This window comes from Cricetulus griseus, chromosome 2 (genome assembly GCF_003668045.3).
Source record: "Cricetulus griseus strain 17A/GY chromosome 2, alternate assembly CriGri-PICRH-1.0, whole genome shotgun sequence".
In the NCBI taxonomy this organism is placed as follows: Eukaryota; Metazoa; Chordata; class Mammalia; order Rodentia; family Cricetidae; genus Cricetulus; species Cricetulus griseus.
In genome coordinates, this window is record NC_048595.1 from 368,267,277 (window position 1) to 368,328,224 (window position 60,948).

The following is a 60,948-nucleotide window of genomic DNA, read 5'->3' on the forward strand; positions in this document are numbered from 1 at the left end:
CCTCCCTTCACTCCTCCCAGGTCCCACACACACAGTTTCCCTCTCCCCCAAATCCACTCCTCCTGTTTCCCTTCAGAAAATAGCAGGCCTCCTGAGGATATCAACCGAGTACTGCTACAATAAGACTAAACATAAACCCTCGTATTGGGACTGGGGAAGGCAACCCAGTAGGAAGAAAAGGGTCCCAAGGGCAGGCATAAAAGTCAGAGACACCCACACTCTCACTGTTAGGAGTTCCAAAAATACCAATCTAGCAACCATAACATATACGCAGAGGACTTAGTGCAGACCCATGATGCCAGTCTCTGTGAGCCCCTATGAGCCTGCTTAGTTGATTCTGTGGTCTGTGTTCTTCTGGTGTCCTGAAGAATCCAAATAGAATGCAAAAAAAAAAAATACTTATCACCCTGCACAAAACTTGAGTACCAATGGATCAAAGGACCTCAACATAAAACCAGATACACTGAACCTGGTAGAGGAGAAAGTGAAGAATTCATGCACATTTTAACACTACTTTTCTTAAAATAAACATGTTTCAGGACAAGTTTGTGTTCGCAGAAAAACCTAACAGAAGGCAAAGGCTTCCCACACTCCCCTCTCCCCCTACAGCCCTAACGTTTTCCATTACTACCCCCACACAGCAGCACATTTGTCGTGCTTATTCTTGTCTGGATTGTTGTGCCTTTGATGCGGTTTCCTACAAAAATGCACCTGCGAAGCCCAGGGGCTTTTTGCTTTCCCTTCATATTACATTCCAGCAATTTTGTCATTCTTCATTTTAGCTTTAGGTTTCATGCACTTGAAGTTAATTTGTGTTTTTACATGGATCTGTCACTCCCTGCCCTTTATGGAGAGGCCCATTTTCCTTTCAGTGGCCTGCCTTTCTCCTAAGTGAAAGGCAAGTTGACTACACCCACATGGGTCAAGTTTTGAATTCCCTTTCTGCTCTACTGCCCCATTTGCCCGCTCCACCAGTGATGCCAAAGCTTCTTGCCTACTGCTGCTGCACCACAGATCACTGTGATAGTTCACCCTGTCAACTTCATGGACAAGGGCCTAGGGCATTGGTAACACACAGCTGGGTGTGTATGGTGGGGAAGAGGCACGTTTCCAGACACGATTAGACCAGGATGGATCTGACCAGCAGACTAACCCTTCGATGGATCGATGATATGATGGCACCATTGGGTGGAAGTGATAGGTAAGTAGGCCTACATGGAGGTAGTAGGTCACTGAGAGTGTGTCCTCAGACCTGCATTTTACTACAGCTCCTTCTGTTTCCTTTCCCTGCTTCCTAACTATCGGGATGCAAACTTCTCCCCCACCACCATGACTGATTGAAACTGTGCACAAAACAAAAAATTCCTCATTTTAAAGAAATTCTCAGGTGCTTTGGCAAAGTAATGAGTGCAGTATCAAAGTCAGTCCTATCAGCCCTCCTTTCTTGTTCTACTCTACCTTTGCACAGGCTGTTCTAGGTCTTTTTCACATACAGTTTTAGAGCCAGTCTATGGATAGCTTTGTGGTACCTTGCTGAGATTTGTTTGTGTGTACTTATTTTAAATTGTGGAATGCCTCTCAGTGTTTTATTATTCTTATAGGGTGCCCTCCCCACAAGGCAGTCCTGTATCTCAATCCATGGGTTTTTTTTTTTTCACATTTAGACCTTTGTCCCTTTGGAGTCTTTCTGGGATTGTGAAGGAACATTGAGCAGAACGTGCTGACTCAGTTTATCTTTTCCTAAGTCCCTACAGAATTGTCCCAAGGAAACTACTATTCCAAAATTATTTTTCCTCATCTTCATATTTCAAATCATTGCACACTACCAGGGTAATCTGGACATGGGTAACACTGTGGGGGGCACTGGCATGATGGGAGATGTCCTTCTATATATGTTTCTCATACTGGTTGATGAATAAAACATGTTTGGCCAATAGCCAGGCAGGAAGGATAGGCGGGGCTATGAGAGGAAGGAAGTGAGAGAGAGGCGGAGAAAGACACCATGCTGTCGATGGAGTAACATGTGGGGTTACAGGTAAGCCACAGCAGAGGAAGATGAATATCTATGCTCAGCTTACTCTTTTCTTTTTATACAGTCGAGACCCCAGGACCAAGGAATGTGCCATCCTTGTTTAGGGTAGATTTTTTTTCTGGCTCAACCAACCCTTAAAGGCATGCTCCAAATATCTAAAGAAAAAAAAAAAAAAACCTCCTTTCTTACTCAGTTCCCTCATCTGTACAGTTTGACTTGATCCTAACTTGGGGTCACTGCATGAACTGACTGAATCACTATAGGACGGGTTTCAGCAGGAGGCTATCACATGTGGTTGTCTTTCCTCACCCACTTGACATTGATTCTTGATGGGTTCCACCGGTGTACCTTGTAATAAGCTGTTCTCTCTAATACGCCTGAGCAGTTAGGTGCCTGTATCTACACCTATGTCTGAGGAACCCATAATCTTCTCTGTTTGTGGTAAGTTTTCCTGGCTCAGGAAGGGCTCTGTTCCCTAGCACTAGGTCTTGAGGTAGAAGATCCAAAGCTGTCATTATGGCACTTTGTCAAGGGGGCAATTACAGAGACAGCCAGGGGTAATCTGGTACTTAGGGAAGGCGTCGGCTTGGAGCATGAAGGTCTGATGAGGCAACAGATGCAGCCTCATGTCTGCCACAAAGAAGCCATTTCCATGAGTTTGTTGGCTGTCAAAAGCTGTTTAGCTCCCCATGAGCTCCAGAGAATATAATCTATTATTTGCTCAAAACCAGATTTCTTGAGGTAACTATAAACCCCAGCCTTGAATCACACTGACAGCTCTGTGGGAGCCTGGCCTGGCTATGTGTTCGATAATGACAGGGCTGTGTTTTACAGCTGACACTAGCAACCCCATTGATTTTCCTTCAGTAGAATTGGACCATCAATGAGGGTAATGACCCTCATGGACCAGCAATGTCCGCACCACATTCAGTTTGCATCAGTGGAATCAAGAAGTCCAAATGTGCATGTTTAGAAGCCCGCCTCTGCTGCTCATCACCTTCACCCTCCCTCTCTGATTCTAGCGCCCCTGATAAAGAAGAGAGAGACTTCTGCCCTACAGCACTGGCCCTGAATAGAAGACTGTAGTTAAACATGACCAAATGCACCTGCCAGCCTGAGCCTGAAATGCAAGCCCTGGGTGAACAAGAAGCAGGGGATTCATGCCTTCCTCACCCAAATAGCTGGCATTTAGTCCTAGTCCTGAGTCAGGGGAGCTAAGTCAGGCTGTGTGCAGCGTGAAGAGGCCTGAGCCTGCCCTGTCACCTTTTCTCTTGTGTCTTTCCTCCCCTTCCCAAGACTGCAGAGACACTCATTGTGGGAAGTCCATTCCTATTCCCTTTGTATTCTGATCCTATCCCAGGATTTTATAAAGGAACAAAGTGTCTTGTATTTGAATTTCCCAATCATCCTGCATTATTACATGTGTCATTGTCAGAGTTCACACTGAACACAAGCAGAAAGGTTTAAAAAATTTTTTTTTCTGAACCTGTTTTCTGGAATGTTCTAAGGAGCCTCAAATAATGGTATTGATAAGACATGTAAAAGTTAATATGTCATCTGCTAATATGAATATAGCGCACACTCACGTGTGTGTGTGTGTGTGTGTGTGTGTGTGAGAGAGAGAGAGAGAGAGAGAGAGAGAGAGAGAGAGAGAGAGAGAGACTCAATTATGATTGCTGAGAACTTACCTCAGATCCTCTGCAAGAGCAGCAATGCTCTTATATAACCATAATATGTGATATCTTCTCTTATCTGGGAGAATGTAGTAAACAAACCATGTGATTAATTTTCAGCATGAGGTACACTTAGAGATCATCAGAGAACCACAAATACGCCAGCGGTCTTAGCTGCCTTCTGTAGCTAGCAGTTGATATCTGCTTGTCTGGATATTCTCAGCTCATCTTAGGGTTGGAACGTCAGGCATTGGATCGAATGACTGAGACCACATATCAGAAAAGGAGGAAATCTTGAGGCATGGGAAATACATTAGATAATGCTTTGTGTTCTGAACCAAGAGAATGAGGAACTTGGGGAGAGGGCTAGACACCAGATTATTGTACCTTCATGAAGAATTCAGACAATGAGGAATTCTGGGGAAGTAGAAATGTGATTAGGAATAAATAAAAAACACTGTTTTACACCAAATCAGTATGCCAACCATTTTGGCCTTTGTCTGGGCTGAACTCTGGCTTCCGCAGAATTGATAATAAATGTCTCAGTTTCACTATTTTGATTCTCCAGTGCTCTTTTTAAAAATATCTGTTTTTTAAGTGTGTGTGTGTGTGTGTGTGTGTGTGTGTGTGTGTGTGTGTGTGTGTGTGTGTGTGTGTGTGTGTGTGTGTGTTCAGGTTTCCACAGATCCAGAGGCATCAGATCTCTCAGGAACTGGACTTAGGCGCTGGAAACCTATGCAAGAACAGCACATGCTCTTATCTGTTGAACCATCTGTGTTTTCTCCAGTATTCTTATCATGAAGTTATAGTCGTTATTTCTCACAAGAACAAATACAGGGATCTCCCAGGCCTAGAGAAATGCTTTACAACTGTGACAAATGCTTGGCCATTCTTGCTCTCTGTTGGCTGGAGTGTGGCCAGTATTCATGAGGCTGAAGTCAGTACTGGAAATGTAGATTACCTCTAATGGCTGAGCTGTCACAGCTACCCAGCCTTCAGTTATACCCAGCTGTCCAGGGTACCAGAGCCTGGATGGGCTATGAGGGCAGGAGACCAGCAAAGATTAGACATCGGTTTCTGGGGTTTGAGCAGTAAGTTTCTACCCTGTGAAGAATGTTGAGGAACAAATGATAAATTCCATGGGCTCTGCTGGAACTGGTGCTTGCCAAAGGATGCCAATGTGGAATGCTGTCATACATGTGACCTAGCTCAGGAGCCAGGCTTCAGTGGTCAGCATTACAAAGGGATTGATGCTATAGTCACCTCTTTATGCAGGATCAAAACAGGTTATGGGATTGTGAAGGCATCAGTCCAGACCCCAAATGCATACAGCAGGATCCACCATAGCAAATCTCTCAGGACATCTGTGCAGCTGTACAGACTCTTTCTTGGTAAGACCCACAAATGACAGCAGACATGGACAATGACCAAGGTGCCAGTAAGCCCATTTCATCTATAAAAGTGCCCTGTAAACTAACCAAAAAATTAGTCATTCGGGGAGTGGTGGTAGCATCTTAACTATGGGCTAGAAAAGCCATTGAATGCTCAACATTCAATGGGCAGTTCTGTGTGAATTTGGACAATAAGTGTAGCTGGAATTTTCTTTGGGCCACCAACCAGCTCCCACATAAAGACATTGAGACTTACTCTTAATTATGAATGCTTGGCCTTAGCTTAGGCTTGTCCCACTAGCTCTTTTAACTTAATGTAAGCTGTCTCTATTCATCTACATTTTGCCTCAGGGCTTTTTACCTTTCTTTCATTGTGTTACCTACTTTCCTGCTTCCATATCTGGCTGGATGGCCCCTGGTGTCTCTTTTCCTTTCTTCTTCTTGAACCTAAATTCCTCCTCCTGCTTACTCTCCCTGCCCAGAAGTCCTGCCTATATCTTCTCCCTTGCTATTGGCCATTCAGCATTTTATTATAACAATCAGGTGCTTTAGGCAGGCAAGGTAAAACAGCAACACGTCTTTGCAGTTAAACAAATATTCCAAAACAGATAAGAATGGAGAAAATGGTAGTCCGACTTGCAAAGTTCTAGATCAAAGCCAAAACTCTTTCAGGGCTATTTATGTGATACTTTGAATTAAGAATCACTCAAAATAAAAACCTTGCTCTGGCTGCATAATCCATTCTGGTCATCTGGGACTGAGAATCGGCTGTGATTAAGAGACCAGCATATCAAGTTGAGGTAAAACTAAGCTACTCCCCTCACATTAAGGCTAGGTAAGGCAACCTAGTATGAGGCGTAGGTCCCAAAAGCCAGCCAAAGTGTCAGGTCCATTCCCACTCCCACTGCATAGGAGCCCAACAAGTAGGCCAAGCTACACAACTGTCACACATATGTAGAGGGCCTAGCCATGCAGGATCCCTAGTCCTACCTGAACTTGATATGCCATGCTTTGTTGACAGTCATGGAAAGCCTGTCCCTTTCTGAACAGAAACAGGGGTGGATAGAAGGGGGAGAGGGGAGGTGGGAGAGGGAGTGGGAGGAGAGAGGGGAAACTGTAGTCAGGATTAAAATAAATGAATAAATTTAATTCAAAAGAAGAAACCAGCATCACTAAGGCAAAATCTTCCTCAGAGTCATCACACAGAAAGCATTTCAGAGGTGGCCAAGGTTGTGCCAAACTTGATAGTATCTAATGCTTTTGAAGGTGGTACTGGTTTTGAAGGCATGAAGGGATCATGGAGAGTAGCTGAGTCTTGGCACTATGTGTCAGGCTGGCATCCCTGAAGACATCCCAGGAGAGGTTACCAGTGAAAGTACAGCCCAGTTGCAGTGCAGACCCAGAATTTTGGTGATGCTAATAACATGCAACAAACACCAAGGACAGCAGCACCCGTGGAGTAGAGCTGACCCGAGCCTTGGAGACACTTTGCAGGCTGTGGCAAACTCTTTGGCGTCTAAAACATGAGTCCCAGATGTCAAGCACTGAACTTTTTATATCATTGAATTTTGGGGTTGTTTTGATCCAATTGTGATTGTGCCTGGTTCTTCCTTTGTAGAGTTAAGACCATACATAACTTGTTTTTATTTTACAGGATCCCACAGTTAAGAAATTTGGGGCTTTCACAGAGATTTTTGGAGAGACCTTGGAATTTTAGAGAGACTTTGGGTATTTTAAAGACATTGAAATTTCAAAGCCAGGAAATTTTGAAAGTGGAATACTGTGATATTATGTGAGATCTTGGGGATGAGGAAGAAAGGCTATGGTTGAACAGTGATGTGCTTGTCTGACTAGTTGTGTAGGGATCGATTGTGCTAGCTAGTTTTATGAAAACTTGACACAATTGAGAAAAATGCCTCCACCAGATTGGCTTGTGGTGCATTTTCTTGATTGATGATTTATGTGGAATGATCCAATTCGCTGTGAACAGTGTACCACCCGTTAGGATGAAACAGGTGCTCCATCTCTCAAACCTTCATTTTTAATAGCACCATTTTTTACGAAATGTCTAACAATGCTTCTAATAGTATGTGTGAGAAACATGAGAATGCTGCGTCAGAGAAATGAGCTCCAAAAACTTCAAGGGACCTGCCTCCAGAACCTTTTCCTACAGGAATGAGTTTGTGGGGCCCACCACGGAGTACGGAAAACACCAACTGCCAACAAAGCTTCCCAAACAGTTTTGCTTCCTCCTTTTCTTTATTGGCCACTGCTCTAGGATATCATAGCACTGGCCTCTTCCTTCTAGAAACTGTGTCTACTGTAAACCAAGAAAACTGAAGAAGATTTAAAATGACGACCAGACGCTTCTATCTGGATGTTTCATAGATGTGCAAGTCGGGGAAACATAGGTCTGCTCGAGACAGAACCTACCTCTGCAGAGGTTAGGCGGGACCCACGTTTATATTACCCAAAGGACTCATCCTTCTTCTGATAAAAGGAGCAAGTGACCTGTAAAAGTCTTTATGGCCTGTTCTGGCCATCTTGAATGAATTGCATGTTATCAACATGGTAACTCCACACCCGAGAATTAGGAATGTCCTGGGTGTCCTCTCTCTCTCTCTCTTTTTTCCTAACTTTTGGACGCTACCCTAGACTCAGACGAGCTGGAAGGCCCGCCATCATCCTGGAACCTCGCCATCAACCTTCAATCCGGGCTGCACAGCGCCGAGAAGGTGGAAAGCAAGGCACAAAACGAGCAGGTAGCCTAGGGAGCCCTCAGTCTCACCGAGCCCCGCGGGGCACGCCGGGAGGACGAGGACCGCACCAGGAGGCTGACGTCACGGACGCGCGCGCTTGCGCGGGCGTGCCTGAGAGCCCGGTTCCCAGAAGTCCGCGCGCTTCCACTTCCGCCGGCGGCTCGGGTCCCGGAAGCGGCGAATCCGGCGGATCCGGCGGATCCCGCGGCTCCAGGTGTGGGCGGCCGGAGTATGCGGGGCGGCCGGCGGCTCGCGCGAGGCGCGTTGGTTTCCCCGGCGGCGGCGGCGGCGGCGCGGCGGCTCTTCCGTGAGCGGCGGCCGGCTGCTGGGCGCGAGCGGCGGCGCCCGCAGGCGGCGGCGCGGCGCGGCGGCGCCATGTGGAGTGGCCGCAGCTCCTTCACCAGCTTGGTGGTGGGCGTGTTTGTGGTGTATGTGGTGCACACCTGCTGGGTCATGTACGGTATCGTCTACACCCGTCCGTGCTCTGGCGACGCCAACTGCATCCAGCCCTATCTGGCCCGGCGGCCCAAGCTGCAGGTGAGGGTCGGGGGAAGGTCCCTAAGAGGGCGCCTCCCGGCCGGGTGCTACCCCATACTGCAGTGACACTGGTCAGAGACGGGATGCGAGTCCCAAGTGTCGCCCCTACCACTGATGTCACTGTCCAGTGTTGTGATGAGGTGGCAATTGGTCACACTGAGAGTCCAGTGTTGTGATGAGGTGGCAGTGAGAGCTGCAGTTGGCGCTTCTCTGCCGCCCTCTGGGTTACCCCTTGGTTCCCTGTTGTGCCCTGGCTATAACTGAGGTCCAGTTGCCACACACATGTTTCCTAATGGGATCCCAGTGGAAGTAACCGGGAGTACTCCAGCCATATGCTTCAGGCTGCTAAGCCCTGACCCTTCATTACGTGAGTCACTTCCTGGTTCTAGTGGGGGATTCACAGCAGGTCAGCTGCACACTTAGGTTCTTTCTTAACAACAGTGTCACACAAGGCCGCTTTGACCAAGCCCAAGCTCTCCCCTTGGAAGGTAGACCTCAGATTGCCTCCCCTCCCCCAACAGTGATGTTTTGTGTCCCGACCTTTGGCCTTAAGCTCTTGTTCACTCTTCTCCAGCTAAGTGTTTACACCACCACACGGTCCAGCCTTGGTGCAGAGAACAATGTGGACCTGGTCTTGAACGTGGAAGACTTCGATGTGGAGTCCAAATTTGAAAGGTGTGAATGTGGGACGGATTGCCAGAGACTTGGGTTCCACCATGTCATTGATAGTGTTGTGTGCAGAGTGAGGAAGTCCTAGAGAAGCACTGGAGCTGAAAGTCACACGTGATGTGTTTGTCACTTAGAAAGTAGCTTTTACTGATGTCTGGTGGCACTGTGTTTGCTGTAGCCCCTGTAGTCTCCCAAGGAGTAGTGCATTGACTGACCTAGTAGAAGTAATTCACCTGTTACACATAAGAGGGGCAAGTGGGATGGTGGAAATAATTGTGCAGAAGGTCATAATTAATTGACCTTTGACATTAGAATAGAACATCTGTGCTCAACAATGTACAATAACTTTTGAGAATTAACATGCTTTAGCATCCGACGTGTGATTCTAACTCGTAAAAGTTGAGATAAAAATTTTTAAATGACTTGCTCATCAAATCAGGGTTCTGTATTGCCCAACAGGCATTGGACTCACTAGTCACCCAGTCTTTCGGATCCCACCAGTGCATCATTGTCCAGGCCTGTTAGCCTGGGATCTTAGGGCAGTTACTACCAACTCCTGTCCTTGAAATTCGGGTGGGAAGTGCTGGTACCATTGACTTTTCAGTTAGTTCTAGTTCTATACAGGTAAATACTGCCTCCCGTTCATCACACCCATGTCAGTTGTTTCATTTTGGACCCTGGAGGAAGTTGTAGAAACATGATTACCCCTGGAAATAGCCGTTCTTGTGCTCCACCTCAGTGCGCATCCACCAGGAACACTACCACAGAGCATTGTGGCGTTAGCACCTGTTTATTTCGAGTTCCTATCAGTTCCCTGGTGCACCTCTGCTTAGGAGCATTGGAGGAGTCCATGCCCTGTGTGCTTCTGCTTGTAGCTGTTCCCACCGTGGCTTTTAAAGCAAGTCCCTCTGAGTCGCTTGAAATGGAGACAGGAGTGCTATACTTGTCATAGTGCTTGGGACACAGTTGTGTTCTGAAAAGTCATAGGCAGGTGGGTTTCACTTTTAGTATTTCTGAGCTAAAATTAGATTGTGTAGATCTAAAGAGATGACTAACTGCCATGTGTATATAAGCACTGTCATGGTGGTGCACACCTTTAATCCCTGCTACTTGGAAAGCTGTAGCAGGAAGAACCTGAGTTTGAGGACTGTCTGAGCTACATGATAAACATGGAACTTAACATGTACGTGTTTAAAATGACTGTTCTGTTTTAGGACAGTTAATGTTTCTGTACCAAAGAAAACAAGAAACAATGGGACGCTGTACGCATATATTTTCCTACATCATGCTGGGATTCTGCCCTGGCACGATGGGAAACAGGTACACCTGATCAGTCCTCTGACTACCTACATGATCCCCAAACCAGAAGAAATTAACCTGCTCACTGGGGAATCTGCTGCACAGGTAGGGGTCGTAACAGATCACGGTAGCAAGGTGTTGTTTTTTGTTCAGAGTTTGTGTGTATGTCTTATAATGGCACCTTAAAGGAATTTGAATACTACCGTCATACTTATTATCTTTGCTTCAAATAATAGCCCATGGATTTACAGATAAACTATAACAGGTTAGTGTTGGACAGTGATTCATGGCACTCTAGCAGACAGACTCCCTCTCTGGCTCTACGCCTGGTTCATCTTTGGGCAAGTGTGTATGCCTTCCTGGTAGGACAGTTAGCTTCAGAGCTCATCTGTACTTTCTGGTGAGAGACATCATGCATGTGAGTGTGAAAGTGTGTGCATATACACACAGAACACACGCACTGTGAGGACTGCATTATTAGGCATTTCTTTTTATCCTCATAATTCAAAATTATAAGAACAGTATGGGTACTGTTTATATCTTATTCACCTGTAGAACACTGTGTGTAAAAAAAAAAAGTTACTCACAAAAGTGGTTAATCAACCAAGTATAATGGCTCATTCAGGATATTCTAGTACTTGAGGCTGAGGTAGGAGGGTTGCCATGAGAATCATTCATGGGGCTATGGCATAAAATAAGAAATATTCAATGTCTGTGTCGGTATTGAGTAGAAGGTAAGACAAATTACCAAACAAGAATTATGACAACTTTGCAAGAAGCAGCCATAGTCTACAGGTTAGGAGCAGAATTTAAAATATTCTTCCTAGCCAGGTGGTAGTGGCACACACCTTTAATCCCAGCACTCAGGAGGCAGAGGCAGATAGGTCTCTTGAGTTTGAGGCCAGCCTGGTCCTCAGAGTGAGTTCCAGAGCTGCACTGGGAAACCTTGTCTCAAAAAAAAAAACAACAACAACAAAAGAACCCTCTTCCTGTTTGTTGTCCCCTGCAGTGACTCTTTGTGGGGGAGGGGTGATGAGGGAAGGCTTATTATAATATATAATAGTATAGGGAGCAGGCTGGTGTCTTGTATGGAGTGTCTGAAACCATTAAATTCAAGCTGTTGTTGCCTGGGACATGAAACGCTGTGTAACAGCTATTTGGAAAGAAATAGGGTGGAGCTGCTTCCTGAGAGTCAGCTGGGTTTTGTTTTATTGAGAATCAATACCTGATCCTGTGTATCTCCTTCCAGACCATTCTCTGTTCACTTATGTCTGGTTTAGTGTTGTCTCTTCGTAGTCTTTCCCCAGCTCACAGGGATGCAGGCCTGCTGCGTTAGTTCCCCAATCCCTGATCCCTCAGCTCTGCCTCCTCAAGATCTCATAGAACTAGTTGGGAGGAAGGAGGATGTTGTCTGGGACTGACAGCGCTCAACTAGACCTCCTTTCCCACAGTTTTTGCCAGTCTAGGGAGCCAGTGGGCTCTCAGGTGGAGGTCCTGACCTCCAGGCTGGTCCCAGGTAGCGTAGCTTCCATTTCTGTTCTTTATAGCAGCAGATAGAAGCAGAGAAGAAGCCATCTAATGCCCTGGACGAACCCGTCTCTCACTGGCGACCCAGGCTGACCCTGAATGTGATGGTGGACGACTTTGTCTTTGATGGGTCCTCCCTGCCTGCAGATGTGCATCGGTACATGAAGATGTAAGTCTCAACTGGGACCCTGGGAGGGAAGCAACTACAACTGATGGCAGAGCAGGCAGTGGTAGTGAGGGAGCCCAAACAGAGCGTACCACACCTGTATTCTGGACCCTGTCTGTGTTGTGAGCTGCTGCAGACTCCATCCAGCTCCTTGCTTACCACCTGGAGGTTGTGGTGATCAAGGTGACTGACAAGATTGAGAGAAAGAATGAATTTCCAATTGGTGCATCTTGCTCTTTAGTCCAGGAAGAGTATCCCCTGAGCTGAAACAAAAAGCATAGGTTAACTGACTGCTAGGTACTCTATTGCTTTGCAATCTTCTCATGCTACCTGGGCAGTGAAACATTGGTTTTGTAGCTGGATTCACTTAAGTTTAAGATTTAATGTCTAGATTGTGACCCAAATACTGCTTGCCATTCTTAGTTAGGTGTGACTGTGATCATGTTCAGGGGTTGAGATCCATCAGTGCCGTCATGGTGGTGTGTGGCTTCTGAAAGTGGTTGCAAATCACTTCTATTCACAACAGATAGTTTCTCTGATATTGTCTAAGGTTTCATATTTTCTTTTGTAAGGTTTGAATCAAGACATTGTACATGTTAAGCAAGAACTCTTAACACTGAGCTAAATCTCCATCCCTAAAGCTTTATGAAATCTGATTTGTGTGTGTGCTCCAGATTGTAGATGTTTGGTGCAGAAAGGGCCAGCTCTGACCCCATCTCTAGCCTTCCAGAAGTTGTGTCCCAGCTAGCGTACCCACCACCCACTTAGAGGGCAGGTGTCTGGTCTCCCTCCTGGTGGCTATAACTGTTGTCATTTTGCGTTACCCTCTCCTGCTTCTGTTTGTAAAGGCCATCTCGTGAGATCCAGTGGCCAAGATGCAACCAACAGTGATTCTGGGTGGGATGCTCCCAGGGTGACCTAGTTTCTCCAAGTATTTAGTTCCCCTCTGGGATAAATCTGACACTGACTTTAGGCTTTGGTGCTTCACACCCCCAGGATTCAGCTTGGGAAGACAGTGCATTACCTCCCCATCCTGTTCATCGACCAGCTGAGCAACCGGGTGAAAGACCTGATGGTGAGCCACACTCTCCTGGGCACAGCACAGAGCTTTCCCTCATACTGGGGTGTTTGGGCCACATGGAGGTCTTGGTACCTGGCTGGGCTCTGGCTTTTGTGGTGGCTGCCTGTGGAACCCTCTTCTGATGATAGACTCTCGGGTTATTCATCAGGATCTTAGGTAGTAGTCCCACAGAGCACCACCAGGAAGGCCTGCATGCCTGCTCCTGGAATTTGAGACTTGTGATGCTTCATAGTTTCTTGCATAGCTTCTTGTCCTCAGGGCTAGTCCTGCTCTGAAACTAGAGATTCATATCTGAACCCAGCCTTGGAGGGAGCATAACTCTTAGGATAGCTGTGGGCAATGCCAAGGTCCTGTGGAGATGAAGTGGCCACTCTGGTGCCCTTGTTAAAGCAATAAAGGTACTATTTTTCTGGAGAGAACAAGAGTATTTTGAGAGAAGAAACGTGGCTGAACTTTGACTTTGACTTTGCATTATAAGGCGAATAACAGTGGTTAATATTTAATGTCACTGCATCAAGTACCATGCTAAATATTTCCTATTGCAATAGTTGCTGCCATTGTCAGTGTTCTTTCACAGTGGAAGTAGTTTGGGGTAGGAAAGGGGAGCTTTGACTAGGGTCACAGGTAAGCAAAGATTGTAGGTGAGCACCTGTGTGCCTCTCCCACTGTCATTCCCATGAGTGCTCCCTAACAACCAGCCTGGGTCTCTTGAGCAGAAGCCAAGGCATAGAGAACAGGGAGCTTGCCACGGGACCTCCTCAGACCCCTGCCTGGGCTTTGAAGCTGGCTGTGGCTCAGAATGACAGGCTCACACTGTCCTGCACTTTTCCTCGGGTATCATCTGCACCTAGATGACCTGTGGGTTAGGGGCAGAGCAGTCTCTAGTGAGGAAGTCTAACTGACTTCTGACCTCCTTCTCTGACTTGGTTTTCCCTTGTTTGAAGCTCAGGATACTGGGTTCTGTGAAATGTACAGGCTGTACTTTGTAAGCCCGGAGCTGTCTGTAAACATACTGAAGACTTAATAGTGCTGATTTCTTGTAGGCGATTGGGAAGTTGTGTTCAGGGACTGTATTTTTGTAGCTAGGTATCCAGTGTTTGTCTATAAGCTAGTGTAGATAGATGCTATAGGCCAGCACCTGCGGGTTGTGTATTTTTCTGGTGGTCCTACTTGTTGGAGCCCTTACAAGCCACAGTACCTATGGGCTTGCCGTGAGGTGCTGTAGGTTGTTCTAAACATGTAGGCAACTAGCTTCACTGTGATACCGATTTGTGTATCTTTTGCTTTATCTCATGTGAGCCATTTCTCAGAGGAACATCATCGTTAGGGGGGCAGCTGGGATAGTCCAGCAAGGAAGCTGTCTGATGGAACCTTACAGTGGCATCCCTGGAACAAGTCTGGCCGTTTAAGGGGTGTTCAGAGGCTCATCCATGCTGTGAAGAGCCCCAGCACTTAGCTGCTAAGTCCTAAGCCTAGTGACTACTTAAGCCTGACACATGTCAGATTGCTTGCTTCATTGTGTGTGACCATCATGCCTTTGACGCCAGCAGTGTCCACGGCAGGAGATTGGGCAGAAGGCTAGGTGATGTGTTCCAACTCATGAAATGTGACACTAGTATATATGTCCTGCACCATCATCATGGCTACCCTTCACCTGCTATAGGGTTTAGGTTCAAGTGTTGTTTCTTCACAGTTCACCAGAGAGCATTTAGGCCTGCATGCTCTTCTTGTGTGCAGTCTCTCACTCTTCTCAAATAGGTCCATGACACCTCAGCCAGGCACCAGAACCAGGTGTTTCTTGTTTCAGCTAGTGAAGTGACCAGTTTCTAGCCACAATGCTAGTCGTGAGCCTATCTCCCAATTGTCAGAACTTGTGCAGCTTGGAAAAATGCTGGACACACATGGAACAGGGCACAGCTTAAAATGATGAGCTCATAGCAAGTATGTTTAGAAGTAATACATGGAATCGAGCTGGTGAAAAGGAAGATAGGTGCTCAGAGCTGTCAGAGTGAGTCAAATAGAATACCTGACTGCTCTTATCTGAGACAGTATCTGGCAAAGCTCCGTCCTGTGGGAAAAGTTTGGTCTGAAAGGGCCTAGGATGAGAAATGAGCCTTGCATCAGACCCTGACCACTACAGGGCCCACTGAGGCTGGCATGGAGTTGCAGAAAGTTGTGCAGGGATCTGCTAAGGTATCTAGGTCTGTTGGGATATGGTGCATGGCTGCAGGCTGTTTTCTAAAGTCATGCTGAATCCTGGCATGTTTGATGGCCCTCCATCACCTATGAATCTCTCGGTGGCAGGTGATAAACCGCTCCACCACTGAGCTGCCACTCACTGTGTCCTATGACAAGATCTCACTGGGGCGGCTGCGCTTCTGGATCCACATGCAGGACGCCGTGTACTCCCTGCAGCAGTTCGGTGAGTAGCCCTGGGCCAAGGCGGGATGGGGTGTTTATTGAATCCAAGCCATGCTGTGGCTGTTTGCCCAACAGCTGACATAGACCCACACTGCCATACTTCCTGCTAGGGTTCATTTATGGGGTCATTTGACTTTTGCTCAGAAGAATATTTGTGACGTTGGGTAAGACTGAAATGGCTCTTCATGAATTATAATGTGTTTTCCTTGCAGGGTTTTCAGAAAAAGATGCAGATGAAGTGAAGGGAATTTTTGTAGACACCAACTTATATCTCTTAGCATTGACCTTCTTTGTTGCAGCATTTCACGTGAGCTATTCCCTGGGTTCTTGTACACATTGGGGTGGCTTGGTGGGCATTGTTGTGTGCAGTTGGAGTCAGTTGACCTAGTTCATGGGTTCTGCACAGCCTCCAGCTCCTATGTGTTGTCTTTAGCTAGAAAAGTGAGCAGTCCTGTCTGTGTGTATCATGTGTCATCTGCAGAGCACAAGGTGTCCCAGGTGCAGTCGGGGTGCAAGCAAGGTAGTGAAACATAGGATAGAGTGGAGCTTCTGGGTTCCCAGTCACCCCAATGCAAATGTAACTTTATAAGAATGACTGTAGGAGGTCATACAGTGAGAGATTGGACTGTCCTAAATAATGTGCTGAGACCTAGGTTGGCTTACCTGGTTGGCCACACACTAAGGTACTCTCCCTGGGATTTGAGTCAAAGGTGTATGCTTGAGAAATGCCCCATTAATGTCTCTCTCCAAGCTCCACAATTCTGGCCTGTAGAACATGTATAGGGGTAGGTTTGCTAGATAGTGAGCATGTCTTGCTGAACCTGAGATTTGTGTCTAGTGTACTTGTAGATTACATGGTCTGTGAAAGTGGTGAGAGTGGCCAGAGTGTAAGCTGTTGTACTATCTGTTCTTTACAGCTCCTTTTTGATTTCCTGGCATTTAAAAATGACATCAGTTTCTGGAAGAAAAAGAAGAGCATGATTGGAATGTCTACCAAAGCAGGTAGGGCCCAGGAATAGTCTTACCTGCCCAAGGGCTCCTTGTGAGACCTGGAACTCCTGCTTGCGCCTCATCAACAGTCCTGGATCTGTGCTTGGCTATAGAGACGCCTCTTAAGTCAAGCAGCATAACCCCAGGCCCTGTCTCAGCAATCTCAGCAGAGCACAGGGCACAGGCCTTCTGGGTCGGGTGTGGAGTTGGCCTACCAATGGAGACACAAGGTGCATAGTCCTGTTAGGCAACTCGGTTACTCATAGATTCCAATATAGCACCAGACCTTCTGTCTATCACCTCCCTCCTAGCTCCAAAAAGAATGCCCTCAGGGGCTCTGGCTGCTAGCTTTTAGAGACAGATTTTGTAATAAATTCCCCAGAACTTGGAGCAGTGTCCTCATCAGTGAGACCTGACTTTGTAGAATAGTTGTTTCACTGTACAAAATCCAGTGTGGTGGTTTTGCTGTGTAACAAAAGGTGTAGTGGCTGGTGTGGTAGAGTTTATTGTGATAACAACAGGCCTTTGGGCTAAGTGTAGATGCAGGTATAAGGGATGGAACAGGGAGGCTGCTCCAGGAAGCTAGATTTGACTGCCAGATCAGCCCCAGTGAATGTAAAACACAAGGCTGCTAGGACAGCCCTCAGTGTCTGTCACCAGGCACCTGTGGAGAAAGAAACATCTTGCTGACTCTGGTAACTGTGGCCCCAACTAGACCATGTCTTCAAAGTCCAGCTTATGAACAAAAGCATAGCTTTGTAAAAGAACAAACCATAGAGTGGTACAAAACAGGAGAGGGTAGAGTAAGGGCAGCCCAGCCAGTGTCTGTTTTTCTCTTTGTTTGTGACCATCACCCAGATATGGCACCTGCTTAGACCATGCCCTCTGCCTTCTGCTTCATTCTATAACCTCTAGTGATTTATTTAAAATGCTTTTACCAGTTGCATCATAGGCTGGGTGGTGGTGTGCACACCTTTAATCCCACTCGGAAGGCAGAGGCAGATGGATCTCTGAGTTCAAGACCAGCCTAGTCTACAGAGAGTTCCAGGACAGCCAGGGCTACACAGAGAAACCCTGTCTCGGGGGAGGGAAGGGGCAGTTGCATCATTATCTGCTGTCTCCCTTGATATGGGGGGTGAAACCCAGGGTCTTGTGCACTCTGAAGTAGAGGCACTACTGCTAAGCTCCATCTAGCTGCTTTTCTTTAATTGGAATGGCAAACTAGGAGAGCTGGAGGGGAGGAGGTGATGGGTTCAAAGGTGATGGGTGGAGTCAGTAAGATCTCACCACCTTGTGTGCTCATGTCCCCAGTGCTCTGGCGTTGCTTCAGCACCGTAGTCATCTTTCTCTTCCTGCTGGATGAACAGACAAGCCTGCTGGTGCTGATCCCTGCTGGTATTGGGGCTGCCATTGAGGTGAGCCCTGGGCACCATGCAGGGTCAGGATGGGGTTTCTTCAGCACTTGCTCAGCTGTTGTGAGTGCTGAAGTGGGAGGCCCTCTGAGGACCTGCACATCTCTGGAAGCAGGTTGAGGGAGGCAGCTGCTGGGCAAGGAGGTCTCTGAGGGTACGTCTTGGGACAGTAGATCCTGTGGGGTAGATTCTGTGTTAACAAGTTTAGTAAGCTGCTGTGAGTGAAACAGACAGATGATGACGTGGCTTTGGAAAAGCTTCTGGGTTTGACTGGAATTTGGGATGGGACAACCATGTGAACAGTAGGTAATGGCACGTGACACCTTGAGACCCAGTGTTGCTGCTAGGTACTTGTGGAAAAGAGCCGTAGGAGCCCAGTCTGGAAGGAATGCACCAAGAAGGGGGCAGACCTTGGGGTCTAGTTCTCAGAGTTGGTTCTGTTGAGTAGTGGCTGTGGGTGCTAGTTGAGAGATGGACTTCATTGACACTGGAACACCATGACTGTCTGAGTGACAGCATGAAAATCCAACTCAGAGGCAATGTGCTAGACCTTACCTTAGTAAATACTACTGGACAAGGTTCCAGTAAGGATGTTGAGGAAGGCATGGATCCCTAGTGAGTCTAGGAAGAAGATCTTGGGATCCAGGAGGAAGACTGACTTGGTTTGGAGTAGGTATGAGTACTGGTTTCCTTGTGTTTTACCAGTGACTGCACAGTCCACCTAGTGGGACAGCCAAAAGTGTGGGGCAGAGCCTTCCCAGTCCACAAATGACCATGAGAGGTAGAGGGAACAGAAACAGTGACTGGTGGGGCCAGGGGTGATGGGTGCCAGGTCTTGTCTTTCACAGTTTAGCTCTTATCCAGCATCTCAGAATTAAATGTATATTTCCTTTTCTCCCTTCAGCTTTGGAAAGTGAAGAAGGCATTGAAAATGACAGTCACCTGGAGAGGCCTGAGGCCTGTGTTTCAGGTGAGACCTTGATGATTGCTCCAGACATAGCTTTTCTGGAGCAGACTCCCATTTATTTCTTAGTTGTCTCCAAGTTAGAGCTGAACCTTCTGGAGGCACTTTGTCCTATCTTTGCTGCCTAGTACAGAGCTTCCTAGCACACAGGCATATGCATGCAAAAGTACCCCCACAGGATGGGGAGGCTCCTCCCACAGGCTGGCTTTGCAGTTCTTGGCTGTAGGACCTCACTGATAGAGCTCCTGCCAGCTTTCCAATCAGTTGCTAATTCTTTCTTCACCTGATTAATCAGGAGATTGGGCTGACTCAGTGGAAGCAAAGTGTCTGGACCTTTATGATGGTGAAATGGGCAGGGGTAGCCAGTGCCTAAACCCCAGGCTGGGTGCAGCCAGTGTTAGCACTGAGGGCAGTACAATGGGCTCTACACTGTTCATTGCTACAGTCCTGGCTTTGCTGTGCTGACAGTCAGAGTCAGCTGACATTATATTAATCTTACAACAGTTTGGCACCCACAGTGAATCTGAGAGGAAGACTGAGAAGTACGATGCCCAGGTAAGCAGTTGGGAGCCTCTGATACATAGAGGATGGGGCTCTTGCTATAATTTGGAGGGCGGGGTACCTGTCCTGAGAATGTGATGGAACTAGCCTGAATAGGGGTCCCCAGGGTAAACATGCGGATGTACCCTCTTCCCAGGTAAGGAACAAGCTCTCAGGCCACTGATCCCCAGTCTGTCACCTGGACAGCCCCTGCTGTTTAGAAAATCGTTTCTTCCAGACAGCTGGCTTCTCTGTTCACTCATACAGCGGCCACATGAAGCCCTCTGGCATCCAGGACCTCACTTCCCCATTGCTGCTTAGGAATGGGACATGTTGGATTTAACAGGACGTCTCTGTACAGGATGGTTGTGCTGTTTTAGTTCAAAGCTCAGCTATTTGCATTTCAGATTTTAGTGAGTTGATTGATAACAAAGAACAAACCAGAGTAAATACAGAGCCTGTGGTGCAGTTGCAGCCTGGGTCCGTGACCTGGGCGCTTCCTTGGTTTCTCCTGGCTGAATTTGCCACTCTGATGCAGGCAGCACATCTGATGCATCAGGGGTAATGCATCACAGTCATTGGTGCCCACATGCAGGTTCTTGCTTTGGAGTCTTGGCAGAATTGCCATGGCCATTACACACAGTTGTGCTATTACCTGAAATGTTTCTGCCTGTTTTGCTTGTTCTTGTCATAAGTTAGATGATGCAGCTGCTGAGGTGTTTGGCAGTTGGGTTATTTAACTAGAAGCTACCTCTGTCCCTCGCAGGCCATGAAGTACTTGTCTTACCTGCTCTACCCTCTCTGTGTTGGGGGCGCTGTCTACTCACTCCTGAATATCAAGTATAAGAGGTGGGTGCTGCAGAGTTCACACCCTCATCTTCCCAGCTGAAAACTTAGCTTGATTTCTGAGCACAGAGCACATGCAGCTTTAGACCGGCTCCCATTTGGGCTGCCAGGAACTAGGGACCCTTCTCAGATACAGCCCAGGATCTGCTGCTATTCTGAAAGTCAGTCATAGGTCTTCATCTCCTCTGAGTTGTGAAGAGGACAGGAACCGCTGACATGCCCTTGTGCATCTCAGGTATGCATGAAGGCCCTAAGGACTACACAGTAGACATAGGCATGCATGCCTTCAACCTGGGAAGTGCAGGCTTTCCCCTCCGCTGTCACTGACTTTGAATACAGAGGTTGAACAGAGTTTGAAAGAGAAAAAAACTAACACCATGATGCTGCTTTGGTCATTGGTTTCAGCTGGACAAGAAGAGTCAGAAGTACTAGAAGACGACTCAGGATGCTGTGTCTGGTGGAAAGATGTGGGCAGTGTGTTTCTGGGGTCAGGCTGATATTAGGATGGGTGGGCAGCATGGCCCTAGCTAGATAGGATTTCAGGGTTGATTGATGTACATGGATTTGTATCTCCCTGGAAGTCCTGGGGATGAAATTTGTCCATTCAGAGTGTTGTCTCCCCATATGAGCTTACTTCCATTGAGAACTGTCCTAGCTACCCTGAGTGCCTGTGTGTCAAAATGATTTTTCAGGAGGGTGCTTTTTCTCATTTTAACATTCAGCAACATGCCCCTGGCCTCAGGTCACAACTTATTTACTTCTGTTTCAGTTGGTACTCCTGGCTCATCAACAGCTTTGTGAATGGTGAGTCCGTGTGTCTCCTCCTTGGTAATGGTGTTTATAGTACTACCTTGCCTGTTCCTCTCCATCACGTGGTGGTACAGGTTTCTAGGATGAAAAGCTAGTTAATCCCTTACCTTTATCACTCAATACAGTGCTCAGCATTGTGGTGCCTAAGCATTGAACAAATCTGTTCCTGAGCTTGGATCCTCCCGTGGCTAGTCTGTTTCCTTCCCTAAAAATAGGCAACACTGGCATTCAGATCCCATCTGACATCTCACTCCATAGAATTTCCCAGAACACCAGACCCTGGCTAAGGCAAGCTGCCTTTTGTGAACACACTGGGAGGCTGGTCGATGCCTTGCTGTCCTGTGTGTGGTGCAGAGCACATGGCCTCAGTATACTGTGTGTCCTCTGGCTAAGTATCAAAGCATTGGATTGTCATGCTTTGAGGTGTACCAGTAAGCAGAAGCCAGGTCAGGCAGCCTCTCAATAATGTGGTAGCTCTGGATGGCTATGCTTCCAGCTATTAGTCCCAGGCTTAATCCCCTCTGTGATCACCCTGGTGTCCAGCGATAACTTAATCCTTGCAAACAAAAGTTAAGAGCAATCAGTAAAGAGTGTGCTGCTTTTCTGATTTGTCCTTGACTCTTGGTGAGTTTATTAGCCAAGAAGCTGCACTGTGACAAGGCCAGCTGAGGTCTTTTGGAAGCTGGGTGTCTCTGAATATAGTGCCAGCAGAATGGATGTTTTCTGTTTCCACAGGTGTCTATGCATTTGGCTTTCTCTTCATGTTGCCCCAGCTCTTTGTCAATTACAAGGTAAGGCCAAGGTGTCTTTGCTAAAGCAATACCCGTATGTTCTCTATGTTGCCTGTAGCTGACCTGTGGTATCTTCTGTGTTTCAGATGAAGTCAGTGGCGCACCTGCCCTGGAAGGCCTTTACCTACAAGGTAAGCACCAGGTCCATGCCAAGAACCCTTTGTGGGGCCCATGAGCTCACACATACAGACACACAGTACTTTTGGCCTTGTCCATTTTGTTGCAAAAACTAAGACATCTTTTCAAACTCTGAAAAGCCACCAACTGTAGAATGAAGGTTCTCTTAGTCACAGTATGGGAGAGTTTTGAGTGAAAGGTCACTTTCCTTTTGGGCAACATTGTCAAAACACAAACATAATTTGACTCGGTAATTCAGTGTTTGAGACCAGAGCCCTGTGTCTTCACAACAAAGCCTGGAACCCTTCTTACAGGGTTGATTGTACAGGTGAGTTGAGCTTAAAGGAAGCAGTTCCGGTTCTCTAAGGAGCCAGTCCCAGTGCTGCTCTGCTCATGTTTCCCAGCTGGCTTCCTTGTTCCCAGCACAGAAAGCTGCAAATCCTTACAGTGGGGCTGATAGGTGTGAGCCTGGGAACCTGCTGTCCTGCTGGGGCTGCTCTGGTGCTGCACTAGGTCTTCACTCACTGTCGCAGTTACAGGGTCCTGCCGTCTGCTGAGGAGCAGCTCTCTGACTTGGGTTACAAAACGTAGACTCCCACTTTGTATTGGTTTCACTGTTCATCTGGCTTTGCAGGCTTTTAACACCTTCATTGATGATGTCTTTGCCTTCATCATCACCATGCCCACGTCCCACCGGCTGGCCTGTTTCAGAGATGACGTGGTGTTCCTGGTCTACCTTTACCAGAGGTGGTGAGTGTATACATGCAGCAAGCACCTCCTTGGTGGATAGATAGCCTTGCACCTGTCTGTTGTTTCAGGCAGACTTAGCAGGTGGTGGCTTTTCTCTGTTGCCCAAAATAGGTTCTAGCTGTGTCTTGTAAGTGTCTAGCAAACAGTCCTCAAGCACAGGTCTCCAGCATGGAACAGGGGTAGGGGTGCTTGTCTTTTCTCAGGCTACATGCCCTGTAGATGGAGGTCAGTGATTCTCTCACCTGGCCCTGGACTATACCCAGCAGGGGCAGCTAGTAGCCACCAGGGCCTCAAACCAAAACGGCATATCCAAGCTACCAGCCCAGCCAAGGGAAAGCCTCTAGGAGATATATTAAAACACAAATGCTTGCCTAACTTCCCTTGCCCACTCTGGGCTGGCATCTGGCCTTTCCGTTGCACATATGCAACCACTGCCTGTGGACTGTGCATGTGATAGGGCCAATTTGGGGGATTTCCTGGAATAAGCCTTAAAACCAACAGAGGCTAAGGCTACCCATCTCTGCTCCCAGAGCCTGAGTCCTTGTTCAGGAAAGGACTTCTTTATAGAGTGTTGCCACCTCACCTCCCATCCCCTATGATGACAGTGCTTCCTCGAGCTTCGCAAGCTGTGGCCATCCAAGATAGGGTGAGCCTATCTTCCCAAAGCTACTTCAGCTACCAGAGGCTACTGCTGGACTAGGATTGTCAATGCACTTTTGTGTCTGGGAAGGACGTTTGTCATAGTAACACAGGACCACACCCACATGCTGAATAAGGTCTGGTTCTTAGGTTTTCACATCCATAATTGGCTCCCTGACACATCTGAAGATGGAAGTGAGCTTGTGGGAAACTTAGCTACTGACACACCTGGTGCAGGGGTGTTTCATCAGAGTTTCATCTCAAGCTATCAGGGCTCCCTTGAAGTGGTTCCTAGTCTTTATGCAGAGACCCAGCCCCAGGGCTTTTGGTGGGAGGTGGGTTTATTTCAAGCTAAGGTCTGGTTGTCTTATTGTTTGTGGGGCACCAAGAAGAAATTCAAACAGTGGACACTGCATCCCTCCCTATCTCGGTTTCTTCAAAAAAGCAGGGCTGTGTTGCTAGAGTGGGAGGTTGCAGAACTGAAGAGCATAACCACTACGGACAGAGTGCTCAGAGCCAGGAATCGTCTGGAACTAGTTTGTGTAACTGTGCCTGGGTAACTTTTCATAGTTCCCCACATCGAGGCCCCTCCAGGTCTCACCCAACTGCAGGGCTTCTGTTTTCCTTCTCTAATTACCCAAGCTCTCATTTCCCAACTTTGCAGAGTGCAGCACATGAGAGATAGGAAGCAGCCCCCAAACCTAGGAAGGTCCCTAACATGGAGGTGGCTCAGATTACTACAGGATGTTTGCAGAGGAGCCATGTCCTCCTCTCAAGGGCAGTAAGGGCTTGCCTTGCTAATAGTCATCCATCCCTACCATTGCAGGCTTTACCCTGTGGATAAGAGCAGGGTCAATGAATTTGGGGAGTCTTATGAGGAGCAGCCCAAGCGGAAGCCCCACCCAGACTGAGCGTCTCGGCCCAGGCCCCCCGGGCGGCACTGCACAGCACAGTTGGGCCATGAGTATTCCTGGGGGCTTTAGGGGAATTCCTAGACACCATGTCTTCTGTGTTGCCAAATCCCTCTGAGCATTTCTCAGTATCCCTGAGCACCCTCTCTTCTCGTGTCTGGAAGGAACCGTAGCACTTAACCACACACCCCACATGAACTTGGGTCTTGGTGAGGTGCCAACGGGCAGTCACCCAAGGGTAGCTCTAGTGCATGAGTGTCCCGTGGCAGCCAGTGGACACTGAGCATGCACGGGTAGGGAGAGTGATGGATTTCCACGTCAACTTGTCCAAGTGCTCCTTATGTGGATTTCACACACGTGCATAGTTGTTCTGTACAGACTCTGGGATCAAATGGCTCTTTTCCCCCTTTTGTTTAAAATTTGATTGTTTAAAGCTTAATGTATGTATGTTTCTATTTTAAAATAAATTTCTTTGGCTGTGACATTTTTCTTAAACTATAACAACATAGAAAGTACTGCTGATGTTATAAGTTAAAAACCTCTCTCAGAGGTCAATACAAAAGATAGATTTGTTTCTGCATTGAAAGGAACAGGGTGTTTACCAGCTATGGAGCCACAGATGTCCTAGGAGCTCATGTTGTCATCTACTGGCCAGTCACAGTTGCCAGTGTTCAGGTAGGTCATATCTTCAGTAGAAATGCCATGGGAACGAGTAAGCTGCAAAGAAGTATTTCCAAAAGCAAGTGGAATTGGCAGAGGTTGAAGTGTGCTCTGGTGACATGAGGCTTGGCTGTCTGCAGGTTTGTGGGTAACTGGAAAAAAAAAAAGTTTCTTTTGCTCCTCTGTAGTATTATTCTTCCTCTTGGGGTGTCGGGCTCTTGTCTAAGAATTGGTCACATGGAAGGCAACTCTAAGTGGGTTACATTCATCTTTATCTGTGCCTTCCTGGATGATATGATTCTAGGAAAGTAAACGAAAATCCAAGTCTCAATATCAACCTGACTACGTGATTCAAAAGAAAATATCACCTTTAGTATTAGCAAGTGAAATGTTAATGCAGATATGCAGTCTCGGGTGTGTAGTGGGTGACAGACCCTTTAAAGATACTCCCAGCACAGCTGTGCAGGTACATGGCATTCAGAGGTTCGTTATACCTGGGTCCTAGGGCAGGAGGTAGTCTTGAAAATGGTTTGGAAAGCCCCACCAGGCAGAGCACAAGTCAGAAGCAGGGGGTTTTGCCTGGGGCATATGAGGATGGGTAGCCCAGGCATGGAGGGTTGCAACTGCTGGCACCTGTAGCTGTAATAGCATTTCCAGTGAGTGAGCACTGAGGAAATGGAGGTCTCCACACACCAGTATTAGTGCTTTCTCCTTCCCTGAGGAACATGGGAGGCAGCCCTGGCTCCAGCAGCTGCTTCAGCAATGGCACCTCCTGGGAAAGAAAATCATGGGAGGGCCCTGGGCTGCTACATAAAGTAGGATACACTCCATGACTCAAGTGTAAGGTGATCTCCATTCAGGGCAGGGGGTCTCTAGGGAACTGTTCCTTACCCATCTTAAGGTTTCTATTGCTGTGAAGAGACACCATGACCATGCAATTTATAAAGGAACACATTTAGAGATTTAGTCCATTGTCATCATGGTGGTGTGCAGGCAGACATGCTGCTGGAGCTGAGAGTCCAACATCTTGATCGGCAGGCAACAGGATGTAAACTGAGATTCTGTGCATGGCTTGAGCATATATGAGACCTCAAAGTCTCCACAGTGACACATTTCCTCCAATGCCACACCTCCCTATGAGCTTATGGGAACCAGTTACATTCAAACATACTACCTTTTTAATTTCTCAAGCTGTAACTGTTTCATGGCACATGGCCCCTTTGGCCTTCCTTCATTTTCTTCTTTTGCCCTTCCATTCCCCTTGATAAAAATCTTGTGATATATCTCTGTCTACCACATAGGCCTGGGTAAGCCAAATAAGCTGAACTAACCCTTTAAGACAGACTTTTAAGTTTCCCGCTTGGACTGTGGTAAGATAAGGATTGTGTCCACTTATCTCATTCATGGACTGAAGAACAACAGACTGTTAGATGAATGCTCAGCTCATTATTGCAAATTTTCTAAAAGGATTAAGTGTTCACATTTGCCTAGAATGGGGGCTACAGTGAAGTAAGATCTAGTTTGAATTTCCTGTGACTGCCAGTGTGGGTTCCTTTTTGTGCCCTCAGTAATTTAGATGGCCTCTGAGGTGCATGCTTGTTTTCCACATAAGGGTACATTTATAGTGCTATTATTGTTGGGCATGGCACACACCTGTAGTCACAGCACACAGGAGTTTGAGGCAGGAAGATTGCTTAAGCCCAACCTATGAAACAGACCCTCATCTGAAAACAAACGGAGCACCAGTCACTGGGACAGAACTTCCAGCAAACCTGTTAGAGGTCAGTGGAAGCTTTGAAGAAAAGATAGAGGGAGTATTGAATAAATGATGTTTAGAGAAACCTCAAACATGATGAAAACTAAAACAACATTTTGAGAACTCTGGGGAAAAAGAAAACTAATACACATCATCACAGTACCCATCAAGCTGCTGAGATTTGGCCACAGAAGAAAAAGTCTAACAAGTAGCCCTAAAGTAGTCTAAAACAAGATGTGTGACATAAAGCACAAAGAAAACAAATCTGAGAGATGGAGAGATCACTCTTGAGATTAAGAGCACTCACTAGCTGCTCCTCCAGAGGTCCTGAGTTCATTCCCAGCAACCACATGGTGGCTTACAACCATCCATATGAGATCTGGTGCCCTCTTTTGGCCTGTGGGATACATGCAGACAGAACACTGTATACATAAATAATTTTTTTAAAAAAAGAAAACAATGCTGAAATGGTCTTAGGAACAATTTGAGAAGACCTAAGCCGCTGAAATAAGTAAGTTCTGCTAACTTAGAATTTGCTGCCCACTGCAAATACAGTTCAAATTCTAAAGGTGTTTCACAAAGTTCATTAATGCAGAACAGGAGAGGCTAAGGGAGACAGACACTGATGGGAATCCAGATCTGCCTGGAGTAATCACATGGGACCATTCAAAAAAAATGTACTTTCATGTTTCTTAAATCATTTTAATTGGTAGCCACATCAAGCTCTATAACAATGTGTTTTGGGTTTTGTAACAATATCTACAATTACCTGTCTACACTAGCAGGGAGGGCAGCAATGGCATCCCAGTTGCTGGATTCTCATGGAGTCACAAATCAGTGGCAGACAGGTTCTGAGGAATGTGTCTTTGTGTAAACACGGTGTGCTATACAAACTGAGGTATCACTAGGCAGCGTCATCCCATATGACTACTGTCACGTAAGCGGTCCAGTGATGATCAAAGCATCTTTACATTTTGCAAATGAAATTGTCTTAGAGTTTCTATTGCCATGAAGAAACACCATGACCACAGCAGCTCTTATAAAGGAAAGCATTTAATTGAGGTGGCTGTTAATAACTTCAGAGGCTCAGCTATATGGTACTGAAAGAGTAGCTGAGAGTCCCACATCTTACAGGCAACAGGAAATTGGCTGAGACACTAGGAGTATCCTGAGCATAGGAAACCTCAAAGCCCACCCCTACAGTGACACACTTCCTCCAACAAAGCAATACATAATAGTGCTACTCCCTATAAGATTATGGGAGCCAATTACATTCAAACTACTACAGACACACAGGTCCCAATGACTAAACTGGTACAGTATAAGTCAAAGGCACACTGGGATGGTTTAAAGATGCATGCAATAAACCCTAAAACTTCTAAACCAAACAAGTGTTTCCAATAAGCCATTATTGAGATAAAATAAATCATCTAAGTACTCAACCTAAGGCATGCATACCTATAATCTTAGCCTTAGAAAACAGGAGGATCAGGAGTTCAAGAGTAACCTCATCTACATGTGAGTTCAAGGCCTGTTTGAGCTACATGAGACTTTGTCTCAAAAAAAGGGGGAGGAGCAAAAACAAGAGAAGGCAAATTGTAGAATGAAGAAGTAGCAGGATATGGGTCAAGTAGAAAATAATAATAAACTTAATCCAAGACATCCTAATAATTATGTTAAATATAAATGACTTGCACATCTCCAAATAAAAGGCAAGGATTGCCAGATTGAATAAAAAGACACAATTGTGTGCTGCTTTTAAGAAACCTTTAAAGCCTGGTGGTGGTTCACACCTTTAATCCCAGAATTCTGGGGTCAGAGGCAGGTGGATTGTGAGTTCAAGGCTAGCCTAGTCAACAAAGCAAGTTCCAGCATAGGCTCCAAAGCTACTCAGAATATATATCACACCAACAGTCTGCAAAACAAAACTAGACTGGCCCCATTAGTGTCAAGGAAAATAGGTTTTAAGAGAAAATATGACCAGAGAGTATGTCTCTCATAGATAAGAGTTTGTCATAGGGACACGGTAGTCATGTGTATATGGCTAGCCTCAGAGCTTCAAACTAATAAGCAGAGATTGACCTACAGAGAGAAAGTAAAATTTATGCCCCTCAAATGACAAAATTTCACAGCAATGACAGGGCGAGCATGAATGTCTGTAAGGATATAGGAGGCATGCAGAACACACTTCTCATACCCATCTAGTTAACATGCACAGACTATACTCCAACATTAGCAAAATACATTTTGAAGAACATATGGAATGTTTACCAAGAAAGACCATATTCCTGGCAGTAAGGTGATTTAAATATCACACTTTGAAATAACCCATGGATCAAAAGAAGAAAGCACATTAACACATTCCTGTTATCCCACCACTTGAGAGGCTAAGACAGGAGGATCACCATGAATTTGAAGCCATCTTGGGCTACATAGAAAGAGCCTGTCTTTTAAAGGGGGGGACTTAGAAAATATTTTCACCTGAGTTGAAAACAAAATACCAAAATTTATAACATGTGTGTGTTAAGCAGTCTGGTAATAGGAAAATTTGCTCTGCCTATACACTTCTGGCAAAAACTGAAAATGATTAAACGTCCAAGGCATCTCTCTTGAACTAAAAAAGGACAGGGAAGTGAACCCTGAGATAAGTAGGATATAATAAAATCGGGATAGAATTCAAAGAAACAACAGAAAACCTACATAAAATTCTAGGACTCCCACAGCTGGTTCTTAAAGAAGACCAAAGAAACCATGGCCATCCCAGCTCAGGTGGGTGAAGCAAAGCTGGGTCACCAGGTTCTGCACAGTAGGAAGTAACAGTAGTGGATTGTGGGTAGCCTTGTGTCTGGATGACAGATCAGGCAAAACAGACAAATCCTTTACCACAGACTCCATCGGGTAACTTTGACCATCTTTCCCTTTGAAACATTAGATCTACCATGAAAACCTCACAAGGAATAAAAGCTCAGGGACTCTCACTTCAGAAGTGCACCAATGTCAAAATCTAGCACAGCTTAACTCTCAGACCTGTCTCCAGTAGACAGTGACTTCCCTCACTCCACTCTTGAAAGCCTGGCTTTCCTGGGTACAAGGTTAAGAGGGTGGCTGGCTGGCCATAGCTTTCCTCTGGGTGTGTCTTCCTTTAGTGATCATCAAGAGTTCCTCAAGACTGGGGGATTTCCTTGGTGAGAAGTCTTTCTTCTTGTCTGAGGTCAGGATTTCCCTTTTTCACTGTGTAGTTCTTTTTGCTTCTTCTGGTTAGTAATATGTTAATAATGCATACATACATGCCTTTCTTCAATAATGAGAAAAAATTGTAGCCTGTTTTCCACATCAGTGCTTTCCTGAATGACCTTACCTTTTCATTTACTTCCATTTTACCTGTTTTTTTTTTGTTTGTTTGTTTTGTTTTGTTTTGTTTTTGTTTTCGAGACAGGGTTTCTCTGTGTAGCTTTGGAGCCTATCCTGGCCCTCGCTCTGGAGACCAGGCGGGCCTCAAACTCACAAAGATCCGCCCAGCTGTGCTTCCTGAGTGCTGGGATTAAAGGCATGTGCCACCAACGCCCAGCATATTACCTGTTTTCTTTTAAGATTACTTGGCCGAGCATGATGGTGGCACACATCTTTAATCCCAGCACTCAGAAGGCAGAGTCAGGCCTATCTCAGTGAGTTTGAGGCCAGCCTGGTCTACAAAGCAAGTTCCAAGACAGCCAGAGCTGCTACACAGAGAAACTGTGTCTTGAAAAACAAAAACAAAAAGATAACTTTACTTGATACCTGGTTCATTTATTTAAATTTTTGTTCGTTTGACTTACATGTTCATTTTATCTCTAGAAGCTCTATTTGCTTCTCTTCTGACCTGCTCTTAAGTTGTATCCCACCTTCCTGATTTTGTATTCTAAATATAAACTTATGTCATATTATGAATCAATTTCAGTAAATGGGATTTTTACATCTAACAATACCGTGGGGGTTGTTGCGGGTGCATTGCTTGTTTGTTTGTTTGTTTGTTCTTACCCTCATTCTTGTGCTTTCTGTGCTTGGACTTTAAAATTTTTTTTTTGTTTTTTTAACTGAGTTCTACTTGGTAGCTCAGGATCACTTTGAACTCATGTCAATCCTGTTTGAGCCTCCTGAGTGCTGTGTGTTTGAAGGAGGCTTTGTTTGTTTGTTTGTTGCTTCTATGTTTGTATTTTGTTGAATTGTATGAATCCTAAGACCTAAAATGTGAAATGTTTGTTGTTATATTTCAGGAAGGACTTGAGGACTTGGCAGGGACCAGCATTGTTTTCAGAATCATGTACACACACACACACACACACACACACACACACACACACACACACACACACACACACACACACACACACACACACACACTGTGGTGAGGCAGAAGCCATAGTGTGAGGATCAGAAACCCAGAGTAAAAGACTGGGAGGTGATGAGAAGCCTGTGATGGGTGTATTGAGCAGGATGGTAAGTACTCCCGAGTATCTTTCAAAGATCTTTCCAGCTGTTCTTAAAGTGGCATTAAGAACCTATTGCAGTAACGGAAGACGCGGTGGCAGTGGCTAGATGCAGCATGCAGAAGGACTCAAGTCATCTCATGGTGGCTTAGGCTTTCCTCAGCTCTTGAGCAGTGGCAGGGTTGCCTCTTTAAAGAAGGGGTTAAGCACCTTCTTTAAATCCTCAACACCTGAACACTTGTTTTCTCAAGTCAGAAGTCAGTGGCTTAATCATTCACCTCTCTCTTCCTCTCCCTTGCCATTCATGATTGCAAACAGCTCCCATTGGATCTGATGATTTGCCCAGCCTGGAAGAAACCTCTCTTCTGAAGGGCTTCACAGACACCCCATTCTCTGAGAAAGGACCACATAGGCTAGCCAGCCATGTGCTTCCAAGGGGCGAAATTAAACTTAATTCTATAAGCAAATACAACCTTTTCCAAGTCCAAGTGGATGAGTTTATCTTACTGTTTTCTTAAATTTCATCAAATAACCTCCAAGGTCTCGAAAATCCAAAGATGTAAAAAAGGAATTGAGCTCTGTTTGCCAAGCCATGAGGATTAAATAACGACATTCAAAGAGATTTTTGTGCCCTAAGCACTTTTTATTGGTTTTCATAGGCAATTTGATGTGCAAGACGAAGCAAACAGAAAAGAGGTGGTGTCAGCATGGCTTAAGGTGGCAGTAGTGAGGGAGTGGCTCTCAGAAAACAGCACAAGGTGACCTATCCCAAGAAGAGGCCAAGTTGGTCAGTGCCCGTACTTTCAAGCCCAGAACCAGGACATACTCTCTTGAGGTGCCATCTGTGAAGTCAGGGAGTCACCAGCCTCTGGTGGCATTCATTCTCATACTTCCTGAGCTGTTTGACGTTGATAAAATAAATGATGGGTATGAAATTGACGGGTCTATGACTAGCTATGTAAATGAAATATTCTGTTCTGATATCCCCATCTTGACCACTAAGAAGTAAATCGGTGTTCCAGTGATCTCTGCACATGACAAGCTACACCGGAACAGTATCACATCCAGTGCTTTGCCCAGATTCTGGGTGGGGAGAATCCAGTTGGAGTCACTTGCTGCCAGAGCATTACAGGTCCCCAGGGATTTCCTACAGACATGTCTCCCTGTATGGGTAGGGACACTAGGAGTCCTCTACCCCCTTTCCTCGGAGTTTCTAAGCTACCACCTGCTGTCTCTGGCATAGCTCCTGGTGGGCAGCCTCTGCCTGGTCTAGTGTCTGTAAGAACAGCTTTCTAAGCCACACTGTTACTAGCCAGCACACACATCCCTCCCCTGTGTGTGTGTGTGTGTGTGTGTGTGTGTGTGTGTGTGTGTGTGTGTTCACTGGTTCCATCATAGCTCATGGACAGCTTCTACACATGTTTTCTGCTTTGGTTTCTTCTAGTCTTTTTTATTTATTGACTCTGGCCTTGAACCCAGGGTCTCATGTATAGTCAGCACATGCCACCCACTCCCTTTCTCCTCTTTGTCTTTTGAGGCAGAGTCTTAACTTGGCACAAGCTGACCTTAAACTCACTGCGTAGCTGGCCTGGTTTTGAATGGCCCCTCATCATCCTGCCTCCATCTCCCAAGAGCTAGGATTACAATGATGCACCACCATGCCCAGCTATATTCTAATTTTTAAAACTGTTTTTTCAATGCTGGTTTCTTTGGGAAACCACACTAAGGACACTTGGTTGTTGGCACAAATTCCTCAGTTCAGTCCCAAATCTCCAAAGTAGCAGTACTCAGCAAACCTCAAAAACACCCCTAAAAGAGGCTGACACCCACTAAATGGACTTCTAAAATAGCAACTGTAATCCCAAGCATTTAGAAGGCGGCTGACCTCCTACAAGGGAGTAAACATGAAAAAGCGCCTGTCGGGAGGGCTCCAGGTCTGTTCAAATGCTAGGTCGGTGGATAGAAGCAATTTCCTCAGAAAGCTGAAGGCACCAAAGGTTACATTTGTTAGCATTTCAGTGTTTGCCAAATTCAGCACAGATTCTGTATTTCCCAGCGCTTCAAACTTCACAAGGCCCTAGCTGTGGCTCTAGGTAGTGTCACTATTGATGTCCCCGACCCCTAGCGCCAGTGCCCTGTGCCCCCCCCCCCACCCCACACTGTCCCACTCTCAAGTACTGTTAAAGCTACCAGCCTCGAGTTAGAGGGGCTGCTATCCTGAGGTCGAGGTCTCTGCTTTGGCTGTGTGCACACTCAGTGCCCTTGGTCAGTGACTCTGGTCTAGCCACCGTGCCTGAGTGGGAGATGACCAATAGCTCTGGACCCTGGGGTGAAGGCTGCTGTGACAGTAAGAAAAGCGGACGCACAGCTTCACCTGGTCCCCGTCCTTTGGTGGCAGATGTTAAGGAAACCTTTTGGGGAGCTGAGCTTATGGTGGGGCCACAATAAAGCTTTAAGAACCTGTACAGTAGAGTTCCAGCCCTAATTATGAAGCCTTACTGGAAAGAACTGGGACTGCCACCACCCACTGTCTGCACCGAACTCACAGGAGGCAGCAGCCGGCTCTGGAGCAGGATGGACCTTAGATCCCTCTGCCTACAGAACCTTCAATAAATCAATAACAGGTGTCTTTGCTTGCGACCCTGCCCCAGTCTACACCACCTGGGGTCCCCAGCTCCGAGCGCAAGGGAGCCAACAAACTCTCTGTGGAGGGAAACCCTTTGTGACCACACCTCCCTCTGTTATTTTTACATTTCCCGCAACCACTGAACCTTGGGACCACCGACAGAAAGGCGCCATTGGTGCAACCCCGCCTCTTCCGCTACAACGCTTGGTCCGCTTCGATCCCGCCCCTTCCTCCGTCCCGACCCCGCCTTTTCCCGCCGCCGGCTCGCAATGTCCGGGGTCTTGATGCTTTTCTAACCCCAGCCCTACATCGAAGTTCCCGCACGTGGGAGGCCCGGCCGGACCTTGAGCGCGATGCCTCGCTCGCCCCGTTGCCGGGCCGTGCGCGCTCTGCTGCGCAGTCGATACCGCGAGGTGTGGCCGCTGGCAACCTTGGTGCGGCGCCTGGGACCTGAGGGCAGGCGACTTGTACAACCCGGAGACCCAAAAGTCTTCCGCACGTTGGTGGCCCAGTGCCTAGTGTGTGTGCCCTGGGGCTCGCAACCTCCACCTGCTGACCTTTCGTTCCACCAGGTGGGCCTCCGGGTTGGATCCCTGTGGGTCGGGGGCGGAGAGCCGGGAGGACGCGGGACAGCGCGTCTAGCTCAAAACCCTCTTCTCCTTACCAGGTGTCATCACTGAAGGAGCTGGTGGCCAGGGTCGTGCAGAGACTCTGCGAGCGCGGAGAGAGGAACGTGCTGGCTTTTGGCTTTGCGCTTCTTAACGGAGCCCAAGGCGGGCCACCCATGACCTTCACAACCAACGTGCGCAGCTATTTGCCCAACTCGGTGACTGAGTCTCTGCGCGTCAGTGGTGCATGGATGCTTCTGCTGAACCGAGTGGGCGACGACTTGCTGGTCTACCTGCTGGCCCGCTGCGCGCTTTACCTGCTAGTGCCCCCGAGCTGTGCCTACCAGGTGTGCGGCCCACCCCTGTACCAAATCTGTGCCACCGCGGATACTTGTCCCTCTGTGCCCCCCAGTTACAGGCCCACACGATCCGTGGGCAGAAATTTTACTCATCTTGGATCCACACACTCGGTCAGGAACAGCAATCACCAGGAAGCATGTAAACTCTTGCCCTTGCCATCTCGAGGCACAAAGCGGAGTCTAAGCATCACCAATAGAAGTGTGCCTTCATCCAAGAAGGCCAGGTGCGATCTGGCCCAGAGACTGGAGAAGGAACCCGACAGGCAGGCGGTTCCAACCCCATCAGACAAAACAAGGGTGCCAAATCCTGCTGAGTCCCCTGCAGTACCTATTAGTAGAACTACCAAGGAAGATTTGTCTTCCGGAGGGAAGGCACTTGGCCTGAGTCGCCCCGGGTCAGCGTGCTGTAAACACAAGCTCAGTTCCACATTCCTGCAGTCACCACTGTGCCAAGATGCCTTTCGGCTCAGACCATATACTGAGACCAAACACTTCCTGTACTCTAGGGGAGGTGGCCGAGAGAGGCTGAACCCCTCGTTCCTACTCAACAACCTCCAGCCCAGCTTGACTGGGGCCAGGAGACTGGTGGAGATAATCTTTCTAGGCATTAGGCCTAGGACATCAGGACCACTCTGTGGGACACGCCGCCTATCGAGGCGCTACTGGCAGATGCGGCCCCTATTCCAGCAGCTGCTTGTAAACCATGCGCGGTGCCCGTATGTCAGACTCCTCAGGTCACATTGCAGGTTTCCTACAGCAACCCACCAGGTGGCCGATGCCTTGAACACCACCAGCCAGCCGCACCTCATGAATTTGCTCCGCCTACACAGCAGTCCCTGGCAGGTATATGGCTTTCTACGGGCCTGTATCCGAAAGCTGGTGCCTCCAGGTCTCTGGGGTTCCAGGCACAACCAGCGGCGCTTCTTTAAGAATGTGAAGCAATTCATCTCCTTGGGGAAGTATGGCAAGCTCTCTCTGCAAGAGCTGATGTGGAGGATGAAAGTAGAAGACTGCCCCTGGCTTCGCAGCAGCCCAGGTGAGCAGGGCTGGTCTCCAGCTGAATGCAGTAAGGGTCCAAAAAAGGGAGACAATGAGTGGCAGGAGCCCAAGGCCTTAGTGCAGTGTCTTTATGCAGTCAGTGGTTGGGCAAGTCCCATCTGATGATCTCTGACTCCAAGCTCCCTCCCGCCCAGTTTGTGCTAACCAAGATTCTTGTCCAAGCCCTGGGGCAGGTTCTCAGGGCCAGGGACACTGGTGAACAGCAGGTGGAGTGCATAGTGTGGGTAGAAATACTGGCACTCGGTGAGAAGAAGCTCCAGTGAGAGCTGCTACAGGCTATTCTTGATCCCCTTGTGGAACAGTGCCTCGATGCTAAGGCCCCTGTGGTTTAAGGGTTCTGTTTCTCCCAGTGCAAAGACCTATGCGTGAGCTGTAGTGGTGCAGCTGCTCAGTCCACGAAAGGTTTAGGTGGAGAGAGGAGAAATAACGAAAGACTTTCCTACAGTGAAGATCCCTGTCCCATCTTAGTTTTGCAAATGGACCCCAGAAAGGAGAACCGAGCCTGCTGCAGGAAGGGGGACAGTGTTACTTGGGCGGTTGTAGAGCCAGGACTCCTGTGCCCTCCCTGTCCTGGTTTAATGTTAAGGTTGGTCCTCTTCCTTTCAGCAAGCCCTCCTGTCACCAATCTGTGCGTCTATGAAAGGAACCACACTCCCTATGCTGCTGCTCTGTCCTCTCCCAAACTCCTAGGATATTTACAACTTAAGGGGAAAAGATGGCAGAGCCATGTTTACCCACCGTGGGTGATCTCTGGGAGCTCCAGAGTGAGCCTATATCAATACACACACCTGGTTCTCCCAGCTGCAGCAGAGAGCCTCTGTGGCCCTTGTAAGTCATCCCACCTGCCCATGCATTGTCATCTCATCCCTTTGCAGCCCCAGAGCTCCCTTAGCCACAGCTGTCAGTATCTTGCCCAGGGTTACAGAGATGTCACTAGAGAAATACTGGAGCCCCTCGTACATCCCGTCTCCTAAGACAGATGGCTGCTCTCCTTCTGGACATAAGCTACTGTGACTCTGCCCAGCTCCCAACTTTATGATTGCTCTTCCAGATTTGTTTGGACATGTCTCTCCTACTCCAAGAACCCTTTGACTTTCAGTTTCTGTGTGGAATGTTCTCTTTTAATTTCATTCACACCTCTTCAGTTTTTTTGCTGTCGCTTTCTATCATCATAGGTTGGGTATTTGGCTACACATTTCCTTTTGGATAGTGCCTTAGCTGCACCTACTGCTTACATATATGATAATTTTGATATCAGTGGTTTGGGGCATTTTCGATCTTCCATTGTTTTTTGTTTTGATGTATTTATTACCTAGGAATTTTTAAATTCCAAATGTGAATTTTTTTTTTGATTTCCCTTTTAAATTGATTTTGAGCTCTTGTGTAGTATAGTCCTTATAATACTAGTTAACTGAAGGCGCTGGAAACTTGCACTTCTGCTTAGTTAGTTTTCCCAAGTTCCTTGCATTTCTGAGTGCTGAGGCTTTTGTGTTCACTGTGTCAGGTTTATACAAGAAATGTCCACATCCTTTCCAGGCCGTGAAAAAGGAAGGATGGATACCTCTGTCTATGACTGGACAACTAGAGTTATTTCTTCTTGTTCTGGTGGTATTTATAGGCAGTGTTGTTAAGTGTATGTACTAGTTACAAGCTTTTATTTATTTGTTTGAGTCAAGGTCTTACTATCTAGTTCCAGCTGGCCTGTAACTTGTTTATGACCTTGAACTCAGAGATCTGCCTATCCCTGCCTCCTGAGTGCTGAGATTAAAGGCCTGTGCCACCACACCTAGCCTGAATTTTTATCTTTCTGATTAGAGAATCAGGATATTATGTCTGTAGTGATTTTTTTTTTTTTTTTTTGGAAGGGGGTGGTTTAAGATAGGGTTTCTCTGTGTAGCTTTGGAGCCTGTCCTGGAACTTGCTTTGTAGACCAGGCTGGAGATCTGCCTGCCTCTGCCTCCTGAGTGCTGGGATTAAAGGCGTGTGCAACCACCAACCAGCCTGTAGTGATTTTTTAAATGTAAAGCTTTTTTTTTTCCCTTTGAGACAGGTTTTTGCAACATTGCTCAGGCTGCTCTCAAATTTGTGACCCTGTTTCCTGCCTCAGCTTCTGGAGAAGTGGGGTAGCAAGTGTGTAATACACGCCCAGTAGCTGAGTTTGTCAAACTGGCTGACCTGGGCTTGCTTTTGGTGTTTCCCTGCTATGTCTTTTTCCTCCCCTTAAGTTTTGCTTTTAAACTTTTCACATTCTTATAGATCAGATAGATCTTTTTCACAGCATGTAAGTGAATTATTTCCAGTTTGCTTTCATTGGTTTTAAATTTTTTATTCTCATGGGTGTTTTGCTTGTATGTCTGTGTACCACTTGAATGCCGAGTACCTACAGAAGCCAGGAGAAGAGGGTGGGATCACCTCGAACTGGAGTTTCAGATGGTTGAGAGTCACCGCGTGGATGATGGGACTCAAATCCCAGTTCTCTGAAAAAGCAGCCAGAGCCTTAACAGCTGAGCCATTTCTTCAGCCAGCTGGTCTTAATTCTTGCTGCACCCCACCCCCCACCCCCAAAGTCTTGCTGTCTGAGCAATTGTAAAGTGCATTTCCTTGCTGCACCTGTTTTCATTCTGTTTTTACCTTTGAGCGATAGGAAGTCATGTGCACTGTTCTTTGCCAGCAGTCACCTGACATTTGAACCTAAAGGTACTTGAACTTGGGTCAGCATCTCCACTACCTTCCTTATCTCTCTGCTGATTTCATTCTGCCTTCAGTCTCTCTACTCCCAAGTTAAACATCATGCTTGTTTCTTAAGGTCACTGTTTTATTTAGTCTTATCCTTCCACATTTTCTCCACTTATTTACTTATTTTTAATGATTATTTTGTGTGTGAGAGTGTTTTGCCTGAGTGTGTATGTATATGTACTATGCCATGCCTGGTGGTTGGAGCAGACCAGATGAGGGTGTTAGATTCCCTGGAACTGGAGTTTACAGGAGGTTGTGAGCTACCATGCGGATGCTGAGAAACAGCATGCTCTTGACCACGGAGATATCTCTCCCGCCCCCGATTCCTTCTTTCTTTGTTCATTCTGCTTTCTATCTTGTGCCTCCTTCTGGGATTCTCCATTCTCCTTCACAAGTTTCCTTCATGTTTATCACTGCTTGGTAAACGCAGCTTTATCCTGGTAAAGCGGGCTCCCACGGTATCTGGAGATGATATACAGAGTGATCTCCAGAGGCCTTCGGGAAGGACAGCTATCATGGCCTGTGGTGCACTGACCCCTTAGGTCCAGTATGACAGTGAAAACAACCTGTCCTCTGCTTGTCCCTACACATCTCTGAACCACACTCTGCTCAGTGGCAGTGAGCGTGTAGTCTGTGACCCAATAGTACAGGCCCAGCACCCATTGAGGTTTGCCTGTGCATGTGTGTGGAGGCCCGAGGTTGACATCAGGTATTTTCTTTAATCGCCTGGAATTGATGATTCAGATAGGATCCATCTGTCTTTGCCTCCCTAGCACTGGGATTACAGGCACAGGCCATACCTAGCTTTTCTAAGTGGGTTCTGATGAACTTGGTTTTCATGCCTCTAGCGCAAACACTTTACCAGCTAAGCCATGCCTCTGGCCCCTACCTGAAGACATTCTTAGCTTTAGCAGTTGGTAGAGGTCAGGGTCTGCTGAGTCAGTCCATCCCAAAAGATTCACTGGATAGTGAGTCACAAGGTGCTAGGTCAGATTCAGAGCTTGGAAGTGAATGGGAGTGAGAGATGGCTCAAGAGAATGCAAGTCAGAGATGCTCAAGAGCATCTCACTCTCAGTCTGCAGCGTTCTATCTCTAGTCACTAGGCCTGCAGGATCCCATTACTGACATGGCTTTGTCAGAGAACTTTAGTTTATGACCTACCAAAAATAAGTCCCGTACCCCCCCACCCCACCCCATCCCCCACCCCCCCCCCCACCCTCCATCCCGCGCACACACAAAGGTTAAGTTAGTTTATTGATGCATTCTATTAGAACCCACCATGTCCAGAGTAACACCTCGTGGGCTCATTTTGGGGTCCCATGGCTTCCATGCTGGACATCATGGGTGTGGGGTGAGTCACGGGTGTTGAGTATCTACTGCTTTCAGGAAACAACTGTGTCCCAGCCGAAGAGCACCGTACGAGGGAAAGGATCCTGGCTATGTTCCTGTTCTGGCTGATGGACACATACGTGGTAGAGCTGCTTAGGTCATTCTTTTACGTCACAGAGACCACATTCCAGAAGAACCGGCTCTTCTTCTACCGCAAGAGGGTATGGAGAAGACTGCAGAACATTGGAGTCAGGTACCACACATCTCTGTTGTCGGTGCTTGCTGTTTACGTATACTGACTTCAACAGTGCTTGGCACCTGCTAGCCTGTCCATGGGCCTTCAGGACATAGACTCCATGTAGTCATGGACTGGAGATCCTGCTTTCTGACCTGTAAAATCTTAAGTTGGGCCTACACCATCTATAGGCTCAATAACGTAGGAGGAATTCGCACCAAACAGGAGTAGAGTAGCTGCTTGTTTGGTACATGGGTCAGATGGGTTCTACCTTATGTCCTGAAGGAAGTACAATATGAGGAGCCTCCTCAGTGGGAAACCACAAGATTCCACCCCAAGAGCTGGCGGAGGCGCTGAGTGGCTGAGGTTCTTTGCTTGTTGAGCTGGGATTTACTGTACCAGTGGAAAGTACATAGACCAAGTTGAGGAGGCAGAATAGATGCCAGGCAAGGCCTGCAGAGATCAGACTGCCATGTTAACCAAGGTTGCCCTGGCTGTCTTGAAACTAGCTCTGTAGACAAAGCTGGCCTTGAACTCAGAGGTTCTCCTGCCTCTGCCTCCTGAGCACTGGGATTAAAGGTGTGTGCCATCGCCACCCGGCTCCATGTTTCATGAAGTCCAACCCTCATTATGTGTTACATATCACCCACTGTGCTTGTGGGATCCTTAGCAGCCAACACAGGACTTCCTATGTACTTTGGCACACATGAACCTGAGGTGGGCAGGGATGCTTTTTGCTTTCACACCTGTGTCTAAGCCAGGTTATCCACAGAGTGCAGCAGATTGCTTCAAAAGTGCCCTGGCCAATGGGATCACCCCAGAAGGGAACACGAGGGCAGACTACGGGATCAGATGTCCCAAGTGCAAACACAGGCTTTATGTCATGTATCCTGCCCAGACAGTTGTGTGGGTTGCCTGGTTGTCGAGAGTTGCTATGGTCCTGGATGTAGTCCCATAGCTTGGCCAGTTGTCAAATGACCCAAGTTCCTAACCACCCTGATGGGATGTGTCTCTCGAATTTCCCACATGCTCATGTCGTAACTCCACAATGCTCTCTGTAACAGGCAACACCTTGAGAGAGTGCAGCTGCAGGAACTGTCACAAGAGGAGGTCAGGCAGCACCAGGAGGCCTGGCCAGCCATGCCCATCTGCAGACTGCGTTTCATCCCCAAGCCCAGTGGTCTTCGGCCCATTGTGAACATGAGTTATAGCATGGGCGCCAGAGCCTTTAATAAAGGGAAGCAGGTGATTGCACTTGGCTCCTGTACTGCCGCTTGAGCCTGCTCTCTGGTTACACAAGGGCTCATGAAGTTCTGAGCCCTGGGCAGACAGAACAGGAAGGACGAGGAACTGGTTGTTCCCAAGTCCAAAACTTCAGCGTGTGAAAAGGCCCTACAGATGGGAGATGGTCTCAAGAGCCAAAGGGCTTGGGACACAAACCTTGGAGATACCTCAGGGATCCTGACAGGTAGGGTAGATACTTTATGGCCTCCATGATAGGGGCCAAAGTAACCAAGAGGGCAGCTGCCTCCCTTCACCATAGCTGGATGTCCACAACATCTTACCCCTCCCGGTGCCAATGTAAGGTGTGTGGGGTGACTTGTCATTAGTAATGCCCAGAACACAAAGTGAAGCTATTGATGCCTCAGCCCAGCTGGGGGACATTTGTGAGTGAAGTTGATCCTGAACCTGACCCCAGCCCAGTGGACATGTCTCATTAGACGGCAGTGCCCTTGGTGGTAGGTGAGAACAGGTTGGAGCAGGTTGGGTGAGTGCCCCAAATGCAGTCAAGTGACTTAGTGGGATAGGTCTTCTAAGACTCTGAGATATCAGGGTAGTCTGGGACAGTCTGTCAGGTTCGTTTCTAATGTGTCTTTTGTGGCCCTGGCCCAGGCTCAGCATTTCACCCAGTGTCTCAAGACTCTGTTCAGCGTGCTCAACTATGAACGGACAAAACATACTAACCTTCTGGGGGCTTCTGTACTGGGCCTGAATGATGTCTACAGGACCTGGCGGGCCTTTGTACTGCATGTACGCACTCTGAACCCGGCACCCAGGATGTACTTTGTTAAGGTGATCATTTGGACTCCCGCCATCACATTTGCTCCCATGGTCTTGACTCAAGGGACCTCCTTGGAGCAGCCAACACTGGGTGACCCTATTGTAGGTGGTGGTTGAGAGTGCTGGCCCCTGCTACCATATATAGGCCAAAGTTACCGTGGCCTCCTGTTCTCTCTGGAGCAGGGGGACCCCATACTTCTGGGATAGCCTTGTGTGGATTCCCTGGACAGTGCGCTCCAATTCCTCTGGGATCTACCCTATAGGAGAATCCCGTTGGATGCTGGGTCCTACTAGCCATGATTGACTCTGTCTACCACTAGGGCCTGCATGCTTCAGTATCTGTGTTAGGCAGGGGCCCTTGCAGGCTGTGAGGCTCTGCAAGGAGAATGTAGGTTTTCCTTGACCTAAGGGTCTCAATCTGGGATATTGGGCTGGAGAGAGGAATGTAGACCCACTATGCCCCAGGGTCCTTTGTCTGGAATGGGAAATTTGTGGGATAGGCACATGTGGCTAGGCTAGTACAGGAGCATGGAGTTTCTTTCTCCTGTCTGTCTATCTCCTACTGGTTTGCTTAAGGGCAGGTTGGAACCCAGACACCAAGGACAGAGCCAGCAGGACCCCTGGGCCTAGGCCCAACCATGCTTAGTGTTCACATGTGTTCCACAGGCAGATGTGACCGGGGCATATGATGCCATCCCGCAGGAGAAGCTTGTGGAGGTTGTTGCCAATATGATCAGACACCCGGAGAACACATACTGTATCCGCCAATATGCAGTGATCCAAAGAGATAGAGAAGGCCAAATCCACAGGTCCTTCAGGAGACAGGTGAGGCTATGGTGGACTTTTCATCTGTGCTGTGAGCATGCTGGTGGCACAGGGCTTTTCATGTCGTGAATATCTGGACTCTTTCAGTGACACAGGTAAGGCTGTGATAGGTCCACATTTCTGGCATGTCCATACAAGGACATGTCTGTGGCTTGGGTATCCATGGTGCCAGTGATCATTTGTCAGACCCCAGCGTGCCTCCCTCTACAGGACTCCCAATGGAGATCCCCCCAATATCCTCTTCAGTAGGTAGGTGGGGTCTGTGGGTTCAAAGGCAGAGGAATTTAGGCCTGGGAGAGGCGCAAGGTGACTTCCTTTCCCTATATATAGGACATACAAGACTCACAGGCAAGCTTTAACTATACATGCATGATATGTGCAGTGGCCATGTGGCTTCTGCACCAAGGATCACTACACCCAGGCGATTCCTTCCCTACTCTGGTCAGAGCAGCTACCATTGTGCCTCTGTAGAGGCTAGATGACAGCATGTGTGAGTTATTTTCTCCATCCACTACATGGGTCTGGGGATTGCACTTAAGTCCTTAGGTTTGGTGGTAGGTGTCTTTACTTGCTTAGCCATTACACCAATCCCAAGGAAACACCTGAAGTTATACATTTCTCTGCAAGACCCCTCAGTAGTCCCGTACACATGCTGGCTTTTGTCAGTTCATTATCACTCAGTTCAAAACCTTCTCTATTTATTTATTTATTGCAGTTTTTGATATACTCTTTAGTGATTTAGAAGCATGTTACTTCATTATTTTGAAAATGCAGGCATTTTCTATTTATATTGCTATTTTTTTCTTTATTAATAAATTTTTATTTAAATTAAAAACAATCTTATTTTACATACCAATCCCGGTTCCCTCTCCCTCCCCCCACCAACTCCTCATCCCACCCCCACCCACTCCCCAGGGATGGTGAGGCCTCCCATGGGGGTTCATTAGAGTCTGTAACATCATTTGGGGCAGGACCTAGGCCCCCCTACCCCACCCCCCCGGTGTATCTAGGCTGAGAGAATATCCCTCCATAAGGAATGGGTTCCCAAAGTCCATTTGTGCACTAGGGATAAATACTGGTTCCACTGCCAGCTGCCTCATAGACAGCCCAGACCTCCGAACTGACACCCACATTCAGGGGATCTGGTTCAGTCCTATGCTGGTTCCCCAGCTGTCAGACTGGGGTCTGTGAGCTCCCTCTTGCTCAGGTCATATTGCTATTCTTTTCTAGGTTAATTCTTGTACTTTAATTTCTCTGGGTGACTTTACTCCTAGTACTATAGCAAACCAACTTGGCACATGGGTTTTTGGGGTTTTTTTGTGCTACTACTATATGTTAATTGTACATAATAATGGGTTTTGTTATGACATCTTTATGCACAAGTATAATGCATTTTGACCATATTCATACACGCAGCCTAACATGGGAAATTATAAGGTTCAAAGCCAGTGTGCAGTCTCCACATATGAGAGCATGAAACAGAAGTATTGCAAGTTTGAGGACAGCCAGCATTACTCAGAGACCCCAGTGTTCACACGTCTGGACGTCTTACACCTAGCATGCTAGGAATTGTTCCTGTGCTGTCAGTAGATGGTGCTGTATTCCTTCTGGTGACATCGTGTCTAGAGACATGGATCTTGGTGGCCACTGGATAAAAAGCAGGCATCCTAAAGAGTCTGTTGCAGGAGATGAAGGAGCCATCCCCTCCCTAATCCTGTCAGCTCTTCCTCCTGACTGCCGCTGTCTCTGTGGAGAAGTTGGGATGCTACTTGTGTTGTGACCATCGGTAACCACAGCATTATGGGGGTGTCTGACCCAAGGAGAGCTGACTGTGGTGCAACCTGCTGTTTCTGTGGCTCTTCCTGCTAGGGTGCTAGATTCTCCCTTTTCCTGTTAAGACTCTAGGATGGAGTGGTCCCACACTGTTCTATTGTTGAACTGTGCTGTGGCAGTCCTGGCCAGAAAACCATGTGCCCCTCTGGTTCCCCTCAAGTGTTTACCTCTTCTGTGCTGCAGGTCTCCACCCTCTCTGACCTCCAGCCACACATGGGCCAGTTCGTGAGGCATCTTCAGGACTCAGATACCAGTGCGCTGAGGAACTCCGTTGTCATTGAGCAGGTCCTTGGGCTCCCCATTAATCGGCCGCACCTGGTGGGGCCTTCCTCCTCTACTTGGCTATTTGCTTCAGTGTAGGAATGTGACCAAGGTATTCCTTGGTGGAGAGTTCCCATGACCAAGGCCACTCTTTCCTGGTGGCAGTCCCCATCCCTATGACATGACCTAGACTCCCCAATAGCTACTAAGGTGGGCATGCTCTGAAGTGCCCTTTATACCCTCGTCCCCCATACTCCACTGATCTACTAGTGAACTGGTAAAAATATCTTCTCCCTCAGTTTTGACCTTGAGACCATAGTTTTATTTTAGTGGGCAAATTGGACTTGATCTGTGGTCCCCATCTTGGCCCATTCAGTTTACCTATGCCACACCTAGGAGATCTCCTCCCACAAATCAGTGGTTCTACAGAACTTCCTTTGTACATATCCTGACTTTGGGGCAGCCATGCTCACTGAGACCTTTGGATGGTTTTCCTTTAGCTCAGTGGGGTGCTGTGTGAGCTCCAAGTTCCCCAACCTAGTGCTGTAGAAATATAATAGGTTACATTGCCACTTTGTAAGTTACATACCCTGTCACCTTGAGTCAATTTCTTCCTGGCCATGCAGGGACACTTGACCCTGGCCCCACCCCTACTTTACCATGAACATTTTGGTCTTACAGGGTCATCTGGTGGCAGAGTTCTGCATCCTCCCACTCATCTGTCCACATGTGTCTGCTTTTCTAGAGCTTATCTCTGAGTGAGGCCAGCAGCAGCCTGTTTGACTTCTTCCTGCACTTTGTGCATAACAGTGTTGTGAAGATCGGTGGCAGGTAGGCACAGGCGTAGGGCAAGTGGGCAGAGGCTGGGCAGGTACAGATAGAGACCATCCTGACTGCTGAGCAGGGTGCTTGCTAACTGGCTACAGCACTTAGAAGCCTATCTGACTGGCTCCCTCTGCCTCATTGCTTCCTCCCCACTCCCCTTCATAGAATTTTCTTGCCCTTCTGCTGACTGGGCCACGGGGCTGCCTACCCATGAGGCCCTGGGAGTTCCTGACTAAGCATGGTCCTAATGAAGTTAATAATTTTGTATGCCTCGAGTTCCTGTTGTTACTTTGACAAAGTGGCAGGGGCACCTCACCTGTTTAGCCAGGCATGAGACACATGTAGACACATGAGACACATCAACAAAGAGAGTGCAGTGCCTATGGCTGAGTCCCCCAGAGACTCCCATGAGTTATAAGCCAGAGCAGGTACCCTTTGAAAAGCACTGCTGTAGTGAAGGGAACCCAGACTGGCTCAGTGCTAGAGCTGTCTAACAGCCCATCAGCCTGCAAAGACCTACTTTGTATGTCTGGATCAGATGTGAGGTTGAATATTTGAGCATTTGGTTGCATCTTCTGTACCCAAAGTCCCCACTTAGAGAATGGAATGCACTTGGCACCTTTTTGCTGGACTGATAGGAGCCTACACAATGAGTGCCAATACAGAACAGAATTCCAGGCTCACACCCAGGATTATTAGAGATGAGGGCAGGCAGGACAAGAAATATCTGACTATCAAAAGTCACAGTATGTGTTGGGCTGTAATTGGAAATGTTTGATATGCATGCTGGGAAACCACAAGCTACAAGCATGCAACTGGGTGTTTTTTTCACAAACACCACAAAGGGTGCTCCTGAGTCCTGATAATACTGAGCACAGATTTGTGAGTCTGTGTCCATGTGGTAGATAACTTAGTCCTAGTGTGGGTCAGCCAGATACACTGAGAAGTCAGGTCTGTGTACACCATGCCTGGAGAGCTTCCTAACAGATACTCTAGCCAAGGGGACTGAGTCTGTGCAAGGGGTCAGCTCATACCTACTCTTTCTCACACACGGGTTCCCTGGGTAAGTTCCCTGCCTGACCATCTGAAGGTACCCACCCCTGCCGGCACCCACCCCTGCTGGCACCCACCCATGTATGTTTGATTGAAGGGTGCCATTAGGTTCTCTGTGAAGAAGGCACTGACAATTTTACATGGCTATGACCCAGAATGTCCTTCCACTAATAATCTGTTACTAATTGTCCCAGATAAATATTCAGTTCAAGAGCCTGATTGCTTATCATTAATGTTTAAAATCTAAAAATTTTAAATAAAAAAAAAACAACCTGGAGTCAGTGAATGGGGATGTAGCCCCCCACCACCCCAGGTTGTAGTAAGAGTTGGGAATGGGAGAGATAAGGGTGGTACTGAGTTTGGAGTCTTTTTGGGTCTTGGCAACTGACAGTAGTAGATATTACTGTTTGTTTACGTGGTCTTTGAGCATGTTTACAAAATGGTGTATGTCTGTGTACATATTTATACATGGGGGGTTGTCAAATGTGAGTGTGAAGCCCACCATGGCTGCTGCTTCTGACCTTAACCACCACTGCCATCCCCAGGTGCTATGTCCAGTGCCAGGGCATCCCCCAGGGCTCCAGCCTGTCCACCCTGCTCTGCAGTCTGTGTTTCGGAGACATGGAGAACAAGCTGTTTGCTGAGGTGCAGAAGGATGGGTAAATTGCTTGTTTTTACTGCTCCAAGGGCCTGGGTCATGAGTTGCCATATCTTCACACTTGGAGTTCCCAGCTCACTGAGTGGGTGTGACAGTTGCTTTATGTCCGAGATGTAAAGGTCATCCATTGCCTTCACTTCGTGCAAAGCTGCAAAGTGCACCAGAGCTATGTCTGTTAGGAAGACAGTAAAGCTGTCGTTTATCTTCTTTTGAAATACCACTTTGTTTTGTCTTTGTGCATTGTGACACCTAAAATGTTTCAGGTTGGATCCCCTACAGGTGGATTCTGTGTGAAACCTGTCAACATGTCTCATTTTAGGCTGCTTTTGCGTTTTGTTGATGACTTTCTGTTGGTGACACCTCACCTGGTCCAGGCGGAAGCCTTCCTCAGGTAAGGACTGCTATGCCTGGGTTTCTGCCGTATGATCATGATGTATGTGCAGCTGAGGCAGCACATTTAATCGGTTTATAATTTTGTGTTCCTGGAGCTCGTGTTGTCACCAAGACCTAGTGGCACCTCTACCAAGTGGCAGGGTCACCTCACCTGTGCAGCCAGACATGGGTACCTCCAGCACCAAGGAAGAGAGTATGGCACCCATGGCTGGTCCGACATGGTCTCTCCGAGGATGCAGTGCGGTCAGAGACCGGGTCATTTCCAGTATTTGGAAAGTCTTCAGATGAGACAACAGGCAGTAACTCCTATGCCTCCCAGCCAAGCCCACAGAAGGGCTGTTTGCAGAGGCCTAAGGCACTTAGCCCTTCTAGAAGATGTGAGCATAGCTGTCTTAATTAGAGTTTTTTGGGGGGGCGGGAGTTTGGGTTTTTCGAAACAGGGTTTCTCTGTGGCTTTGGAGGCTGTCCTGAACTAGCTCTTGTAGACCAGGCTGGTCTCAAAATCACAGAGATCCTCCTGCCTCTGTTAATTAGACTTTCTATTGCTCTGAAGAGACACTGTGACAACAGCAACCCTTACAAAGGAAAGCACTTAATTGAGGCTAGCTTACAGTTTCAGAGGGTTAGTCCATTGTCATCACTGTGAAAAGCATGGCACTGTGCAGGCAGACATGGTGCTGGAGAGGTAGCAGAGAGTTCTACATCTTGATCTGCCAGCAACAGGAAGGACTGTGTGCCACACTAGGTGTAGCTTGCGAATATGAAACCCCAAATTCTGGCTCTAGTGACATGCTTCCTCCAACAAGGCCACACCTCGTAATAGTGCTACTCCCTATGGGCCAAGCATTCAAACACATAAGTCTATGGGGCCATACCTATTCAAACCATTCCTGATAACTTTGAGACTTCACACCACACCATGAAGAACAGGCACTGGGTGAACAGGCCCATGGCTCTGTAGAGTAACTTTTCTTTATGGATTGTTAGGAAGAGACCAGAGAATTTGTACTTACTAAACATTGGTGTTTTGAGACATGGCTGTTGTATTAGGAGTGGTCATTTTTCTTACATTAATATTCATACTAGTGAGTTATAGTATGTATCCCAGGCTGTTTGTAGTATATAGAGGTGAGGTCAGGGTTATTGCATATCTGGGTGTAAAGTTAATTTTTGTGGTTCAAGCTAGAATTGAGCACTGCAGCCCTGCTTCAGAGCAGGACCATCAAGTGAGGTTCCTTGGGCACCACAGAGTTTGAGGGTTCCTTCAGATCATGTATTATAGAGGAAGCCCCCTCAGGCGCTGTGAAGTTTGTAGACCTCCTTTTAGGGTAATTGACAAGAGGAAAAACCTGAATGTGATTAATTAAGCCGAGCCCTCAGAAGTTGTCACCACTGAGGTATTGGTGTTTCTGGAAACACTAAATGCTGTCCAGTTTCAAATTTGCCCAACAGGGCTCTTTTGGGCATAGTGTCCTCGAGCCCAGTAGGTTGTGCATGTCAAGGTAGGTAGAATGAGGTGAGAACAGCCCCAGTGTGTCCCTGTCACATCTGTATCAATCAGAAGCTACATGGCCCATACATAGACAGTGGCCACTGGGGACAGAGGACAGACACTGCTGCTGTTGAGGAAAGTTCCAGAAGTCAGTTTTGTCCCTAAGACCTTGTCAGGGAAGTGGCTCTGGATCAATGTCAGATCACCAGGTGATGGGGCCACTAGGTGGGGGCTGTCCATGGACACCTGTAGGAAATATTTACTACAAGGAGCTGGCCAGGGCAGCTGCAAGGACTGACTAGTCACAGGCAGGTGGATGGCATCAGGTGTTCCCACCCATGGGACAGGAGCTAGACTACTGCCAGACTGCCAGTGTGAGTTCACTCTGAGGAAGGGTACACATTTACTTTCAACTCACTGGGGAGGTCTTCAACTCACAGGCAAGCAGTCAGTTTAGCATTTGCTGGGAGGGGAAGCAATCCACATCTACAGGCATCTCAACGTATAAGAAAACAGACTTTTTGGGTGAGGGGGAGAGGGTCCCTTGCTACATGGATGTTAAGGTATAACCATCAGATGGTTATGTGAACCTTCCTACTTGTTTGACTCCTGGCCATCTTGTTCTGAGCTGGCCCTATTGCTTACACAGAAGAGCAGCCCCAGGCTACAGTCTGGACCAAGACTGCCTGGTATTCCATCAGGGTTACCCACAAGGACCCACTCTCTCTGATCCCAGAACATCTCTGGGTATCTTTGTGACATGTGCTGAGTGTGCTTCCAGGGTTCCATAACCAATGTTTCCTCTCTTACTCAGGGCCCTCGTCCATGGCATTCCTGAGTACGGCTGCATGATAAACTTGCAGAAGACAGTGGTAAACTTCCCTGTGGACCCTGGTGCCCTGGATGGTACAGCTCCACACCAGTTGCCTGCTCACTGCCTGTTTCCCTGGTGTGGCTTACTGCTGGACACTCAGACTCTGGAGGTGTTTTGTGACTACACTGGGTAAGTACATCTGGCTGAGTTGAGGACCCATGAGCTCCTGGGGGCAGAAGATGCAATGGGATGCTCCATTCTTTTTCCTGTTGAGGAACCATGAGCTCCGGGGGGCAACTCACCCCGGAGGTCTTTGACTCATAGGCAAGTAATCGGTTTAGCATTTGCTGGTAGGGGAACCAATCCACATCCATGGTTCCCCTATTGAGGAACCATGAGCTCCTGCTGTGTGGTGTTCCATCCTGTTTCCTACTTTTGGACACAAGTAACCATGAGGCTTGAAGTGATAGAGGCCCAGAGATAGACATGTGGGCAATACGAGAACATCTTCAGCCTCGTCCCAAGTCTCCTAGAGACCATGGAGCTAGGACCCTTCTCTGTATTGAGGTATAAAGGGGGTGTGTGTAGGGGGGGAGTTGGTCTCCAGTTACCACAAGCTCACAGCCCAGCTTTAGTGTAGATAAGACAGATTTGAGATGGACGGAGGTGAAAATATCTGGACCATTTCTTTTATGAGTAGAAGCATGAAAATTGTGGTAGGAAACTGAACCTGTCGTCATGTTGATAGCTATCTGTTCTGAGCTGGGATCCAAACTCTCCTGTCTCCATAGTGCTCTTTGGAAGTTCACACTATAAGGGAAGAGGTGGGTGCAGATAAGCTATCTCTGTGCTGCCTTATCTGCTGCCATTTCTGTCCTCACAGGCCTGGGCTCCTCAGCCTTCCTGTCTTTGTATGCTAACTTGGGCCAGTCCCTGGGATTCAACTCAGATTTAGTTTGGCTTCACCCTCTGCCCCTAGACCCACTTTTGCCACCCCAGCCTCAGTGCTCAGCACTCCAGTTGCTCCTAAACTATTAACTTGCTTAATCCATTCCCCATGAGGGGCCTGAGCTTTTTTAGAGGATAAAGTCCCTGGCTCAATCCCCTTACACTCTTTAGTGTCATTGAGTAGTAGGTAAAGCAATCAAAAAAAAAAAAAAAAAAGCATTTCCCTTCTGAACATACAGCTAAAGCCAGATAATAGCACAACCTTATGAGAAGCCAGGCTGACTGGACAGGGGGAATTGGAGAACACTCTGACACATAGACCAGGAAGGTCCCTGCTTCCAGAGTCAGAGCAGCTGTGAGCTCATTTATCCACTGAGGCTGCAGAATGGGTATGCTCAGCTGAGCCAAGGATCCCCCTGTCTGAGCCAGGGACAATGCGTCTAGAGGTCAGCCAGAGTGACTAGCAACATCCTAAAGGGAAAGTATATTGGTAGGAGTTTCTTCTCCCCAAAGCATAGTTCACATGCAAAGTGTGAAGAGAACTGGCAGAGCACTGCAGTGTAGATAACAGTGTCTCCCAGAATTGTGCAGTCGAGCTTTAGGACCTGTGGGGAATCGGTGCAGGACCCCCGTGAATAGCAGTATATCGGCTTAAACCCTCACAAAATGCTTAGTGTGTGTGTAGGCTCTGTACATATGTAGTCACATATGCTTCGAGTCGCTCAGGCGAGGGCGGCATCTCCAAAAAGTGACACTCGCTGGTACTATGGTACCAGAACACTCATTTATTTTTCCTAGTGATTCCACATCTTCCTGTCCATCCTGGAAAAAAAAAAATCAGAGACTACCAAAAGCCTTACTGTTTTACAGTACTGAGGCTGGTTTGTCTTGCCCTTTGACATAAGCGGTGGCACAGAAGATGCTACAGAGCACAAGCAGCCTTATTCTGCTGTAGACACCACGTTTTCAAACAGTGCTAAATGGTAGGAACCCTATTTCAACATCAAAGTGTTCAAAAGCACATGTAGGAGGTATGGGGAGGTGACTTGGGTTAAGAGTGCTTGCTGTGCAAGAATTGAGGACCTGAGTTCAAAACTCCACCTACATGAAAAGCCAGGGTGGTCACAGGCACCTGTGTCCCCAACACTGTAGGCAGAGATGGAGAAAAGTTGGCCATAGGGGCTTGCTGGCTGCCGGCCTAGCTCCAGGTTCAGTGAGACATCTTGTTTCAGGGGAGTAATGTGCAGTGTGAAAGAGCAGGACACGCCTTCCTCTGGCCACCATCCACAAGCACAGGCATGCTCTCAAACATGCATAAAAATATAAATAAATAAATAAATAAATAAATAAATAAATAAATAAATAAATAAATAAATAAATCTTTTAAAGAAACTTAACAGAGGTAACTGTGCCTGTCACCTGTATTCATCTTTGAGGATGATGCAGAGTGTGACAAGAAGGTACCACCCCTTACCTTCTGCCCTGCACATGTCCCGTTCTTGGAATTTCATTTCCGAAGCATCCTACAGTCAGCAGGTGGTTTGATACCATTGTAGGCATTTCCTTACTGTGTGCTGCCACCCAGATCTGGCTGGAGGTAATTTTCTGCTCCGTTCACAGCCCTGTGCTGGGAAGGCGCTCTGCCAGGTTCCAGCCACTTAAAGAGTGATTTCCTGTATGATTTCCTTCTGTGATTTTCTGAACTGTGAGTTTTGACGGCCCTTTTTTTGCCACTGATGAGCAAAGATGTCTGGTGATCCCAAGCCTGGACAAAACGGATGTTGTTCACTACATCTGTTTGGGTTTGGTTGTCCAGGTCTCTGGGTGGTGTTGTGAGCATATACCAAGAGCTGGGTGGGATGTGTTCCATGTGTGAAGGTCCATCCCCATCTAAGCCCTCAGTGTATGGCAGAGAGGGACAGGAAGTGGAAGGGCGTTGGTGCTGGTCTCTCAGAGGAGGGGTTGGTGTGGGAATCACACAGATAGGATACCTTTGTGCTGCAGTTACGCCCGGACCTCAATTAAGGCCAGCCTCACCTTCCAGCGCATCTTCAAGGCTGGGAAGAACATGCGACACAAGCTCCTAGCTGTTTTGCGGTTGAAGTGTCACAGTCTGTTTCTAGACTTGCAGGTAAGCCATGGGCAGCCACCTCATCTGTTGTGCAGGTCCTGTTCTTTGTGTGGGGGCATGTGCATGGGTAGGTGATATGGGTGCAACTGTGTGCGAAGAGCATGTAGACATCTGCATTTGTACTGAGGATCCCTGAGCACCCAGCCTGCTCATCACTTTCCAATGCCATCATCAGTCCCCACAGAGAGAGAGGCCCCCTGGATCCTGGCCTTGACCTTGGGCTTTCAGCCCATTGCTGCTGAGTTCTCTGTCTAGGAGGGGCCACTGTGGTAGGCTTTGGCCTCTGCTCCCTCCTGCTTCTTCCCCTCTTGATGACACTGGGGGCCTGGCTGGATTTCCTGGATTTCCCACACAAGTGACTTTCTTATCCCATCTGACAACACAGAAAATGTTCATTTTTGATCCAAGGAATGTTGCTGATGGTTCTCTTTCTGTTGGGACTCCAGATGAACAGCCTTCAGACAGTCTGCATCAATGTGTACAAGATCTTTCTGCTTCAGGCCTACAGGTGAGTCATGGACTGTGCCACCACTAGAGGGAGGCACAGGCCACAGTGCCTGCCATGCTGCTGGGGCCTCCAAGCCTAAGGCAGAGCTGGCTAGTTGCTCCCCTAACTGGGTGGCATGCTGAAGTGGGTTTAGGAAAAAGCAGCATTCAGTTTTTGTCACACAGCTCCATATTTGTCAGATGAGAACCTCTTTTGCTCTCTCTGCACTGGGAGCACATGCGACCTAATGTGCTGACCAGAGCCTGTAGCCAGATGTCTTGAGACAGGAGAGGGAACTGGGGTAAAGACCCCCCCAGGAAAGCGCCTCAGAAGGCATAGGATGGGAAAGGGTAGCAGGGGGATTCAGAGCCTCAGAAAGCAGAGAATCAGATCCATTGCTGATAGCAATCTTGCACTCCAAAAGGCATGACCAAGATACAGCCTAAAGCAGCCTGGCCATCATGGTGCCCCACACATTGTGTTGTGCTTTTGGAACATTCTTGTCTTCAGTTGGTCCTGAGAACCTGGGGCTGGTGGCTGATCAGTAAGAGCCATTCCCAGGTTTCAGGTAGTGAAATTGTCTCCACCTTAAGTCAGGTTCCTTAGGCCAAACCCCATGCCATTCACGACACAGTCACTTCTCTACCTGACCACAGGGACATGGCACAGGTCCTTTCTCCTGAAGGTCAAGGCTTCCCATGACTCAAGAAAGGAGGGCTGCTCCCCAGAGTTGTAGCAGAGTCCAGAACTCTTCCTGCAGTTGGCAGATGGTCACAGCAACTACAGGCCAGATTTATGTCACTGAGGATCTGTCCTCCTCCTAAGTAAACTCCCTGGTCACTGGATCAGAGTACGGGAAAGAGCTTGTGCTGTGGAAGACTGGGCACATTGCTGTGATGTGAGGTGACAATTACATGAGGCACTTGGGAAGAGACTAGTGATGTGGCAGGATATATGTATGAAGACACGAGCACACATGCTGAGTGTTCACATGTAGCTGTAAGTTCATTTGTGCATGCGATTGCATGATTCGGGTGAATGTAGAGCACATAGATCTGTGTATGTGTAATTCTCATGTATGCACAGACAAGAGCTTGCTGTACATGTGTACATGCATGTACACATTTACCAAGGGCCTTCCCCCACCGTTGTGGCTCCTGCCCAGGTTCCATGCATGCGTGCTTCAGCTTCCCTTTGACCAGCATGTTAGGAAGAACCCCGCATTCTTTTTGAGCATCATCTCCAACATAGCATCCTGCTGCTACTCCATCCTGAAGGTCAAGAATGCAGGTACGTGGATGGACCAGGACCAGCATTCTTGAGCAGGGGGTGGATATCCTGCACTCATTCAGGAGTTAGTGTAGCCAACTGTCATTCCTGGGCCTAGGTCCTAGCAGGCCAGAAGGGTGTTGAAAGTGCCTTTGGAGGGCATGAGGGTCTGTGGCCAACTGGATTCTTTAGCCTCCATCTGCTCCCCCAGGAATGACACTAAAGGCCAAGGGTGCCTCTGGCTCATTTCCTCCTGAAGCTGCACGTTGGCTCTGCTACCGAGCCTTCCTGCTCAAGCTGGCTGGTCATTCTGTCACCTACAAGTGTCTCCTGGGACCGCTCAGGACAGGTAAATGAGCTCCCTCCAAATAGCCCCAAAAATCTATCCTTGAACACCAAGTGCCTAGCCCATCTCCATTTGCCTGAGGAGGAGCCCACTCAGGCAGCTCTGGGTGAGTGAAGCTAGGCTTCTAGACCACAACTTCCTACTTCTGCCTTCCTGCTCCCTCTGATCTCTCCCTGGTCCCTTCACCTCCTCTGGTCTGCTGCTTCCTAGATTCAGGGAGAGATCCTCAGGTTTCTTTCTGTGTTGCTTCTGTTTCCATGTTGTCATTCTTGAGGTCCTTGTGAGCCCACGGTGGTGGTGGTGGTGGTGGTGGTGGTGTGTTCATGGGTGGGGAGGAACACATGGCCAGGACTTGACCTCATCTCTTTGGAATGAAAATTGACTACATCCTCTGTTGCAGCCCAAAACCAGCTGTGCCGGAAGCTCCCAAGGGCAACAATGGCCATCCTTGAGGCTGCAGCTGACCCAGCCCTGAGCACAGACTTTCAGACCATTTTGGACTAACCCCGCCCCTTCAGCTGGATGAACATGGGCATTGTAGCCTCACCACTCCTGGGTGCATGTCACAAGAGGGACAGACCTATTGTGAGGCCAGTTTGTCCCTGTGCTATGTTTCCTGTGGTGGGCTTGATTTCCTTCCTGATGCTCTCCGGGGAAGCAGCTCCCACCCCTATTAGTGGCAGGGATCCACTAGCCACCAACACCACACAGAGGTAGAAGACACATGGGCACTGGGGCAGTGTGGACAGATGTGAGATGCCTGGCCCTTGTGTCTTGTCACATCTAACCATGGAGTCTTTCCCAATGGGGTCAGAGTGTCTCAGAGATGAAGACAGGATTTTGAGCCAGTAACCTAAGTTACAGCTTAAATATACTCCAAATTCAGGTGGTGGTGTGTGTTTGTTTTTTAGCCTTGGCTGCCCTGAAACTAGCTCTGTAGACCAGGCTGGCCTTGAACTCACAGAGATCCATCTGCCTCCTGAGTGCTGGGATTAAAGGAATGTGTCACCACTACTCAGTTGTCTTGTTACTTTTTCCATGTCTGTGATAAAACACCATGACCAAGACAATTTTTTTTAAAGTGTTTATTTGGGGCTTACAGTTTTAAAGATTTAGAATCTATGATCATCATGGTAGGGAGCATGGCAGCAAGGAGGCAGGCATGGTGTCTTTTCATGCCCAACCATGGAGCCTTTTCCAATGGGCCAGTGGGGTCAGAATGTCTCAGAGATGGAAACAGGACTTTGAACTGGTGTGGTGATTTGAATAGGTATGGTCCTCATAGACTCATGTATTTAAATGCTTGGCCTTTTGGGAATGTCACTATTAGGAGGTGTGGCCTTGTTGGAGGAAGTGTGTCTGTCACTGTGAGGACAGGCTTTAAGGTCTCAGATATGCTCAAACTATGCCTAACACATGGACGACTTCTGCTGCTTGGATCAAGATATAGAACTCTCAGCTCCTGCAGCACCATGTCTGCCTGCATGCCACCATGTCCCATGACGATAATAGACTAAATCTCCTCTGAAACTGTAAGGCCAAGCCACCCTCAATTGAATGTTTTTCTTTATAAGAGCTACCACAGTCATGGTGTCTTTTTACAGCAATAGAAGCCCTAAATTACAACCTAAATAGATTCCAAATTCAGGAACTGCATGTTTTAGTTACTTTTCTATTGCTGTGATAATGACCAAGGCAACTTATTTAAGTTTTGGTTTTGTTTTTGTTTTTTTAATTGGAGCTGAAGCTAAGAGTTTACATCCTGATCCACAAGTACAAGGCAAAGAGAGTTAAGTGGGAAATTATGGGAATCTTTTATTTGTGTTTTATTTTTTTACAGTATTCTCAAAGTCCACTGTAATTTTCAGTGGTAGTCTGACAAGTAAGGAAGTGGCAAAAATTGAAATCAAGTAGGTCACAGTCAAATCAAAGGGATCGCACTGGGGATATTTCATAAGTTCTCCAAAACTAAGATTTCTTCGAAGCATTTGACATTAACCATGGCGGTTGTCTATTGAGATCACTGTAATGATAAAATAGGATGGGATGTATTAGTACTGGAGCAGACAGGAGTCACACAAATAAAGAGTAAAATGTGAAATTGTTGTTTGTCATCTGTAAATGGAGTCCTGAATTGATCTAGATAATAAAAGGCCGTAGTCAGATGTAGAGGGAAATGCTGAGAGATCAGAGAGAAGGAATAAACCACCACCACACCTTCCCTCCTAAGTGTCTCTACAGAGGAGAGCGATTTCCTGTTTGCCCCTGCTTATATTCTGATTCTGCCCTGCTACATCACTTCTGGGATCCCATGATGGCTCCTCTATGCCTACACTTCCCAGAATCCTCCTTGTCTCCTAGTCCCACCCATCTTGCTTCCCTATTGGCCAACTGTGTTTTATTCATCAACCAATAAGACAAACACACAGAAGAACATTCCCCATCAGTCATCATACTAGAAAAAATACTTCTACTTACATGTTTTCTGATTCCCCGCCCCCTTGTTTTTTTTTTTGTTTTGTTTTTTTTTGTTTTTTTTTTTTCAAGACAGGGCCTCACTATGTAGATCCTGGCTGTCCTGGAACTCACTATGTAGACCAGGCTGGCCTCAAACTCATCCAAATTCACCTGCCTCTGCCTCTCGAGTGCTGGGATTGAAGGCGTGTGCCACTATTCCCTAGCTTGTTTCCTGAATTATTCATCAGTGATTCCACACTGTGCACCCTTCATCACAAAGCCCCATTCAAATTGCCTCCCCGTGCCCTTTGTATAAACTTCATTCTTCTCTAACCTGATCCTTTCTTCGAATATTATGAGTCTCCCATCTTTGATCCTTTCCCTGTGCTCAGCCCACACGACAAAGGTCTTTATCTCCTTTCCTTTGTTTCTCCTCTCCTTTTATTTTTTTTCCATTTTTCCCTTTTATTGAAAATCGATTGCTTTTTCATGCATTCTATCTTGATTACAGTTCCCCCTCCCTCTACTCCTCTCAGTTTGCCCATACCCCTCCCCTCCTCTCTGGATCCATTCCCTTTTTGTCTCTATTTAGAAAACAGGCTTCTGAGAGATAACAACCAAACATGATAAAATAATATATAAGACAAGTTATCACATGGAGGCTGGACAAAGGCAACCCAACAAAAAGGAAAGAGGCCCAAGAACAGGCACAAGACTCCAAGACCCACTCATTCACAAACTTGGGTCCATAAAAATTCTATGCTGAAGGCTATAATATATATGCAGATGACCTGGTGCAGACCCATGTTGGTCCTGTGCAGTCTTTGTAGGTTCCTATGAGCCTCGTTTGGTTAATTCAGAGGGCCTTTTCTTCTGGTGTCTTCTATCCCCTCTGGCTTTTAACACACTTTCTGCCTTCTCTTTCTTGGGGTTCCCTGAAGTTTGAGGGGAGGGGTTTGATGAAGACATCCCATTTAGGGCTGTGTGTTCCAAGGACTTTCTTTTTGCATAGTGTCTGCTGTGTTCCTTCTGCTTCAGGAGGAAGTTCCTCTGATGATGACTAAACAAGGCACTGATCTATGAGTATAGCAGACTATCGATAGGAGTCATTTTATTGATACTTTCTTTAAACCATTGTTTGGTTTTGCCCTAGGTCTCTGAACTATCTAGTCTCTGGTTCTTGATCATCTAAGTAGTATTGGACATGGATTCCATCTTAAGTGGAATGTGCCTTAAGTAAAATCAGACATGGGTTGGCCATTCCCACAAGTTCTGTGCCACCATTGTCCTCTCATATCTTGCAGGTAGGACAGATTGTAGGTCATAGGTTTTGTGGCTGGGCTGGTGTCAACACTTCTCATTTGGTAGCCTGCAGAGTACCTTCCTGCACCAAAGGCACTAGAACATAGGGGTGAAGGTTCTATGTAGGCACCAACTCAACCTCTCCATGTTCAGTGAGTTTTGTGGGCGTTGTTCTTGGCTATCAGTTTGCAGAGAACAACTCATTGTCTTAGCAACAGCCTGGGTGGTTTGGGGATATCTATGGGACCCCCTTGGGCAGCAACTCAATTTAATGCAACTTAGTCCCTGTACTGAAAGCCTCATTTGGTGACAAGAGATGGCCAGTAGGGACTCCATTTCCCCCATTATTAGAAGGCTTCATTAGATTGTTTTCATATATTTTAGGAAGTTTCCACTGCACCAAGTTTCCATACCATCCCTTAACTGCCCCTCAATTCCAACTGTCTATCCTCAAATTCCCTCCCTCAACCCTATCTCCTCTCCCCATCCCCACCTGATCCTCCTGTTCCCCTCATGTCCCCAGTCCATATGTAAAATATACTCTATTTTCCCCTCCCAGGGAGATCCATGTGTTCCCCCAGTCCCTTCCTCTATACCTAACCTCTGTGGTTCTTCAGGTTGGAGCTTGGTTATCTTTTACTCCACAGCATATATCCACATATAAGTGAATACATAATGCATTTGTCTTTCTGGGTCTGGCATCCCTCACTCGGGATGATTTTTTTATAGTTCCATCCATTTACCTGAGAATTCTATGATGTCTAAGAAAAACAAACACAAACAAAAAACGGCTGAGTAATACTCCATTGTGTAAATGCACCACAGTTTGTTAATACATTCTTCTATGAAGAAATCTATGTTGTTTTCAGTTTCTGGCTATTATGAATAGGCAGTAATGAACATGAATGAACAAGTGCCCTTTGGGTATATGCCCAAAAGTGGTATAGCTGGATATTGAGGTAGATCAATTCCCAACTTTCTGAGGAAGTATCATATTGAATTCCGAGGTGGCTGTACAGTTTGCACTGGTGGGAGTCTTTTGAAACCTCAAAGCCTGCTTCCAGTGACATACCTCCTCCAATGAGGCCACACGTCCTGATCCAGTTCCACCAACTGGGAACCAAATATTCAAATATATGAGCCTATGACTGCCATTCTCCTTCATACCAATACCACCACATTCCACTCCCTATACAGACTCGTAGCCTCATCATAATGCAAAATGCATTCAGTCCATCTCAGAAGTCCATAGCCCTTCACAGTCTAAAAGCCTGAAGTCTCTTCTGAGATGCAAGGCAGTCTCTTAATTGTAGCCCCTTGTAAAATCAAAAAACACATTACATGCTTCCAACATACAGTGTCACAGAATATACTTTTCCATTCCAAAAACAGTGGAGAAGGGGACAGTGAGGAAATACTGGACCAAAGCAAAACCTAACCCAGCAGGTACAGCACTCGGGAGACAGAGGCAGGTGCATCTCTGTGAGTTCGAGACCAGCCTGGTCTACAAGAGCTAGTTCCAGGACAGCCTCTAAGCCACAGAGAAATCCTGCCTCGAAGCACCTCCCCCGCCCAAAAAACCCCCCTCCAAATCCTGCATCTTTGTACCCAACGTCAAAAGGCTTCCTAGATGT

The 60,948-nt window shown here is 47.3% G+C and overlaps 2 protein-coding genes across 14 annotated transcripts; both read left to right on the forward strand.

The window, feature by feature from the left end:
- Window positions 1-8,190: 8,190 nt before the first annotated feature.
- Window positions 8,191-24,807, forward strand: Clptm1l (CLPTM1 like). Of its 5 annotated transcripts, none has more exons than XM_027400134.2 (17): window positions 8,191-8,392; window positions 8,967-9,067; window positions 10,276-10,465; window positions 11,911-12,056; window positions 13,050-13,128; window positions 15,439-15,556; window positions 15,768-15,862; window positions 16,473-16,557; window positions 17,857-17,960; window positions 18,862-18,927; window positions 19,426-19,476; window positions 20,228-20,310; window positions 21,077-21,111; window positions 21,853-21,908; window positions 21,995-22,039; window positions 22,660-22,775; window positions 23,863-24,234. In XM_027400134.2, exons 1-17 carry the CDS (start codon window positions 8,231-8,233, stop codon window positions 23,972-23,974), a joined length of 1,644 nt encoding a protein of 547 aa, XP_027255935.1. In that variant the 5' UTR covers window positions 8,191-8,230; the 3' UTR covers window positions 23,975-24,234. The 5 variants fall into 5 exon arrangements, 4 of the variants coding, with proteins under 4 accessions (XP_027255935.1, XP_027255934.1, XP_027255937.1 ...); XM_027400133.2 differs by having other exon boundaries at window positions 8,193-8,392; window positions 11,908-12,056; XM_027400136.2 differs by lacking the exon at window positions 23,863-24,234 and adding an exon at window positions 24,241-24,807 and having other exon boundaries at window positions 8,195-8,392.
- Window positions 24,808-33,778: 8,971 nt separating this feature from the next.
- On the forward strand, window positions 33,779-57,656 carry Tert (telomerase reverse transcriptase). Of its 9 annotated transcripts, XM_027400137.2 has the most exons (16): window positions 33,802-34,405; window positions 34,501-35,836; window positions 39,982-40,177; window positions 41,224-41,404; window positions 42,053-42,232; window positions 42,887-43,045; window positions 45,062-45,163; window positions 45,885-45,970; window positions 47,563-47,676; window positions 47,995-48,066; window positions 50,375-50,563; window positions 53,327-53,453; window positions 53,900-53,961; window positions 55,106-55,230; window positions 55,421-55,558; window positions 55,956-57,656. In XM_027400137.2, the coding sequence occupies exons 1-16, from the start codon at window positions 34,187-34,189 to the stop codon at window positions 56,057-56,059; spliced, it is 3,390 nt and encodes a 1,129-aa protein (XP_027255938.1). In that variant the 5' UTR covers window positions 33,802-34,186; the 3' UTR covers window positions 56,060-57,656. The 9 variants fall into 9 exon arrangements, 3 of the variants coding, with proteins under 3 accessions (XP_027255941.1, XP_027255938.1, XP_027255939.1); XR_003482153.2 differs by lacking the exons at window positions 55,421-55,558; window positions 55,956-57,656 and adding an exon at window positions 54,597-54,939 and having other exon boundaries at window positions 33,784-34,405; window positions 53,839-53,961; XR_003482154.2 differs by lacking the exons at window positions 55,421-55,558; window positions 55,956-57,656 and adding an exon at window positions 54,597-54,939 and having other exon boundaries at window positions 33,791-34,405.
- The last annotated feature ends 3,292 nt before the right edge of the window (window positions 57,657-60,948 follow it).

What these genes read in the sequence shown, in the direction of transcription:
- Clptm1l (XM_027400133.2), top strand. Translation starts at nt 8,231, where the DNA reads ATGTGGAGTGGCCGCAGCTCCTTCACCAGCTTGGTGGTGGGCGTGTTT. An exon ending in AGCTCTTTGTCAATTACAAG is followed by an intron (nt 21,909 to 21,994) that starts GTAAGGCCAAGG and finishes TCTGTGTTTCAG; the next exon opens with ATGAAGTCAGTGGCGCACCT. An exon ending in GTCTACCTTTACCAGAGGTG is followed by an intron (nt 22,776 to 23,862) that starts GTGAGTGTATAC and finishes TCAAAAAAGCAG; the next exon opens with GGCTGTGTTGCTAGAGTGGG.
- Tert (XM_027400137.2), top strand. Translation starts at nt 34,187, where the DNA reads ATGCCTCGCTCGCCCCGTTGCCGGGCCGTGCGCGCTCTGCTGCGCAGT. An exon ending in CTGACCTTTCGTTCCACCAG is followed by an intron (nt 34,406 to 34,500) that starts GTGGGCCTCCGG and finishes TCTCCTTACCAG; the next exon opens with GTGTCATCACTGAAGGAGCT. An exon ending in CAGGCGGAAGCCTTCCTCAG is followed by an intron (nt 48,067 to 50,374) that starts GTAAGGACTGCT and finishes TCTCTTACTCAG; the next exon opens with GGCCCTCGTCCATGGCATTC.